At 40.5% G+C, this 69,216-nt stretch overlaps 2 protein-coding genes, 1 long non-coding RNA gene and 1 pseudogene across 3 annotated transcripts; 2 read left to right on the top strand and 2 right to left on the bottom strand.

The window, feature by feature from the left end:
* Positions 1 to 13,668: 13,668 nt before the first annotated feature.
* On the bottom strand, positions 13,669 to 40,075 carry LOC113097260 (CD9 antigen-like). The gene is made up of 8 exons (XM_026262482.1): positions 39,951 to 40,075; positions 15,197 to 15,275; positions 14,688 to 14,790; positions 14,514 to 14,611; positions 14,259 to 14,333; positions 14,074 to 14,175; positions 13,894 to 13,983; positions 13,669 to 13,791 (listed from the first exon to the last, which is right to left on the bottom strand). The coding sequence occupies exons 2-8, from the start codon at positions 15,254 to 15,256 to the stop codon at positions 13,684 to 13,686; spliced, it is 636 nt and encodes a 211-aa protein (XP_026118267.1). The 5' UTR covers positions 15,257 to 15,275; positions 39,951 to 40,075; the 3' UTR covers positions 13,669 to 13,683.
* LOC113097261 (uncharacterized) lies at positions 35,126 to 39,515 on the top strand. Its single transcript, XR_003288813.1, has 5 exons — positions 35,126 to 36,500; positions 36,616 to 36,677; positions 37,036 to 37,113; positions 37,714 to 37,817; positions 38,613 to 39,515. It is a non-coding gene; the product is annotated as an uncharacterized LOC113097261 (long non-coding RNA).
* Positions 40,076 to 56,776: 16,701 nt separating the features above from the next.
* LOC113097263 (extensin-1) lies at positions 56,777 to 60,557 on the bottom strand. The gene is made up of 2 exons (XM_026262483.1): positions 60,541 to 60,557; positions 56,777 to 58,100 (listed from the first exon to the last, which is right to left on the bottom strand). Exons 1-2 carry the CDS (start codon positions 60,555 to 60,557, stop codon positions 56,777 to 56,779), a joined length of 1,341 nt encoding a protein of 446 aa, XP_026118268.1.
* A 7,645-nt stretch (positions 60,558 to 68,202) lies between these two features.
* The window catches only part of LOC113097262 (uncharacterized), a 2,588-nt pseudogene continuing 1,574 nt past the window's right edge, over positions 68,203 to 69,216 (top strand).

Raw genomic sequence — 69,216 nt, 5'->3', positions numbered from 1 at the left:
ATAAGCTACTTCTCGAGACCCAAGACCAGCACAAGAAAGAGAACGCTACAGATCCAGAACTACAGAAAGAAGTGGAAAGACTTCAAAATGCCCTGGAGAATCTTCGTCTGGACACAGACCAAAGAGAACATTTGGAGAGAGAAACCCGAGAGAGACTCGAGGCAAAGCTCCGACAAGGTGACGCTCTCCTTGAAAGGGCTGAAATCGAACTGAAAGAAAGAGATGCTAAAGTGAAGGCCTATGAAAATCACCTGGAAATGGCCCGAGCTGAAATCCACGACCTTACACAGCGTAAAGACTCTCTAATAGATGAACTTGACATGGTTCACAGAGAACTGAAACATTCTTATAGCCTGCAACGTGAACAGAAAAGAGGAAACACACTCCACAGAGTTTCCCCTGGCCAGTGAACCCCAGCGTGTCAGCCAAGAACTTCGAGCTGGAAAAGAAGGTGAAAGCCTGCTTTTCAAAATGTCACCAGCCAGCCTCCACGAACCCCTGTCAGCAGTGGGGGAAGGAAAACCCTTCCAGAAAGTCCGGGTCACCAGCCACGGACACATAACTCCAAAAGAACTGGACAAGCTGGCTAGAAACATCCCTACGTTCAACCCAGATCCTGCAGGAGGCCACGACATTCACGCTTATTTACAAGATATAGACTTTCACTTGCAAACTGTCACCAACGTAACCACTTGGGACAAATTGTACCTGCTCAGAATTACGTCCAGTCGTGAGGTACGCAGTTTCTTAGACCGTCAACCAGAGACTGTCAAAATGGACTACCAGCAACTGCGAAAAGCTTTGGTGCGTGAATTCTCTGATCCAGAATCAGACCAAGGGCTAGTAACCGCAATGGACCTCAAGCAAGGTCGACTTGAAACCCCACCTAATTTCTACAACCGACTGCGACGTGCCTACTTCGGAGCGAGGAATGAACCAGGCATGGAGGAAGACGTCAACTTCCGAACTTTGTTTCTGCGAAACCTCCATCCTACTGTCAGCCACCATTTGGGAGTGTTAGCGTGCCCGCGTAGCATGTCAACGCAACAGTTACGTGATTTAGCACATAAGGCCTACACCAAACAAAAGACTGTGTCAGAAAAGACTGTAAAACACCCAACTATTTGCTCTGTCTCTGAGTCCCATTCAGAGTTGACCCTAGAGGGCGCCCCAACAGCACCCCAGTTATACACCCATCAACCGAGAGTCAAGACCGTTCCAAGCCAGCAGAGGGCAGCGCGGTTGCGGTGGTGGTGCCCGTCCGAAGCACCAGAACGACCGCTCTGGAATATCCTGGGACCGGCCTCGCCCCTCCCATAACCAAAAGGGGGGGGGCACCTGGGAAGCCGGCCGGCGACCCAGAACTAGCCAACCTCCAGCCTCCAGAACACCAAGCCCAGGGAGGCGGGAGGGGGAACACTCTCGACGTGATGCTTGGAAACTCAAGGCTGAGCCCACATCTAAAAAGGAAAGTGCAGCCACATCCGAAGCTGCAGAACTTCTGAGAATACTGAGAGAGTTCCTTCAACAGAAACCTCACAAGGAGGACAAGAAGGATAAACCAGACACCGCATGACTAAACCTTATGCCTGAAACCAGCACCACTCCCAACGTCTCCACAACTGAACCAAGCACACAGAACACTGTTTGTCAACCACGAACTATTGAACTAGCTGTTGCCTCATCAAACAATAGCAACACCCACTCAGTCCAGCTGACGTCTGCACCTCCTGACCAAGAAAGCATCATCCCACACACTGAGGTGCCAGAAAGTGCTGTTTTGGTTATCTGTATCCACAACGAAACACACAAAACATACCCTAACTGCTTATCGATCAACACACAAGCCCCAACACCAAAACTCCTGGGGAACCTGATCGAGAAGGGAGTGGCTCGGAAACTCTACCTAACCATCACTTTAGAAAAGGAAATGAGACTCGAAGCCCTTGTGGACACAGGGTCAGACCTCACGTTGATTTCGGCTCAACTATTTAATAAGCTCAAATTTGAAGCTCAGAGACAGAATCGAACTCTAAATTTTCACACTTGCAAGCTGAATGTGCAGTCATACAGCCAAAATGACATCCAGCTCAGAAATGTAGCTCCCATCCACCTGACGATCGGACCTATGAGTCTAGTACATCCTATTTATGTCTCACCAATGAACAATTATTCATTTCTCATCGGGAAAGACCTGCTTGATCGCTTTGAGCCTTTACTAGATTTCAAACAGCTGAAAGTCTGGGCTCAAGTGCGAGAACCTCTTTCCCTCCAACCACACAGGTCGCCGGTGCCAGACGGTCAGGTCACAGAGGTCACGAGAATTCCCACGGTGCCAGACGGTCAGGTCACAGAGGTCACGAGAATTCCCACAGAGCCAGACTGTCGGGTCACAGAGGTCACGGGAACCCCAGCAGCCAGCCATAGGTATCCAGCCTCAACAACAAACCAAGGCTCAAGTTCGATCCTCTGTACCTTCAAGGCCACTAAATACTCTGATACCTACTGCCCCAAGGTCAAAACCAAACTGCAGCTGCATGATATAACAACAACGGACAGTATTCTGGCCATATGGGCAGACAACTCAGCCATTAGTCTGTCACTATACAATGCAATCACTGAGAAGACACCTGACCTCCCTTATGCCAGCAAGCGCACTCGTTTCCCTTTGAACTCACACCCATCCTCAATGGTGTCTGCTAGAGGAATCTGCGTTTTGCATGTGAAATGGAATTATCGGTGCCTGACTCATTATTTCCTGGTCCTTCCGGACCTGCCACACGATGTTTACATTGGAGCAGACCTCTTGATTCGCCTCAAGGCTCATGTGGACACTTTTAATGAAGTTGTATGGGCCCCATTGACTTTGCAGCCACACGTTTCCATCACCCATGACAACCTCATATCAGGGCAGACCAATGCACTTTAGTCAACGAACAGGAAACGGTGGTACCAGCTTACACCAAAGGGGTCGCTATTCGGCTCAACATGCGATGGGGTCAAACCTTAAACCACACGCTGGGTTTCTTCCAACCCTCACCTGAATGTGTGGAACTCGGACTCACACTGGAAGCCACACCCCTCACTGAAGTGTCATCTCGTGTAGTCTACATCCTGTTCAACAACTGCACGGCAACTGACATCAACATTCCCAAGGCCTACCGGCTGGGATGGCTAGTAAGCCATGACTTTCATGATTTTGAACTTGTACTACCTGTCATTGGTCCCATTCCACCCGCACTGATACCCGAAGGGAGTACAGACAGTACATTGTTCACTGCACCCTTCAAACTCATTGCCATCACATCTGTTATGTCGGTGCCTAAAGACCAAGTGTGCAGAACGGAGCTGACCGAGGATGAACACCTCACAATATACACAGTCTCCCACAAGAACGTCGGTGAGGCTCATGAACCTACTACACCTCTCAATGCCAACCCGACTGATGACACACCGATGGAGGAGCCTTACCCAGGTTTTGAATCCCAAGTGCAGCAAATTCTACAAGACGCTAATGCACTTCAAAGCGATACAGATCGTCAAGGACTCAGACAAGTTATGTATAAGTTCAAAGAATCCTTTGCCAAAGACTCTCTAGACTGTGGTCTCACCAACCTCCACACGGTGCGCATCCCTACGCACCCTGATGCTCCTCCCACTTTTGTCAGACAGTACAAGATTCCCATCGCCTCACACGAACCAGTGCAGGAGATCATCGAATCTATGCTTGAAAAGGGGGTCATCCGTCCATGCAACAGCACCTACTCAGCCCCCATCTGGCCCGTCCTCAAACCTAACGGCAAATGGCGACCCACCATTGACTACAGGAAACTGAATCAACAGGTGCCGCTGTCACGATGGCCCATGACCCAGCTAGAACAAGAACTACCCCGAATCAGAGGAGCCACAATCTTCTCTACACTTGATGTGGCCTCTGGATTCTGGACCATTCCGGTGCACCCGGAAGACCAACACAAGTTGGCATTCACATTTGGCAACAGACAGTTCACCTTCAACAGGTGTCCGTTCGGCTACGCCAACTCACCAGCTGAATTCAACATCTTTCTGAACAAAGCCTGCCCAGACGCTAGAATGAGAGGTAACCTGATCTATGTAGACGATGTTCTCATGAAGAGCACAACGGTGGCCGACCACCTGAAAGAAATAGACTATGTTTTGAACCAACTATCCACCGCCGGAGCCAAGATCGCCCTCCACAAAGGACAGTGGTGCCGAACTAAGGTTAACTACGTGGGCCTGCTCATCGGATCCCAAGGCATTGAACCTCAGTCAAACCGCATTCATGCCATTCAAAACATCAAGCCTCCCACCAACGTCTCTGAGCTGCGGAGTTTTCTAGGGGTATGCAATTACTCTCGACAGTTCATCGAAAACTACTCGGACATTGCCAGACCCCTGACAGCTCTGCTAAAAAAGGACTGCCCTTTCGTCTGGTCAGAGGCTCAAGAACACGCCATGAAAGAACTAAAAAGACATTTATGCACAGCTCCGTTTCTTGCTTACCCCGATCCACAAAAGGAATTCTACCTGGAAGCAGGGTTCTCCAACCAATGTCTCAGTGCTGGCCTGTACCAACGGCATGATCAAGACAAGAAAGTAGTTGCCTATGCCAGCAAGACACTGCTTCCACCAGAGTGTAAGTTCTCAGACTGTGAAAAAGCTCTGCTCTGCACTGTATGGGCCATTCAGCGATTCTCCAATTACATTGGGGCACAGAAAGTTATCATAGAGACTTGCCACCAGCCAGTAATGTTCCTCAACAGCCAGCGAATCCGAGATGGCGTGGTCACCAATTCACGCATAGCCACATGGTTAATGGCTCTCCAAGGACGCAATGTTGAGGCACGGTATGCACAGAATCACAAGTCTGCACTGGGCAATGGCCTAGCCGCATGCCAAAATTGTTCTGATAACATATCTGCAGAAGAAATGGGCATGCAAGAACCCCAACAGCAACAACCGACCTGTCACAGGTACTTTGAAGAGAATGCGTGTCAGGGCATGCTCACAGCCTACGTCGATGGATGCTCCTACAACCACGATGGCATCCTCAAGGCAGGTGCAGGAGTGCTGTGGGTCAACGACCAGCCGTGTTCCCCACAACACTTCAAGTTAGGTCCCCAGTCATCACAATATGCAGAAATAGCAGCCATTCTCATAACTCTGCAGATCGCATCAGCCCATGACATCAGAGAAATCCTCATCTGTACAGACTCTAACTATGCCAGACTCAGTTTTGTGTGCCACCTTACCGGCTGGAAACAGAATGGTTTCAAAACGGCAAACAACAAGCCAGTCAAACACCAACACCTGTTCCAAGAATGTGATAACATCACCGAAATGCACAATATGACTGTGTACTGGAAGAAGGTAAAAGGACACTCTAAGCTACCAGGGCTGGACAAAGATTTAAATGATAAAACCGACGCCCTCGCCAAAACAGGCGCACTACACGGGGAGGTGTGGTCACCCCCAGAACCCACACCCAGCCCCGATGTTGCAGTATTAACCCGCAGCAAACGACCTTCACCTGTGGCAGTGCCCGCCTCACAGTCGCTATCGCTAACTCCGCAGATCTCCAACAACGACATTGCGGATATGCAAGCCTCTGACACTGCCATAAAGACAATTCTTAACCACCTCTCTGACCCCTCCAACCACCCTATCACTGAAGCTGAGCTCAATGATGACTCGTGCCTCCGACACCTGTATAACACCAGACACATGCTACGTGTACAAGACGACATTCTGTGGTTTGCACCTGATGACAGCACATCGCCACGGCTCGTGGTGCCACGATGCCAAAAGGGGGTAATGCTAATGTACGCCCACGACACACCATGTGCTGGACACCACGGTGCCAGAGCCACGTATGACACACTGAGACAGGTGGCATTCTGGCCCGGCATGCAACAAGATGTGGCAGAGTACGTCAGAGAATGTCTTGTGTGCTGCCAGTTCACACCAGCAAACCCAAACCACAGAGCCCCACTGCAACGCAGAGGGATCACGTTCCCGTGGTCAGACCTCCAAATCGACTGGGTAGGGCCCCTTCCCAGATCAACAAGAGGCAACAAGTACTTCCTCACGGTGGTGTGCCAGTTTACCAAGTGGGTAGAGTGTCTGCCAGCACCCAATGACACTGCCCAAACCACTGCATACCTCCTGATGAACCATATCTTCTCCCGGTTCGGATTGCCACTGAGAGTCAACTCAGACAGAGGTACCCACTTCACGGCCGAGATCATGCAACAGATCTGGAAATGCCTAGGGGTACAAGCTAAACTACACATCAGCCACCATCCAATTGCATCCGGCCAGGTAGAGAGATCGAACAGAGCGGTGGTCGCCATGCTGAAAAAGTATGTGTCTGCTAATCAGAAAGACTGGGATGTGAAACTACCCCTTGTGTTGATGGCCATCAGAGCCACCCCACAGGAATCAACACGGGTGTCCCCTTTTGAACTCATGACTGGGCGGCAGATGACCCTGCCACTACACTTGCTGTATCAACCAGGAGACTCCAACCTTGTCACTGCTTACACCACATTCCAGTACCTTGACGAGCTCCATAGACACTTGAAAACAACGTTTGCTTTTGCCCAGCAACACCTGCAAAAAAGCGCTGAAGGCCAGAAAGCATACTATGATCGGAAAGCGTCACACCAGGAACTGAATGTGGGCGACAGGGTCTTGTATTACCGCTTCACCCCGCCAACTCAGACAGGCCCCCAGCGGCTGTCAAAGAAATTCCTGCCACACTGGACGGGACCTCATGAGATTATGAACAAACTCTCCCCAGTTGCGTACCAAATCCAGCTAAGTCGGGGATCGAGAGAACCAGTTCTCAAATGGGTCCACCGTAACCAGATTAAGAGACATGTGGCCACTAGCAGAGAAAGACAGGGAGGGGCCAATGCAAGCTAAACACCAACCGCCGCCATCGAAGCGAAAAGACTGTCCCATCCAACCCGGGACAAACCTCACTGACCTGTTCCCTCTCTCTCTTTTCCCTTTTCCTCCCCATCTCTCTCTCTCTCTCTCTGGCCTGTAACAGGATGCTGCTGTGGATTCTCATCCTGTGCCTCCAGTCAACCAGAGGCCAGCCGTCATCAGACATTATCACACCGGGTCCTGCCTCGGGCATTGTATTGAGAGAGCAACCGGGACTCCTGATCACGAATTGTCGGACGTACACCCAGAAAGTATACGTTCGACTCGACCCCCGCAATGTCTACAGAGCACACTACCCCCACGCAGTAGCCCAGTACAGCTGGGCCGGTGCCCGTTGGACAGAGGATTCCCTCCAGCACGCTGAGGCCGATGTCAAGCACATGCTCAACCAACTTGAGAAGATGACTGTTACCCAGGCGGAACTAGGTGGACACAACCGCCGCCCCAAACGTTTCCTGGGAGCGCTGCTCGGAGCCGCCGCTGCTGTTGGAACTCTGTTCAACATCGGTATGTCCAGTGTCAATGCAGTAAATATAGCCACTGTGAGACGGCATGTGGCTGAAATTCAGACTGAACTTCCACAGCTAAAAGAGCAACTCACTACACAGAGTGCATCCTTGCAAACCATTGGAAAGACTTTGAAAGGAACGGTGGTCATTCTCAACACCCACAGCGTGCTTTTGAACCAGACCATGAACTCCATGAAACAGCTGTTCACTGTGTTCCAGAATGACTTTGCCCAAACGCAGCTGGTCACAGCATTAATGACTGACATGCTACGGGAAGTGAGTTATTCCATCGACAGTCTAGCCATGGGAAGAATTCCACCATACCTGATACCCCTAAGCTTGGTGCAAAATGTGCTGGCTTCCGCCATCACCACACCCACTGATCCTATGCAAATCCACCTTGCCTACTCTCTAGGTAGTGCTATTCCCCTTTACGTGGATCCTGAGCAGAAGGAGATGAGTTTCCTCCTGAACTTACCCATCATAGAGTCAAGCTGAATCTACAGACTCAAAGACATTGTTAATGTGGGGTTCTGGAAGGATAACACTCATATCAAGATACGTACCCCTGAGGTGGTGGCGTACCATGACAGCAACACCCAGCTGTACTTAGCCCCAAACCTGCACATGTGCACCCTAACTAAAGACATTCACTACCTCTGCCCCAGCAAGCCATTTCTCAGAGACAATACTGATGGAATCTGCGGGTTGCAACCCATGATCAGCGACACGCGTTGCCCTGCCGATGCCCAGCCTCGCAGCCACGTCACCGAGACGCAAGCTGAGATTGTAGGTGATAGATGGCTCGTTAACACTCCAGTACGTACCGCTACACTGACCTATGACCAGCATGACACAGCCACCCGTGTCAATCTGCTCGACCAGAGCATGTGGATTTAAGTCCCACGAGGGGCCATCCTCCACCTCGACGATCTGGCCTTATACCATCTTCCGAGTGAAGAGTACCAATCAGAACTAGAAATCCCATCCTTCTTCAAGAACTACAACTTCACCCTAGGTCCGGAGTTGGAACTGTGGATTGAAAAAGGCGGGCCTCAGCTCATTGACATTGCTCCCGTCGACGCAGCCCTCCAAGCCTTGTCTCGATTGCCCATCCTGAACACCTCACCTGTTGTCCAAGCCTGGACTGCAGCTGACACAGCACTGTGCATCTCCATGGTCGTCGGCCACACCCTGACCCTTGGCGTGGCCTTAGTCCTATACAGGAAACTCAACGAGATGCGAATCTCTGCAGCTAAACTCAAAACAACTAGGATTGGAGGTCTCCGATGGAAACCCCGAAGGGAAGGTACCACACCAGAGACGGATAAGGACCTCATCGAGTTGAGTCCTCAGCCCTAACAAACACCTGCTATCCGACTGTCAGGATTCACCTGCCATCCGACCATGGTGGTGGGTGTTGTCCGATAATGACCACAGGGCATCATCCGACTACAAAGGGGGAATGTAACACCAATGAGCGGATGGTATTCAACCATCTGTTCCATGTTAATGAATCCTGACCCTGTTGACACATTCTACACTCAAAGACCAGAACGTGAGTTAAAGAAAAAACAAGGACTTTCGTTTTACAACCCTCTTACAACATAACTCACCACCCTGGGCGCCGCCATGACGGCAATGTCCTGGCGGGGATGAGAGTTATAACACCTTGGAGACTATCCAGAGATGCGATATCGAACTTCAAAAGGGAAGACAAACACCCCCCCTTCTCGATCGCACATTCCAGTGAAACAGACGCACACATTCATGAGACGCACACACACTCAAAAACAGGCACAAGCATTTTTGCTGGCCCATGGACCTTCTTGTACTAAAACTACCTCTAAATGTTTTTTAATGTCTCCCTTTTTGTGCTCAAATGTATGTATGCGGCATAGTGGAATATATGAATGTTACTGTGTGTTTAATGCAAACTTTAGATGCATTTAGTTAATAGTAAGTCTGTATCTTTGGATACGGGACTGGTAAAAGCCTAGTTCTTAGTGTCGGGATAATCGTAAAAACACGACTGTAACGAATCTTGATAGCAAATTACAAAAAGATGCATTGTTTCAGAGGAACGATCTTGCTTAAGAAAAATGTTTAACTTTGACAACGCCATAAATTAGACCAGTGGGCGGAGATCAGCAAACAAAGAAGATTTTTCCCGCCTTAGTTTGTTTACACTTCATTGGCTCATACTAAAAAAATAGGTGTAAACCTAGAGTTACTTAAAAGCTCAAGGAAACCTGTATTCTGGGCATTCCGCCAGAGAGAAAAGAGGATTCCCAGCTTTGCAACCGGACTTCAAGAAGTTCTCCGTTTATTCTTCTTTACTTTTCGTTTCATTCTAGTTTTTCTTTATTGTCTGCTGATATTTGACTTCGTTCAATTGCCCTCACGAGCCAAACGAACTTAAGTCTAGTCATCTTTTGGCAAAGTTTACCTTCGCGTTAACCATCGAGCTCGCGCATCATCTGCTCTGGAAAGAACCACGCTGAGGCCGCACAGACCGGACAATTTGAGCGCAGCTACGCACAAGAGCCAGATCAAAGCAAGTACTTTCTTATATCGCAACTAAAATTGCTGTTTAAGGTTGTCTAGGCTATTCCATGTTTGTGAAATCATTCAATGACTTGGGGTCTCTTGCAAAGTTAACTGTTTGAAATTGCCACGCTGAGATTGCTTTTCACTTTCACTTTCTCTCCCTCTCTCTCTCTCTCTCTTTATCTCTCTCTCTCTCATTTATCTCATTATTATTCTTGTTCATTTACCTTGTTTAAATTGTATTTTCGTTTTGCTATATACTCATATTTACTCCGTGTGAATTGTAGTTATGTACTCTTTAGTCTGTTTTTATTAAATCCTATAATTTGCTTGAATTGAATTGTTTTATTGCTCATTGAGATCGAAGTCCCTGAATCGTCTGATCTACGCTACGAGCTTTGTTTTATATGAATTAATTTTCAGTAATCTTAGTAGTACAGACACAGAAAATATTGTTTTTTCCTGATCAGAAGATTAATATTTCTTGGAGTTTGTAAGAAGGGTATTTTTATTGAATTTTGATAAGGAAGTCTAGCTTCCAGTTCGCTGGACGAACAGATTGTCTAGAGTAACTTAAATTAATTCTAGTAAAGGTTACCTTTAAATGATTAAATATTCCCTCTTTGGGTAATTTAATATTTGTAAGCAATAAGCACGTTATATTCATAGACTCATGAATATTCACTTCATTTGAGTTAATTATTCCCCAGAAAGTGATTGTTGCTACAGGCCTTTTCAATGGTTTTAACATTTTTAGTTTTTCACTAACCATGCATAATATTTTTTTTCTCAAAAACACAATCATGTACATGCATACATTTCACATATTATTATAGCCCAGTTTGTGCTGATTACAGTGAGATTAAACTTTAGTTTTTAGATATTTATAAAAAACTGAAAAAAGCACAAATGTCAGGGCATGACAAAACTTCAGGCCCCAAAAATACCTTTAGACTCCAGAGGGTTAAGCTTCACTGACCACATTGCTACAACAACCCGGTCCTGCAGGTTTGCCTTATACAACATTAGGAAGATTAGACCCTTCCTGTCAGAGCAAGCAACCCAACTTCTTGTCCAAGCTCTTGTTCTCTCCAGACTGGACTATTGTAATGCTCTCCTGGCTCTTCCTGCATGTGCTGTCAAGCCTCTGCAATTGATCCAGAATGCAGCAGCGAGGGTTGTCTTCAATGAGCCAAAAAAAGCTCATGTTACACCTCTCACACAGAGGTGTTACATGATGAGCCGGGTGTCGAGAGGCGGGCGAGAAGCGACACAAACACACACACAAACACAGTAGTTATATGATTGGCCGGGTGTCTGGATGATGAAGGATGGGTGAGGACTGACAAATACACACACTCACAAATACACACAGACACAGAGGATATATGATTAGGGGCGGGCAAGGAGCGACACACACACACACACACACTCTCATCAAAAAGCCACAACTTGACCCCAGAGAACTTGTTAATTATAGACCAATCTCGAATCTCCCTTTTCTGTCCAAGATACTAGAAAAGGTGGTATCCTCACAATTATATTCCTTCTTAGAGAAAAATGGTATATGTGAGGATTTCCAGTCAAGATTTAGACCGAATCATAGTACTGAGACTGCTCTCCTTATAGTTACAAATGATCTGCTCTTATCATATGATCGTGGGTGTATCTCTCTATTAGTTTTATTGGATCTTAGTGCTGCGTTTGACACAATTGACCACAACATTGTTTTGCATAGACTTGAACACTTTGTTGGCATCAGTGGAAGTGCATTAGCATGGTTTAAATCGTACTTATATGACCGCCATCAGTTCATAGCAGTGAATGAAGAGGATTGACGCTTCACATCAAAAACACTTAACGTGAAAAAAACTTAAGCAGATAAACATTTAACATGAAGAACACAACATCAAAAAACACTTAACGTGGCTAAATGCTTTAAAAAGACCAATCTCAGTAAAAATTATTCAGAAATCATTCTATGTACAGACAAGCAGCCCAGTCGTGGCCTAATGGATAGAGTGGGACGAGTGTAAGCCGATTGTGGGTTCGAGTCTCAGGTCTGGCAGGGGTTGTCGGGGTGGGGGGGGGGGGTGGGGGGGGTGAATAACCAGCCTCTCTTCCATCCTTGGCTGCCCGCTGCTCCAGGTGTGTGTTCACTGCTGTGTGTGTGCGCTTGGATGGGTTGAACACAGGGCACAAATTCAGAGTATGGGACACCATGCTTGGCCACGTTATTACACTTTTCACTTTTTAGAATAAGAATGCAAAGCACCGTTCCCATTAGGAAAAGACTTAATGCGTAATTAAATGCATTGCGTTCTTTTTCTAAATTCATCTGCTAGTCTGAAACTAATATACTTTAATAATAATGTGTCATTCTTTTAGTTTTGAATTAAGCCATGTAAAGTGCTTATAACGGTTTTCTTTTATGGAAGGTAGGGATGTTAACCGACTGTTAGGAATTTTGACAGATTAATACAATCAGTTAAATGGTTAAAAAAGTAATTAATTTATTTTCAGAAATGTATCAAAATATTCAAAAAGGTTTGCTTCTAAATTTACACAAAAAAACATGTTGTGTAGCCTATGGATAATTTCATCCAGAAATATGCCTAATGCCAACGCGCAATTATTACAAACATTATAATAAACACTGTAAACATAGCTAGGCTATTTTAGTTCACCTCAATCCAAAACAAATCCTTTCAATTAACAGTAGCCTATTTAAAAAAGAATAAGGATAAAAATAGCCGTGTTCCAATATCCACATAAAACAAAATGTTTTGTATAACATTATGGCGGTACAGTGATAATACTTAACAGCACACATTTTATTACATATTTAAACGAAGCAGTGTGTGTTTTTTCATATGTTTGACAGGCTGTATTTTATTATGATAAAGAACAGACTACTTTGTCAAGGTATCAAAGCTTGTGTGTGCGTGCAGCACCAGCGCAATCACTTGAGTTTTTCCCTTCTAACAGAGGAAACTTCTTTGAGTCACAAAGATAAGCGTAATTGTAAACGGTTTGCCTTTATTTGTGTACATTCACAATAAAACAAATCTGTGTGTGTAAAATAAGCCTAAAGAAAAATAGGATGCCACTTTCTGCCGTCTGGCTTCCTTTCGCGCAGCACAAACATGAACTGAAACTCTACATTTTTTTGTTTAATTTCATAATTTATTATTCAAGTAAAAATATATATTTTTGTGTAGGCCTATTTATTCTCTATTTATTTATTATGTTATAATAAATCTATAGCTGTTTGATGTTTTCCTCGGATCGCAGAAGTGCTGCAGGTGCGTGATGTGATGTGAAAACCATGTGAATCCTCATGTGCGCATGTAAAATTAATCCCTGGGAAAGACATTTTAGTATTTTTAACGCCACACAGACACTTATCCTTTCTAATTTAATTAAATTCTAATTTAAAATAATCTTGTCAGTTAAAGGTTAATTATCGGTTAACAAACGTTGTTTAGGAAAAATAACAGAAATTAACATCCCTAATGGGAGGAAAAGACTTGTTCATATATAGGAATCATATCTGTTTTTCTGTGAATAGTATACTTCATCAATAATGTGTTTGCTGAGTTTGGTCATTTTAAAAGACAGTTTACTGCACTGAGATTTGTTAAGTGTTTTAGAGAGCTCTAAACGGACTCACCATGATTCCTGCTGTCCCCAGAAACCCTCCCAACACCAGCGGTGCTTTCGCGTCGAAGACCTCATCGATCGCACTGGGACAGCTCTACACACACACACACACACACACACACACGGATGAGAGCCTGCACTCCTCACACAACACACAGCCAGAGAGTCAGAGCAAGACAAACAGGAAGTGACTCACAGAATACGTGAACTGCTCCAGGAAGCTGGCTTTTGGACAGGTGTCTTGCACCAAAATATCAATCAATCCAGCGCCTCCGCAGCAGTCGAACTGAAACACACACACATCCCTGTCAGACCACATGTTTGAGTGTGTGTCTGTGTGTGTGTGTGTGAGAAAGAGGGAGTGTGTGTAGCTTACAGTGTTGTGGAACAGTTTTAGGGTGACGGCTTGAGCGGGGCTCCTGGTGTTGAGATACTGAGCGTAGATTGTTTTATAGAAGTTCACCAACTCACCTGACACCTGCAATTCAACACACACACCTTAAAACCAGCTCTGTTATACAGACACCTGTGTGTGTGTGTGTGTGTGTGTGTGTGGTTTACCCGGTCACTCCACATGAAGGCCATCACACCAGCTGCGATTTCAATGATGATCAGAACGGTCAGCAGGCCAGAAAACTGAAGGGCAAGAAGAGTTGCGCTGTAGTGTTGGATTGATTAGTGACATTAGAGGAGGTTTGCATTTTACAGGTTTAAAAAATGAGTCTAAAAATGAGAGTTTTGTCCTTCTGTATTAAGGGTTTTAACAGCTGTGTTCAGATTCTTCTCAAGTGCTGTTGTTTCTGCAGTGATGCTCACCACACCGAGAGCTGCTTTGCTGTTGTTGCAGGCACCACAGTCACCGATGATGGCCATCACCAGCATCAGGCACCCGGTGACCACCAGCACCGACACTCCTGTGGACACACACACACACAAGCTCAAACACCAGCTATTTCACACCAGCCAGACAGAAACAGCAGCAGAACACACCGATGTTGAACTGAGCAGTGTTCAGATCGATGTCGAAGAACCCACGGGTCTCTGCTCCGAACCGGAGCCACATTCCTAGAGCCACCAGACCGAACCCCACCAGCTGCAAAATATGGAGACACCACAGCCCTCAGACACAACAGCACACACACACACACACACACACACACACTGAACAACTGCTGTGACTCTACTGTGCTGAAGACACCCGTCACAGCTCTCAGGACGTTTCCTATCAGATGTCAAATAGATGTCTCTGAGGTGACTTTAAGATGTTTATGATTTAGAATGTATGTAAAACTGACATCTTATAAACGTCTGTCAGATGTTTGCACACAGTAGATGCTTCCAGATCAAGAGATCTTCTACAGACGTCTTGCAAATGTATTTGTGCTGTCTAGGTAGAACTTAATTTACATATACAAATGTATTGATGATGCTTTTAGCAGGCTTTTATCTAGGGAGATGGTATTTAACCAATAGAAGAGTAAATACTGATGAAAACTCACACCGAACAGAAAGTTAAACAGGATCAGGAAACATTTACACATCTGCGCACACCCGTCCATGGCAAACCGATTGATTTCACTGCAACAAAACATCATAGGAATCTCTTAATGAACTAATACAATTTTTTTTGAGAATTTGAGAAGCCTGAAGCGGTTCACTGCCAGTCAAAAGTTAGGGATCAGCCAGACTAAATGTTTTTTAAAGAAATCTCTTTTGCTCATGAAGGCTGTGTTTATTTGATCAAAAATACAGGAAAAAAAACTTAATATTGCAATTTGTTATCACAACATAAAATAATGGTTTCTATTTGAATATACTTTAAAATATAATATACAGGTGCATCTCAATTAGTGGTGGAAATTATGATTCTTTCTAGAGATTCATTCACTTTCAGTTCGTTCACCAAAATGATTCGTTCAGAATCGTTCACTGATTCGTTCAGTTATCATTTCTTCGTATTACACAAAATATGCCAGCAGGTGGCAAAAAAAGAGTGTATTATGTGTAATGTCTTTAGTCAACGAACGTATTCACTTGTTACAAAAACTGATCTGGCTTTATTAAAATGTGTGTATAATCGCATTCAATATATAAAGTCTAATTAAGTTGTTTAGATGAACAAAGCACAAGGTTTTCTTGCCTAATTAGCATTTTAATTGTTTGGTCAGGCAGTTTGTATATTATATATTCACATTCATAAATCGGGGATTAAACGTGGAGTTGCTAAATATCAAAACAAGCGTGTGCACAGTACTGTACCTTTGCATTTTCCGAGACTGACATGCTAAATTGCAGACTGACCCGGTTTACTCTCATTCATTACATTCACGAACGAGATAAGCTATGTAGCCTACCAATTCATTTCATTCACGAACGACATGTATCCGTTCATTCAGCTCGTTCACGAATGACGTGTTTCAGTTCAGTCATTTCATTCACGAACGAGATGTAATAAATCATTCAACTCATGCAAAAGCGACATGGGTACCAGTTCACGAACGATAAGATCTCTAGATCTAGTTCAGACTCATTTGAATCTCGTTCATTGAAGGGAGTATTCGTTCACTACATTCAGCAAATCACATACTCTGTCACATCTCATACTCGAAGGCTATTGGCTCGAGGTTGAGTAATTCTTTGACAGGATGAAATACCCGGTTCACTGAGCTGCGCATGCGCTGCTTATAGCGCCGCGCTGCTGTGGAGGGAGGAACTTCACTGAACGAGAAATATGAGTCAGTGGATTACGTGAACGAGAACGATTCGTTCACCTAAAAGATTCGTTCTAAAACACAAACGACACATCACTAATCTCAATAAATTAGAATGTCATGGAAAAGTTAATTTATTTCAGTAATTCAACTCTAATTTTGAAACTCGTGTATTAAATAAATTCAGTGCACACAGACTGAAGTAGTTTAGGACTGGTTCTTTTAATTGTGATGATTTTGGCTCACATTTAACAAAAACCCACCAATTGACTATCTCAACAAATTGAATATTGGTGACATGTCAATCAGCTAATCAACTCAAAACACATGCAAAGGTTTCCTGAGCCTTTAAAATGGTCTCTCAGTTTGGTCCTGTGGGATTAAAAATTTATAAAATGTTAAAACTAGGTTCCAATGTAATAGCATATGAACTGAAAACATTTTTATATACGTTTTGAGGTAAATCAGGAAAATCAGGTGTCTGAGATAATGTCCTTTTGTCTTTGTGCTCTTCCTTGCCATGTGGCTTTTGAAGCTCAAGGCTCAGCTGTGCCTTTTGTCTCTATGATAATGTGAAGGTATCAGTGTACTGTCAGGCACCTCTGTATTTAAATGACACTGTTATGCTGATAAGATCAAGGCTGGGAAGATGCCAGTGTCTGGTACTTTCCTGATTGCATTTTTTTTATTTTCTTTGTTTAAAGTGACTCCACCTCTACTGTATGGATCCCTCCCACTTGAATGTATATAATCTACAATGTCTTAAGAACAAGTTAGACTATTGATGACTACAGCGCCACGCAGAGCGTTCTCAATAAATAATCCTTCTGAAGATTACCCAAGAGTCTCCTGTTCTTCGTTTCTGAGATCCCAACAGTTTTTGGCGCCGTGACCCGGATAGAGCTTCTCACCTGAATCCAGATTGAAACTGCAATCTCAACAAAGATCAGACAAAGATCAGACTGTACCTCTATCCAAAAGAACCTTTAAGACTGGAACAAATGTGTTATCCTCTGCGCCATCAGAGAAGAGTTAACAGACAGCTGTAGGGTTTGGTTAACTAAGTGACCCTCTAAAAATGATATTTTAGAGATGAAAATAATCCTCTGTATAGGCAGGGAAGATTAGCATCACATGCTAATATTTTGCTACCCACTGTGTCTCGGCAGGAAAGTTTAGCATAAAGTGCTAGAAGTTTGTGTTATCCTCTGATAGAGAAGAATTGTTAATTTTATGGTACTCTCTGTTGATCAGAGAAGTTTTAGTGTTTTGATTGTGTGGTAAAAAAAAGGAAACTCACAAGAAGTTTAGAAAGAATACTAGATTGATCCCCACAACTGAAAAAGATGGTCTCGCGACTCCTTTGTGGTCGGACAGCAAATTCAAATCACTGCGCAAAATGAACCTAATAGTCACTGAGAAAGTTATACAAGAACTAACTCAGAAATATGATATCCATCCAGACAAAACTTGGTCTGTAGATGAGTATAAAAAGGTACTAGGAGCATGTATTCGCAAGAACAATTTGAAAGGCATTATCTGCTGCCACACAGAATTAGCCTTAGCGCTAGCTACGCAACAGTCTCAGCGTACCTCAGAACTAGAGGAACAGAACAAAGAGCTCAGAGCTAGAGTATCCTCTTTGACTAAGAAATTTAACCGCAACAAAGCTGCAGCAAAAACTGATGTGGAAGAAGTTAGACTGATAGCACTTATCCTGATTTACAAAGTTCCTTTGAAACAGATGTAGCCATCCAGTCAGTAACTGATGTGCCTGTAGATTCAGTAAAGGTATGTGGCGCTAGGAGGAGATCTCAGGGAATTGAGGGAACTGAAAGTGTTACTCCCAACCCCTCTGTTGTCCAGGTACAAACTGTTACCAAAGTTCTAGGACCTAAAGATATAGAGAGACTCTCCCAGAGCTTACCCTCAGCACACACAATTTTTTCTGAATTTAGAAGAGCATTAATTAGCAAAATGCGTCTCTACGACATGTGGTTAGCATAAGTCACACAGCTGATGTCACAAATTCTAACTGAATCTGAATTCAACACCTTTGAGTCTGCTGTTACTTCTGAATTAAAACATGTCAGTAAAGGTGATTTGAGGGAAGGTGTTTTGAAAATTCTAAAAAATATTATAGGACCCAAAATAGACTGGTCTAGAATCACTAACTGTGTGCAAAGGAAAGAAGAAACTGTGAGTGAATACACTGAAAGATTTTGTCAGTCAGCAGTAATTTACAGTGGAATTGCTGATGATCCTGAAAGTGTTCTAGATGACAAGGGACCATTAGTACGCATCTGGTCAGATGGCCTTGTAGCGGAGTACAGAAAAGCCTTGCCATTCCTAGATCTCACTTGGTCTAACAAAACTCTCAGAAATAATCTAGACCGTTTAGCTACATGGGAAAGAGATGCGGATGTTAAGACAAAAGTGAGAGTAGCAGCAGCAGCTACATTTAGCACAAGGAAACATGACCATAGATGGCCTAAAAGAGAAGGCAAATGCAATTACTGTGAAAGATCAGGTCACTGGGAGAAAGAGTGTAGAAAGAAGTTGAAAGATAGTAGAAGAAATGTTATGCATAATTCTGCTCCTTCTCAGCCCGCCTACAATCCTGAAGTAATCCCTTCAATGACCACAGAAACTTTAGGACAGCTCGCTCAGGTTCTTCTAAAAGCACAAAAAGAAAAGGAAAAAAAACTAATTGTTGGGGCTGTGAGTAGCTACCTTTACCCTGTAATCCATCACAATGACAAAATATTTTTTGTGAAAAGTAGCATACAAGAGAAAGAGATTGACTTTTTGCTTGATACAGGTGCAGAAATTACAGTAATTCCTATAAAATTGGCTGAAGGCTTAAACATCCCATACAAGAAAACTAAACTTTTAAAGATTCTGTTTTGTATGAAACCCCGTCCATAGATGTACAATTAGGCCCAAAGACTCTGACTACAAAATTGCTATGTGCTCCATTAAATACAGGTGCAATTCTAGGCATGGATCTACTCAGACAAGTACACCTGACTTTAGACATGTCCTCATAATCGGCTAGCATAAAAATTTTCCTCAGCACAAGTTTCTACCAATAATGTAAAACTCCTGAGTACGCTTTCTTACAGAATCATCCAATTTGGGCTAAAGACAAAGATGATTGTGGGTTTTTGACAGGTGTAGAACCAGTCAAATTGACAGGAACTCCACCTCCTGTTACCAAACAATATCCTATCAGTAAGGAAGCTATACAGGGGATAAAACCTATTGTGGAAAAATTGCTGAAGCAAGGAGTGCTAGTTAAAACAAACAGTCCCTGTAACTCACCCATATGGCCCATCAAGAAATCTAATGGGACATGGAGACTCACCATAGATTACAGAGTAGCCAATAAACATATTGATAAAATCACCCCCCTAGTGGCAGATCCATCTACAATTTGTAATGGCTTATCATTAGATTGTAAGGTTTTTTCTGTAATTGATATGTCTAATGGATTCTTTTCTGTACCCTTGCACTCTGACAGCCAGACATGGTTAGCTTTTACAGTTGACTATGAACAATATCAGTGGACACGTTTGCCCCAGGGATTTCAGAATTCCCCAACTTTATACCATCAGGCTGTGAGACGTGATTTGTGTGACCCAGAATGTCCAGTAAAACAGTCCACTATGATTCAATATGTCGATGATATTTTGGTAGCCTCTACAGATCACGAGGTACATCAAACTGAATTGGCAGCATTGTTGGACTATTTGCAGAAATGAGGACACAAATGCAGCTTTCACAAAGCTCAAATTGCTAAAAATCAAGTCACATTTCTGGGTCAAACAATTGGTGCAGGAAATAGATCTATTACACAGGATCGAGCCACTTCAGTCAAAGCCATAACTCCACCTACGACCATTAAAACACTCAGATCATTTTTAGGAACAGCAGGTTACTGTAGACCTTGGATTGAAGAATATGCCTCAATTGCTCAGCCTCTCTATGACTTGTTGAAAGGCCAGGTTAAAGATTCTGATACTGTTTGTATGGAAGAAATTCACCTCAAAGCTTTCAATGATTTAAAGAGAGCACTATGTCAAGCACCAGCATTAGGAATTGCACAATCTAATAAACCCTTTGTGCTTTATGTACATGAACACTTAGGCTTTATGACTGCATGTTTAATGCAAGATCATGGGGGCAGTTTACGCCCAATTCATTACTATTCATGTAAACTTGACATAGTTGCTCAAGGCATGGGCCCTTGTCTTAGAGCAGTGCAGGCAGTTCATCTAGCTCTTCAGGCTTCAACAGGAATGGTGCTAGGATAGACTATAAATGTAAGATGTCCTCATGCAGTGTCCGCACTAATGAATCAAGCAAAAGTCACTTCTGTCACCTCCTTTCGTTGGGGAAATTGGTTAACGACAACAAACCCATCCTCATGTATGATGTCTGCAATGACTGGAGTTTTGTTAGAGGATGAAGGTGAAATAACTCACGATTGTGTTACGCTTACATACGCAGCTATAAGTGACATAAACTCCCATAGAGAATGCAGAATTGGAGTTGTTTGTTGATGGTTCAGCTCAAGTCATTGAGGGAAACAGACGAGCAGGTTATGCAGTAACTTCCACCACTGAAGTTGTAGCTTCAGGCCATCTTCCAGATAATTTTTCAGCTCAAGCTGCAGAACTAGTAGCCTTAACTAGAGCATGCACGCTAGCTTCAGGATCGATTGAAAATATCTACACTGATTCCAGATATGCTTTTGGGGTGGTTCATGATTTTGGTGTCACTTGGAAAGCTAGACAGTTTCTAACTTCTGCTGGATCCCCCATTGAGCATGCTGGATTAGTAAAAGATTTATTGTTTTCCATGAAACTTCCAAAGAAATTAGCGGTGATCAAAGTGAAAGCACATCTCACAACTAACACTGCAGAAGCTAAAGGTAATGCTCTTGCTGATGTAGCTGCTAAACAGGCTTGTTCCTATGTAACTGTACAAGTGTGTTCAGATAGTATAGCACAGAAGACAATTCTGTCTCCTAAATCAATTATTGATCTGTACAAAGACGCTCCTCTATATGAAGCATGGACATGGTTAGACAAAGGGGCCACAGTAGATTCATCTGGATGCTGGACCAAAGAGGGGAAGTATGTCGCTCCCGAATCACTGCTGCCATATTTGGCTCAACAAATTCACAATTTGGGTCACAGTGGTCCAGCAACAATGAATCACAGGTTCTCAAATCAATGGTGGAATCCAAAATTCAGAAATGTAGCAACCGAAAGAGTCAAGAGATGTGTTACATGTCAAAAAAATTATGATGTGCCAGCAGCAGCTACAGCAGCAACACATACTCCAGCTCCACCAGGACCATTTCGTCACCTGCAAGTTGATTACATATCATTGCCTCCTTCTAAGAGAAAAACTGATGGTTTAGTAGTATTGGACAAGTTCTCTAGATGGCTAGAAGCTTATCCAACAGGGCGTGCTACAGCTGCACATACTGCTAAATGTCTAGTCACTGATTTCATTCCCAGATGGGGATTACCAGATTGCATTGACTCAGATCAAGGTACACACTTCACAGGACAGGTAGTCAAGGAAGTGTCTAAAATGTTGAAAATTAAGTGGAATCTTCACTGCCCCTATAGGCCACAAGCATCAGGACAAGTTGAACGAGCAAACAGAACTATAAAAACCAGGCTAAGCAAAATGCACCAGGAAGGAGTACCATGGGTCAAGGCACTGCCAGCGGTATTGTGTAGTATGAGAGCGTCACCTAACAGATCAGTAGGACTGAGCCCTCATGAGATTATTACAGGGCGCCAAATGCAGATGCCAGGTGTGATTGATCTTAGAAATGCTGATGTACACATAGCCTCAGATGCCCTGATCACTTACTGTGAAAACCTCACAAAGGCAGTACAGAGTGCCAGAGAGAGAGTTGAGTCGTGTTGGCAGACTCCACCAGAAGGGGGACACACAATCATCCCAGGTCAGTGGGTCATGATAAAGTCATTCAGAAACAAGCCGTTAGAGTCTAAGTGGCACGGACCACATCAAGTGATGTTGATTACAGCAGCTGCAGTGTTTTGTCAGGGAAGGAAAACATGGACTCATGTTTCACACTGTAAAGTTGTTTCTCCACCTACAGGGATAGGATAGGACACATGGACCAGTGAGGAGCCCAGGAAAGAACCGAATGCAACAGGCTTCGGGGGCCAATCCTGCGGTGAAGATTCCCTTTTAGGCATTCCCACCTACTAGTCCATCCTTACCTCATTGTTCTTTAGGTGTCGCAGTAATTAAGAAATAGGGAAAGAAAGGAACAACAATAGCAGACTTAAATCGACCAGAGGATACAACCCTAGTGTTTACAGTTTTTTTTTTCAACAAATGCTGCTCTGTCGTTGTTTGTTTTCTTGCTTACTCTGTGCAGATACCACTTGATGGCTGTCCCGAGGCCCATACACACCAACCTCCTCACCTGTGTATGACGACACCACTTTTAAAAGACTACCAGATCCACAACCGAGCCAACTGTCACGGAAGAAAAAAACTAATTAAATAAATACACAACGCAGAGAATCATACAAGAGAACTTCAGTCATCCATCAACATGATCAAGATTGCCGTACTAGTAATCATCATGGACATCGCACAAAATAAAGACTCCAGAAACAACATATTCTTAAAGCTGATGAATATGTCAAGAAACTCCTTGTTTGCTGGAAAGAACGTTTGCATGCATCATCCACCTTCTGTAGGAGCAGGAATCCCATAGGTAGCACACCCCATTTCTGACTGTGATACCTGCACTCTATTTGGTGTTGTCACTAATGGAATTTTTAACCAAAGCACATGTCATGACGTGACTGTTCCTCAAGCCTAACCGTGTTGCAGTCCAGGTTTAAGTTCCTGCAATTTGACCTCAACCACACCTGTTATGACAGACTTACTCTTACCAATAACATTTAGTTGGTGTGTTGAACAGCTATCCTTAGACTCTAAAGATTTGGGAAAAATTCCCAGTGCTTCATTTGGTTTCATAATTAAAATGGGAATGTCACTGAAGACAGAAATTTCATCATCCACACGACAAAAGAATGAGGATGTGGAAGTATGTATTAGGCAAACTCGATCATTCCCTAAGCTATGTAATGTGAACCAATGGTGCAGGATTTCCCCCCCAACAGGCATGTTTTGGTTATGTGGAACCTCAATCTATAGTGTGCTACCAGTAAAGTTGAATGGCAGGTGCACCTTAGTCTATGCCCTACCTGCAGTCAGAGAAAATGTGAAATCCACTCCAGTCCTAATAACAGGCAACACCACCTTACAAAATTATCAGACCTGAGTGCTGCACCGGTTTACTGGATCCAACAAAGAACTTGAACAAAATTCAACAAGACATTCTTGAACTTTCATCAAAATTACACCAGATGACTGAAGACAACTCATCATGGTTCGGAAACCTGTTAGGTAAACCCTGGCTGTGGATCAAGGAAATAGCAATTCTGCTGTTGTTCTTACTACTGGTATGCTATCTATGCGTCCACAGTAAAGTGTTTTATTCAACAACTTACTCATGCCCATCACGAGGAAATGACAATTCCGACCAGAAAAGATTATTACCCATAAGAACTAGACAGACCCTAGCTGCATGTTTGTTTCTGAGTCAACATACCATTCGTCACTACAGACAATCAACACAGAGCAAGTGCTATGTGCCTGTAACGATCACAGGTTATAAGAATGAACTTTTAAATGTTTAAATTTGTATTATGTGAGAGTTATTAGAACTCTCAATGGGAGGACTGTGGGATTAAAAATGTATAAAATGTTAAAACTAGGTTCCAATGTAATAGCATATGAACTGAAAACATTTTTATATACGTTTTGAGGTAAATCAGGAAAATCAGGTGTCTGAGATAATGTCCTTTTGTCTGTGCTCTTCCTTGCCATGTGGCTTTTGAAGCTCAAGGCTCGGCTGTGCCTTTTGTCTCTATGATAATGTGAAGGTATCAGTGTACTGTCAGGCACCTCTGTATTTAAATGACACTGTTATGCTGATAAGATCAAGGCTGGGAAGATGCCAGTGTCTGGTACTTTCTTGATTGCATTTGCATTCTTTGTTTAAAGTGACTCCACCTCTACTGTATGGATCCCTCCCACTTGAATGTATATAATCTACAATGTCTTAAGAACAAGTTAGACTATTGATGACTACAGCGCCACGCAGAGCGTTCTCAATAAAGAATCCTTCTGAAGATTACCCAAGAGTCTCCTGTTCTTTGTTTCTGAGTTCCCAACAGTTCACTAGGCTACACAATCATGGGGAAGACTGCTGATCTGACACTTGTCCAGATGACAATCATTGACACCCTTCACAAGGAAAGTAAGCCACTAACATTGATTGCCAAAGAAGCTGGCTGTTCACAGAGTGCTGTATCCAAGCATATTAACAGAAAGTTGAGTGGAAGGAAAAGGTTTGGAAGAAAAAGTTGCACAACTATCCGAGAGAACCGCAGTCTTATGAGGATCGTCAAGCAAAATCTATTCAAGAATTTGAGTGAACCTCAGAAAGAATGGACTGAGGTTGGGGTAAAGGCATCAAGAGCCACCACACACAGAAGTGTCAAGGAATTTGCTGAACCACAGACAACATCAAGGCAAGGCAAGGCAAGTTTATTTATATAGCACATTTCGTACACAGTGGTAATTTAAAGTGCTTTACATAAAAGAAAGTAAAATAATACTGAAGAAAAATAATAACAAGAATAAAACAAGCAATTTTAAAACTTTTAATTATTTAAAATGAATTTAAAACAGAAAATGATTTTACATAAAATAAAATAAATAAATAAAAAACAGTGAAAATAGTGCAATCAGTTCGGACATTGCACAGTGCTCATTCAATAAATCCACAGCTAAACAGATGCGTTTTGAGTCTAGATTTAAATGTGACTAGTGTTGTAGCACATCTGATCTCTTCTGGAAGCTGATTCCAGCTGCGGGCAGCATAGTAACTAAAGGAGGACTCCCCTTGTTTTGTGTGAACCCTTGGTATTTCTAACTGACTCGATCCTAGTGATCTGAGTGCTCTGTTAGGTTTATATTCAGTGAAAATATCTGCAATATATTTCGGTCCTAGGTCATTTAGTGACTTATATACGAGTTAAAGTACTTTAAAATCAATCCTAAATGTAACTGGGAGCCAGTGTAAGGACCTGAGGACTGGTGTGATATGCTCAGATTTTCTGGATCTAGTCAGAATCCTGGCAGCAGTGTTCTGGATGAGCTGCAGCTGTCTAATGGTCTTTTTGGGAAGGCCAGTGAGGAGCCCATTACAATAGTCCACCCTGCTGGTGATAAAGGCATGAACAAGTTTCTCCAAGTCTTGACTGGAAACAAAACATCTAATTCTTGCAATGTTTTTTAAATGATAGTATGCTGATTTAGTTACTGCTTTGACATGACTACTGAAACTAAGGTCTGTCTCCAGAATCACACCAAGATTCCTGACTTGATTTTTAGTTGTTTGACCCCTAGAGTCAAGGTATGCATTCACCTTGAACACTTCATCTTTGTTTCCAAATGCAATGACTTCAGCCTTTAACCTTGTTTAACTGAAGAAAGTTCTGCCACATCCAACTATTAATTTAATCAATGCATTGGCAGAGGGAGTCAATGGGGCTGTAGTCATTTGGAGATAAGGCTAGGTATATCTGGGTATCATCAGCATAGCTGTGATTAGGCAATTTGGTTCTTTCTCATTATTTGACTTAGTGGGAGCATATACAGGCTAAACAAGAGCGGTGCAAGAATTGAGCCTTGTGGGACTCCGCATGTCATGGACGTCCACTTAGACTTATGCTCTCCTATACTCACATAATGATCTCTCCCTTCTAAGTATGAACTGAACCATTTGAGTACCATCCCAGAAATCCAGACCCAGTTTTCCAGTCTCTCTAGTAGTATGTTATGATTGACAGTGTCAAACGCAGCACTGAGATCTAGCAATACCAGCACCGATATTTTGCCAGAGTCACAATTTAAGCGAATATCATTTATTATCTTAATGAGTGCTGTCTCTGTGCTGTGATGCGGTCGGAAACCAGATTGAAAATTGTCCAGGTATCCATTTGAGTTTAAGTATTTGTTCAGCTCATTAAAAACTACATTTTCTATAATTTTGCCTATAAAAGGAAGATTAGATATTGGTCTAAAATTGCTCAAAATGGTGTTATCAAGATTGCTCTTTTTCAGGAGGGGCTTAAAAACTACAGTTTTCAGGGAGTTTGGAAATGTCCCAGAAAGAAGTGAGGTGTTCACCACTTCTAAGAGATCTGCTTTTAAGCAGTTAAGCACACTTTTGAAAAAAGATGTGGGAAGTGTGTCAAGACAACAGGTTGATGATTTTAGGTGCTGCACTATGTCTTCCAGAATTTTTCTATCAATTGCTTTAAAAATAGACATAGTATCTTTTTGATATTGTGGCCTAATCTGTCTGACCTCTGCATTACTTGAGGATGTGCTAATCACCTTCCTGATATTGATGATCTTCTCAGAAAAGAAGGATGCAAACTGTTACGTACTTGAAAGTGTCTAGGGCATGTACCGCAACATTTATATATTAATGTACTGCTGAAGCTGGGGGTATGGTGGAAGAACACATGACAGACTCTTTTTAAAGGGAAAAATAAAATGGGCTTTATTCACAACCAGCCAAAAGGCCACTGGACCCAGTCAAAACAACAATAATGTGCGCTTTGTACAATGTGATATAAACAAAGACAAACAACAAACAATAAATGGGAAAAGAACAAAAAGTGGTGCCAAAGGAAAGAACAAAACATAACAAAGCAATCCTTAATCTAAACCTAATCTAACCAAAACAAAAATGTAGAACACAAACCGAAATCTTCAGTGCATCCGGCACCCTAACTAAATTACCTATAAAACAGAAATACAAAGGATGGTGTCACTTCTTACCTAGTGTGTCTAACAAATCATCGGCTACGGTTGCAGTGTACTGTATATCGCGATATACTAACCTGCGTTCTCTTCCCAGAATGTCAGTTTTTAACAGATATCTCCGAGCGAATGAAAAGGTAGACACAAACTAATCTCGCCCATGTTAAGGCGTAACAAATACTTAGAAACACAAAGCACACAGCACACAACTTAATTCGCGGGCAGAAACAGTCAAAACCTCAGTTTACAGGAGATAAACTCATTCCGCTGCAAAGCGCTCGATTTACTACAGAGGAGTTCTCAATGTGCTCCGGAGAGAAAGCATGAATGAACACGTATCAATGATTTCCTGTTAACCAGGAAATCATTGATAACATTTCTGTGACCTCTTCAAAAAAGGCTGGAGAGTATTTTGGAGGCCTGTAAATAATAATAAACAGAATCCGTGGAGCACCTTTCAGCACAATCCCTAGATATTCAAAAGACAAGTACTGACCAAATGAAACTTGCTTGCTTTGATAGACATCTTTAAATAGAACAGCTACACCTCCACCTCTCCTAACAGTCCTGCAAACACTCATGTAAGTGAAGTTAGGAGGGGCTGCTTCATTTAGGATTGTTGCACTGCAGCTGTCTTCTAGCCATGTTTCGTTTAGAAACATAAAACCCAGATTGTTTGTGGTTATAAAGCCATTTATAACCAACATCAGAGGTGTCTTACCTGGGCTAAGGAGAAGAATCTAATCTGCCCAGTGGTCCAAAGTCCTCTTTTCAGATGAGAGTAAGTTTTGTATTTCATTTGGAAATTAAGGTCCTAGAGTCTGAAGCAAGGGTGGAGGAGCTCATAGCACAAGCTGCTTGAAGAGTCCAGTGTTAAGTTTCCACAGTCTGTGATAGTCATGGGGCAGCTTTGGGCTAATGGTTAGAAAGTTGGACCTGTAACCTGAAGGTCACAGGTTTGAGTCTCAGTGCTGGAAGGAGTTGTAGGTGGAGGCGAGTTTATGAACAGCGCTCTCTTCCACCCTCAATACCCATGACTGAAGTGTCCTTGAGCAAGGAACTGAACCCCCAGCTGCTCCCCAGGCACCTGATATATAGCTGCCCACTGCTCCGGGGGTGTGTTCACTTTTCACTGCTGTGTGTGCACTTGGGTGGGTTAAATGCAGAGCACCAATTCTGAGTATGGGTCACCATACTTGGCAAATGTCACGACTTTCACTTTTTCAATGTCATCCGCTGGTGTTTGTCCATTGTGTTTTTTGAAAACCAAAGTCACCGTTTCGTTTACCAAGAAATTTTGGAGCACTTCATACTTCCTTCTGTTAACCAGCTTTTTGAAGATGCTGATTTCATTTTCCAGCAGGATTTGGCACCTTCCCACACTGCCAAAAGCACCAAAAGTTGGTAAAATGACCGTGGTGTTGGTGTGCTTGACTGTCCAGCAAACTCCCCATACCTGAACCCCAGAGAGAATCTATTGGCTATTGTCAAGAGGAAGATGAGAAACAAGAGACCATACAATGCAGATGAACTGAAGGCCACTGTCAAAGAAACCTGTGCTTCCAGACCACCTCAGCAGTGCCACAAACTGATCACCTCCATGCCACGCTGAACTGAGGCAGTAATTAAAGCAAAAGGAGCCCTGACCAAGTATTGAGTACAAACCCGATTCGAAAAAAGGGACACTGTACAAATTGTGAGTAAAAAAGGAATGAAATAATTTACAAATCTCATAAACTTATGATATTTAGATTCTATTGTGAATAAAATATATCAAATGTTGAAAGTGAAACATTTTGAAATCTCATGCAAAATATTGGCTCATTTTGGATTTTATTAGAGCTACACATTACAAAAAAATTGGGACAGGTAGCAATAATGTGCATATAAGGAACAGCTAAAGGAACAATTTGCAACTTATTAGGTCATTGGGAACATGATTGGGTTTAAAAAGAGCCTCTCAGAGTGTCAGTGTCTCTCAGAAGTCAAGATGGGCAGAGGATCACCAATTCCCCCAATGCTGCGGCGAAAAATAGTGGAGCAATATCAGAAAAGAGTTTCTCAGAGAAGAGAAGTTATCATCATCTACAGTGCATAATATCATCCAAAGATTCAGAGAATCTGGAACAATCTCTGTGTGTAAGGATCAGACCCTTAGACGGCACTGCATCACATACAGGAATGATACTGTAATGGAAATCACAACATGGGCTCAGGAATACTTCCAGAAAACACTGTCGGTCAACACAAACCACCGTGCCATTCACCGATACCAGCTAAAACTCTATAGGTCAAGAAAGAAGCCATAATTAAACATGATCCAGAAGCGCAGGTGTTTTCTCTGGGCTCATTTAAAATGGACTGTGGCAAAGTGGAAAACTGTTCTGTGGTCAGAAGAATCAAAATGTGAAGTTCTCTTTGGAAAACTGGGATGCCATGACATCCGGACTAAAGAGGACAAGGACAACCCAAGTTGTTATCAGCGCTCAGTTCAGAAGCCTGCATCTCTGATGGTATGGGGTTGCATGTGTGTGGCATGGGCAGCTTACACATCTGGAAAGATGAGCTCCATCAATGCTGAAAGATATATCCAAGTTCTAGAACAACATATGCTCCCATCCAGACGTCGTCTCTTTCAGGGAAGACCTTGCGTTCTCCATCATGACAATGCCAGACCACATACTGCATCAATTACAACATCATGGCTGTGTAGAAGAAGGATCCGGGTCTGAAATGACCAGCCTGCAGTCCAGATCTTTCACCCATAGAAAACATTTGGTGCATCATAAAGAGGAAGATGAGACCAGCCGCAGCGCTACCATTTGCCTGGGCCCACCCATTTAAGGTCCGGGCCCACCCATTTTGGCCCAGGCCTATAAGTAGTGAGTGATTTTCATTCTAGCGGTTCATCCAATAAGCAGCCCGAGGAAAGCTTTGAGCGAAAGCTTCTCAGCCAATCAGCGGCTTCTACCCCACCAGCAAGTGATCCAATGAAATGAATGACGTTGGCGGACGTCATTCATTCAAGACAGAAAGATTTAATTCCGTTTCAGTCTTTTTGTGTATTGAACGTTCATAGGAGATAAATGAAGTTAGCTTACTGCCAACAATTAAGGTGTATTTATTTGTCCGCTTGCCTTCAGCACTGAGCTGAGGACAGCGATACAAGTTGATGTCCTGCTCAGTACCGCAGAATAGCGCTGGATGGAGATGAAGGGAAACCCGTGGTTTTTTTTTTTATGGGGTCATATTTTAACTGGCCCATCCACTTTTCTGGAGGCCCACCTACAATAAAAATCCTGGCGCCGCTACTGGATGAGACAAAGAAGACCTAAGACAGTTGAGGAACGAGAAGCCTGTATTAGACAAGAATGAGACAACCTTCCTATTCCTAAACTTGAGACACTTGTCTCCTCAGTCCCCAGACGTTTGCAGACTGTTATAGAAAGAAGAGCGGATGCCACACAGTGGTAAACATGGCCTTGTCCCAACTTTTTTGAGATGTATTGATACCATGACATTTTAAATCCACTTATTTTTCCCTTAAAATGATACATTATCTCAGTTTAAACATTTGATATGACATCATTGCATTCTGTTTTTTATTCACAATTTGTACAGTGTCCCAACTTTTTTGGAATCAGGTTTATACATGTACAGTAAATGAACATAGTTTCCAACAGTTCACTAAATGTTTTTCTCATTGGTTTTATGAAGTATTCTAATTTGTTGAGATAGTGAATTGGTGGGTTTTTGTTAAATGTGAGCCAAAATCATCTCAATTAAAAGAACCAAAGACTTAAACTACTTCTGTCTGTGTGCACTGAATTTGTTTAATACACAAATTTCACAATTTGATTTGAATTACTGAAATAAATTAACTGTCCACAACATTCTAATTTATTGAGATGCACCTGTATTTCAGTGATGCAAAGCAAAAAGGTTTATGTTTTCTAACAAACATAACATAACAAACAAAAAGTGATAAGTCTTTGCTATCACTTTTTGTCAATTTAACACACCCTTGCTGAATAAAAGAATACATTTCTTTCAAAAAAAGAAAGAAGTTTTGAACGTTAGTCATTATTTTTGAGGTGGCAGGAGTTGGGGGGGGGGTCGTCATATGAAATACAGCAGCCACAACAGCATTTATGTTTTATTATTATTATTATTTTATTATTATTTGAAACATTCACAAACTCATGAACTAGATCATGAAATATCTTGATTCTCACCTTGAGCAAAGTAACCTAATAACGTAGGCTAATCGATTAAAGGGGTCATATGACGCGATTTCAACTCTTCCTTTCTCTTTGGAGTGATACAAGCTCTTGGTGCATAAAGAAGATCTGTAAAGTTGTAAAGACTAAAGTTTCTAATCCACCGAGATATTCTTTTTCAAAGTTGAGACTAACGCCTCGTTCAAACACACCCTCACATCTCTACGTCAATATGTGGAAAAGAGGACTATATCTGCCTGATCATGCCTAGAGCTGATCTAGAACTGAGTTTATATTTAATGGGAATTTAACATTGAAAGTTAATGTGAATAAAAACATTGCAAGTTAGGCTACTTTCATTATACAAAAAGAGAGCAAAGTTCAAGCACTCTCAAAAACTCCCATTAAAATCACTGAAGCTGTTTACACAATAAATTAATATCTTACAGATTCATACACACATCTACACTTGGCTTGCTTAGTTGGGGCCACTTCATTTACAGCAATATCATTGACTTGATTGTAAATGATTGCACAGATACTATTTAAACTGAACTGATATGATGACATTACTTTATTCAATGATGAACTGTCTTTTTGCATAATTCACATATATCATTTCTTATTTAATGCTGTTCAGGTGACTTGTCTTGACGAGAGAATTAACTAGAAAGAGTTAAACAGTAAACTGATGAGTAAACTCTGATTGGCCAATCCATTCATGAGCTCAACAGCATCATGTGTGATTTTGTATAATACACAGCTCGGTAGAAATGTGTCTGTCTCTGGCTCAGCGCCAGCCAGCCAGCGAACAGACGCAGATGTGATTTGGCAGCTGATGATATGACTAGTGATGTCCGATTCGCGAACCAATCGTTCAAATTAACCGGTTCTTCTTAGTGACAGGTTGATCCAGTTCACCAAATCGAACTGAATCATTTGAAACGGTTTGCGTCTCCAATATGCATTAATCCACAAATTACTTAAACTGTTAACTTTTTTAATGTGTCTGACACTCCCTCAGAGTTTAAACAAACCAATATCCCGGAGTAATTCATGTACTCAAACAGTACACTGACTGAACTGCTGTGAAGAGAGAACTGAAGATGAACACCGAGCCAGATAATGAACGAACACGCCCACTGCTGGAGCAGTTCTCGTTATAGAGTCAAGAACCGGTTGCACTGGTTTTCAGATCATCAGTACACTGAACCGAAAACCGTATCTTTCGGATGGGTCCGATTCGTGAACCGAGGAGCTGATGATACTGCACATGCGTGATTCAGCGTGAAGCAGACCGACACAAAGAGCGTCTGAACTGAACTGATTCTTTTGGTGATTGATTCTGAACTGATTCTGTGCTAATGTAATGAGTGCGTGTAAACCGAGGGCTTGGATGAAGGCCAATCTGAAGAAACGTAAGTTAATTTAATAACAAATACATTGCAATGGATTATGTTTAGTAAGTGAATCATGGTTTCTGCGGTGTTGACACCTAATTTATTTACTTTATATCTTCAAGACTTAAATCCTTGTATGCACATTATTATGGAGCCAAAAGAGTGTCAATAATGATAAATGCACAGACTACATTCACATATGCACACACAGGATTCATACATGCACACACATGATTCCTAAATACACACACAGGATACACATATGTGCACAAAATTCACAAATGCACACACAAAATTTAAAAAGCACAGAAGATTCACAAATGCATACAAAATTCAGAAATGCACACAAAATTCAGAAATACACACACAATTCAGAAATGCAAACAACATTTACAAATGCACTCAAGATTCACAAATGCACAGGACAAGATTCAGAAATTTATTTCTGATGCACACACACATATATCTTGATTTACAAACTGCTTGCGGTCTGTGAACTTCACTGCATTTGTGTGTGAATTTTGAGACTCCCTTGACTTGGCTCTACACACAAATGCATTTTTTTAAACAGGGAATGATCTGCAACCAATCAGATTTCTCCCTTGTTTTAGCCAATCACAAGAATGCACCCCACGTGGGGGATTGTTTACTTATAAGCCAATCAGCGAACGACTCACTTTCCTCAGCGAATGATTCACTTTCCTCAAGCACCGAACGACTCACTTTCCTCAGCAAACGACTCAGTTACCTGATGCAGCCGGCGACCCACTTTGCGCAGCAGGAGACTCACTTTCCGCAGCCGGAGAGTCACTTTCCTCTCGCAGCGAATGACTCACTTTCCTCATCGAACGATTCACTTTCCTCACAAGTCACGCAGCGAACGACTCACTTTCCTCTTCGAACGATTCACTTTCCTCACGAGTCACGCAGCGAACGACTCACTTTCCTCATCGAACGATTCACTTTCCTCACGAGTCACGCAGCGAACGACTCACTTTCCTCTTCGAACGATTCACTTTCCTCACGAGTCACGCAGCGAACGACTCACTTTCCTCTTCGAACGATTCACTTTCCTCACGAGTCACGCAGCGAATGACTCACTTTCCTCAGCGAACGATTCACTTTCCTCACGCAGCGAAGTTGAGCGAACGATTCACTTTCCTCACAAAGCAATCAACTCACTTTCCTAAGCGAACGACTCACTTTCCTCACGCAGCTGGAGACCCATTTTGCGCAGCCGGAGAGTCACTTTCCTCTCTCAGCGGACCAATGACTCTCTCTTCATGTAGGGACCGAATATTGTAATTAATGTGACTTCTATATTGCATCCAAAATAATATTTAGATATATTTAAATATTCAAAAAGGTGTCAATTTTTTTTTTTACTTTCATTAAAATATTTCAATAAAATGAAATAATTTCCTATTGCAAATTTATGAATCCATGGTTAACTTTTTTTCTGCAGTCACTGGGCTATATGTATTGAGACATTTTTTAATTTATGTTTTGTAAAAAAAAAAAAAAAAAAAAAAACTGAATTGTAATCTAAACATCTGTATTTTCATACAATTGCATAAATAAGTAGGCTATAATATACTGCACCACAGGCATATCGCGCTGTGTAAACGCGTTCATGTGATTGGCTTATAAGTAAATAATCCCCCACGTGGAGTGCGTTCTTGTGATTGGCTAAAACAAGGTAGATATCTGATTGGTTGCTGATAATTCCCTGTTTAAAAAAATGCAGTGAAGTTCACAGACCGCAAGCAGTTTGTAAATCAAGATATATGTGTGTGTTCAACAGAAATAAATTTCTGAATCTTGTCCTGTGCATTTGTGAATCTTGAGTGCATTTGTAAATGTTGTTTGCATTTCTGAATTGTGTGTGTATTTCTGAATTTTGTGTGCATTTCTGAATTTTGTATGCATTTGTGAATCTTCTGTGCTTTTTAAATTTTGTGTGTGCATTTGTGAATTTTGTGCACATATGTGTATCCTGTGTGTGTATTTAGGAATCATGTGTGTGCATGTATGAATCCTATGTGTGCATATGTGAATGTAGTCTGTGCATTTATCTTTATTGACACTCTTTTGGCTCCATACATTATTGCTGTTACTGTATTTTGGGTGCGTTGTTGCAAAAGTTAATTGTAAACTTTTCATGATTATGAGGTTTTTAACTGACTAAAGTTATGATTACTGACTTTATATATTTGAATGTTTGATAGATTTGATGCCATAACGTCATTTCCAATGAGGTCATTACGTTGAGTGTAAAAGAACCGCTGAACTGTTTTTTTTTTTCAACCAGTTTATTGAATCGAACCGTCCGAAAGAACCGGTTCGCGGAAAAGAAAAGAACTTCCCATATGACTCGCTGAAAGTTATAATCACCCCGGAGTGAATGTATTAAATATAGAAAATATTAAACTGCTATTTTTGTCGTTTGGAAGCTGCATTTAAAATCCATTTGGCATAACAATCTGAAAGGACACTTGCCTAGCTTTGAATTGGCATGAAGCCTCTGACGGTAGTACCCACCCAGCACCAGACATCATTTAGACGTCGTTTTCTGGTCTAAATCAAGTCGGCTCGTTTTGTAAAGGTGAAAAGGAATCAATTTTTCCACTTATTTTTTCATTGTATACATAAAAAATATTTTGGATTGATATGGAGTTTTTTATTAAGGAAATATTGGAAATTTCTTTGCAGCTAAGTGGATATGATGTAATAATATACTTCAGTGTTCATGGAGTTGGCAAAGATGAAGCATATCTCATACAATTGTTAATTTTAAGTTTCATATCCATAAAATGAAGTGGTCAGGCTCCAAACCAAACTTTTCTCATTTTCTAAATGATTTCAAACTGTATTGTAAGATTCTATGTAATTGTACAAGTAAAAAAGCTATTCGAACTTATAATATTGTAAACAGGTATGCTATTGTATAAAGTGACACCCCAAAAATATTGATTGATTTATTTAAAAAGAAATGTTTATGGTTGTTACTGTCCATATTGTTCATATTTTTTCCTACTCATTTTAATGTTTCTCGTTTTATTGTTTTGATGTATGACATAATAAAAAATAAAAAAATCAAGTCGGCCCGTCATGGCCATCTTTTAGACCAAAAAGCGACGTTGAAAATTGGTCTTCATTTGGTCCATCGGATTTGGTCCAAATTAAGCCCAAAAAGCGACATTTAACGTCTTTTTTTTGTTTGTTTATTTAGCCCAAAAATAGATGTAGATGGGCTTTAGTCCAAATTTAGCAGAAAAAAAAACTTTTATTTCGCACCACAAAGTCATTAACATAAACTAATGGAGAAATATATTAGACATCATGTCTGAAGCACTGTTAAATATATTTAAATATATTTTGAAAACACTTGATGGTCACGCGCTGAACTGCAGAGGAGGAAGTCATCATGGAAACGGGGCTCAGCTCAACCTTCAAGCAGCTGCAGACGCTGTCTCTTGTGGTTGTTTTCACTAATTTCAGGTAAGTTTAATCCCTAAATTACACAAATATTACATAAAAGTGTCCCTGAAACTTTCTTTGATGTAAATGACACGCTTTCGTTGAAAATGTACTTAATAGAATACTTAATGTATAGAAATGGTCAGTGTCTTCAGAAAAAGTCCGTTAGCATCTCAACTGTAATGCTAACTACAAGAGGTAACTTTATGTGCATTTTCACAATATATTTCGCCTACATCAGCATGAATCTGTAATTTTCTTATATATGTGTGTGTTTATATAATATTTTCATAATATATGTGTGTGTGTGTGTGTGTGTGTGTGTGTTTGCCTGTTAGTTATTTTGATGTCCACACTAGATAAGAGTATTACTCGGTTAGTAAACCTAAAACTTTAAATTCTGTTATTATTCTTTTAATTTTTTTGTATAATCTGTAAATTAATTTTCTTTTCTGCATTTCACCTCTGCTATAGTTTATTTATAATAAACATGGCACTGTATAATAAAGATTGTTGGCTTAGACAGACTGACAGAATGACAATGTTTATGTTCTAGATTCTTCCATGCTGATGCCCGTGCGTGTATCCAGCTGAAGAACATCTTTAGACATTATCAAACATATGACTAACATTAGTAAGTAATACCTCAAACATACACTACCATTCAAACGTTTAAGGGTCAGATTTATCATGTATTTAAAATAAATATTTTATGCTCACCACTGCTGCATTTATTGGATTAAAATACAGTAAAATAGTAATATTTGAAATTACTAGGGGTGTCCTTGACTAAGGTTTTTCATAGTTGAATCAGAATTTTTGAATCTTGCCGATATTCGACTGATAGTCTAATCATATGTTTGGGGGCAGAATACACCGAGTCAAGTCAGACATTCGACAGTCATAATTACTGATCTTAACACACTGGTAAAATGTGTTATGAACACCTCGCAGATACAAACGGGGTAAATAATAGTTCATCATTGATAGATCTTTTCTATTTCAGAGACTGAAAATCATTGATAAACCACAAGGTAATTGTAACTTACTGCAAGAGGAATAATAAGAAGAAAAGAAAATGCATGTGTGATTTAATATTGCTTCTTATTTTTCAGTGTTGAAAGTGCTTTCTTCTCATCTTTGTGCATTTTCAGATGTTGTGCATATTTATGGTTAAATTTAACGTTGTTTAACTTTGTAACATTATAATATTGGTTGTCTTCTCTTTTTTCAGAGTTTAGCTCCAACCCCAGTTAAGCAGACCTGAGCAGCTGATCAAGGATCAGCAGAAACTCTGCAGAACGGTGGTCCTTCGGCCCAGGACTGGACACCAGTGTTGTAAGTCATTCTGTCTCTTTATAGTTCATGTTCAGAACATATTGCAGGAGATCTCAACATTGTCTCTTAAGGTCCACTTACATGCAGAGTTTTACACCAACCTAGTGCAGTGCACCTGAACACATTAATCAAGGTCTTCAGTTTTGCTAACTATAAGTCACAAACAGGTGAGTGTGATCAGGTGTGGACGTAAACTCCGGGGGTGTTTCACTCAGGTCCGTTGCTCAGTACTCAGTGGTGAAGGGCTGCCTCAATCACTATTTTCTTTTTACGGTGCACTGATAATTCGCTATAAGATTACACGTAATAGATTTTAAAACACAAACCAATAATATATTTCAGCATAAACATATCACTAGACAGGTAATGTCTAATCTAGTAAACATTTCCAATTAATTTATGAATTAAATCTTGCACATACATGTAATAAAGTATTTATCATAATGTGCCGTAAATAGCATTAAAAGAAAGATATCAGTTTTACTGTTGTGCATTAATGTCAGTAGTGATGTTGCCGGTAGGTTTATGGGTGGGGTTAGGTAAGGGGGATCATTTTAAATGCATGATTTAGAAACACCCAGCAGTTTTAAAACACACACTAAGTCATAAACATCCACTTTTACTCTGCAGAGACCTAAGTCTCACCTTAAGGGCCAGAGCTGACAACCCCTGACATACTGATTAGTTAATAATGCCTCATGAAGAACGAGTACACTTTAATTTGTACATTTTGGACAAACATTGTTTTTTTATTATTAATTTACATTTTAGTTACGGTTTTCTTTCTCACTTTAGATGCTGCAGAAAAAACAGCGAGGCTAAAGCATTCAAAGTGGAAACATCTGCCGTGGCTCATTAATCCAGAATTGGGAAGAAGCAGAAGATCAGAGATCAGGCAGAGATCTACTGGTGCCCCTGTGGGAACCCCATTTACCTAATGTGTTAGTTTAACCAAAGATTTTCATCACTCACCTTCATGTTGTTCCAAGCCAGACTTTTGTTCATCTTTGAAACATAAATGCAGAACTTTTTAATGAAATCTGAGAATTATTTTTATATAAAATAACGCATTCACACAAGCACCATGCATCAGTGTAGCATTGGCATGAGAGCTGGTGCTTTTTGGTGCTTTTGTCAAAATCCATTGGGGATTCATAATTTCTGAATAGATTATTTTTGCTGTTGTTGTTGTTTTTTGCGTACACAAGGCATCTGTTAAAAAATATCTTAATTTGTGTTCTGCAACATGGTTTGCTGCAACATGAGGGTAAGGAAATAATGACAGAATTTACATTTTTGGTTGTTCTAATGTGGTTATAATTGGTCATAGTTTATTGTCTTGAAAAATTATATTAATACAGAAAGATGGATTGATTTGATAAGTTTATAGTAAAGACTTTTAAATCTAAATAAATACTACTCTTTTGCAAGGTCAATTTAAAAATACTGACAAATGTAATGGTTTCCACAAAATATTGGGCAGCACAACTATTTTAAACATTGATAATAATCTTCATGTTTCTTGAGCAGCAAATCAGTATATTATAATGATTTCTGAAGATCATGTAACACTGAAGACTGGAGTAATTGTGTTAATAAATGTGTCAATATACTGTGAATTGTCTTATTTTCACTAATTAGGAATATGAAAAATAATTCACGGTTGTAATTAGGTCTGGAAAAGAAGTAATTTGGACGTCTTTTTATAGACGTCTTTTCACCTTTCACTTTTCAACTAAATTTTAATGTTGTTTAGACGTCTTTTCAACGAGCTTTTGCTGGGTGGGTATATTGTTAGAAAATATTTCTATTTAATATAAATGCTCTTCTTTGTAACTTTTTATTCATCAAAGAATCCTGAAAAAAGTATCTCAGGTTCCAAAAAATATTAAAGCACCACTGATAATAAATCAGCCAAGTCAGCATTGCATCACAGGAATGCATTTAATTTTAATGTATATATTTTTAAAAACTTAATTTTACACCGTAATAATATTTCACAATATTACATTATTCTCAATATTTTTTCATCAAATAAACGCGGCCTTGGTGAGCAGACGAAACTCCTGTAAAAACATTAAATAACTTACTGATCCCAATCTTTTGACCGGTAGTATAGATAAATAAACTTGCCTTGTTCAGTAATGTGGAAATGAGGAGCGCTATCTTGCTGCTTTTCTGTCTGCGGTCCGGTTGATGATGAAATCATAGTTCTCTATAAACGAATCTTTAATGTTACAGGGAACGAGTCGTCTCGGGGCGTGTTTCTTTCAGGAGCGCATGCGCAGCATTCTATGAGGTCTGTACTGAAATTAGTTCACCTCTTTCGAGTCTTTGGGTTTTCCGAGTCGTTTGTTCATCCTGTGACATCCCCATAAGCTTTACCTAAGCAGTCAGAAAGAGACTCAATTATAATAATAACCAACTATTTATTACCTTTGTCACCACATTCAGTGCGTGGAAAATAACCATTATGACAGAAATGCACACATTTATATACTGTAAGAAGTCAAAAGCTACAATTTGAGGCCAAAAACGCAACACATAACTTTAAGAGTAAATCATAATTATAATAATGATGATAATAAGTATTAGTAACTATGCACACTTTTGAAGGGAATTAATTTCACTATCCAAAGCTGACACACCACGTGTTGGACTAATCAATTCTCTTCCATAGGTTTAGTTTATGGGTCTGTCTCGTGATGAAGGATCAGGGCCGGCGCAAGCTCAAATGCCCCTCTAGGCAGAGCATGATCGTGCCACCCCCTCCTCACAATTAGATAAGATGCATATAAACAAAATCATATTTTCTTTATCTATAAAATTACACTAAAATAAAAACGTGCAAGCATGTTTTCAGATTTTTATTTCATTCTGCAATGTGAAAAAAAGTACACAATGCAACAGCTGCATATAGTTTCTGTTTTATCAGATAGTGTACAGAATAAAACTAAACATACGCACAAAACTTTTAGCTCATAAGTACTGGAGGTTTTTTTTTTTTTTTTTGACTGATACACACATTCAAACAACTAATAGTCTACATTTCAGAAGCGTGCGCCTCGGGCTTTCGCAGCGGCAAACGCTTAGATTCTGTCCTCAAGTTTAACTTTTTCAGCAAGTTCGTGCTCAATTGCAATTGTTGCTAGTCCATCAAGTCTGTCTTGTGTCATTGTATTTTGGAGATAATTTTTAATCAGTTTAAGCAACACAGTCTCACTCCCTACTCATCAAATGTCTGATGCATGGTCAAGGGATCTGGCGTCACTTTTTTGACGCACTGGGCATACCTTTGCTGTTATTTTTCAACATGCAGGTTAGTCCGATAGACTTCTATAGAACTCAGCAGCGTTTAAATTTGACGTTAGGGTCAGCACACCGCAACAAGACAAAAAAAAAAAAAAAAAAAAGGTTACAAAAAATTCTCTATGACAAAGATCATTTTTTATCTGGCCCTCCAACTGTTTTTGACAAGAAAGACGTCAAATGAATAATCAAGTGGTCAAGTGCAAAGAAGGCAAGTGTGGGTATTTGGACAGTGCAAAAGTTTAAGAAACAACAAATACTGTGCAATTTATAACAGCAGTTTGATAAAAAGGTAAAACCAACACAGACTTACTGCTGCAAATATCTGCCTCCGCAGCTTTCTGAAGGAATACCTCTCCACAAACACCACTGGGCTGACTGCTTCCTTTACATCTTTTCAGCTAAAAAAATACATAAATAATAAAAATAAGAAGGGGGGGGGGGTAGAATAAAATAGAATTATAAACAGAATTTTAATAATGTTTTGTGAGCAAAATATTTAAACTATAAACTGATATGAATGAGCTGCACGAGGGGAAAAATGTCTCCTTTTATTTATTTACTTTTTTAGATTTACATAAAAAGGTATCAAAAGCATGGTACAGTAAATGTGTGATATCTGTAATATAAACGCACATGTACATGTACAACCATAGTTAGTTTGATGATTAATGTACTATTGTATTGATTATTAATATACCATAGTAGAACTACAGTTACTGAGGTAAAAACATGGTAAATGTCCCGTTCCTGGGTTTTAACTTCAAATTTAATTTGTTACTATTGTAGGTGTCGTGGTTACCATGATTTTACTACAAATGTACATCTTTGACCTGAAATGAATATATTGAAAGTCTATGGCACGTCACGTGAACGACAGAGTTTAATCACACTAGTTAGCAGGTGTGTTCATTTAGTTAAATGCAATGAAACTCAAAGACAGCCTCGGATGACTAATATAATACAGCGAGTAAACAATACGGCGCTAATCTGATTAAGACAGTGACTTGTCGACGCCTACTGGTGGTTTAATATCATATTTAAAAGTATCATTGCATTTTCAACATTTCATATTTTGTATGTAAAAAAAGTAATAACATTAATTATTTATTTGGACAGATGGAGTTTGTTGATACTGATTTCATTTTAATAATAATAACAATAACCTTAATGTCTTGTTATTCTAACGTAATGTATTGATCACATGTGAGAATTCAACGTATATGTAGACATCTACATTTAATCAGTTTTGGAAAATATTTTCCTTTATAAAGTTAAAGTGTACCAGCAATCAATTTAAGGCAAATATCAAAAAATATACTGATTAAAGTAATACCTGATAGAGCACTGATGAGACCGTTCAGAATAAATTACATTTGTGCCAAAAAACTAACAAAAGTTTTTTACAAGTGAATGATTGATTTACTTGTCCAAAGGACAAGCTCATGAAAAAGCTTAATGTGGAGCCCTGTATTAGCAATGTTATTGCTGTGAGTTTCATCCTCTTTAATATTCATTTGTAATGTTGTTATTATTTGTCTTTTCCTCATTGTTACTTTGCACTTAAAATGGTTTGAGATGGATAGAAATGTCACCGCAGAGTGGGTTTAGTCTTTTCAAAATTCACGTTCGCAGTGTAGCTATATTGTTTGATGTTTTTTCATTGTCTTATTCACTTTTATTTTTTATTTTTATTTTTTAGATTAAATATTTTACCTAGTAGTGATATTGCTGTGAATTTAATGTTTTTCAATATTGGTTTTTAAAATGTAAGTAAATATGCTCTAAAATCATAAAATGTGTTTTTTTTTCTTTTTCAGTGTTACTAGCAAACTTTAACAGCAAGGTAAATTAGTGTTAGTATTTTCTAAGTATTAACTGTCCATATATTGCACTTGACAAATAAGCAATTGTGGCTTTTTTTGCTGAATAATTAATATATTTAAATATATATTTTTAAAAAGTACAAGATTAGGCTAACTGAATATATGTGACATCAAATAAGGGTAAGCACAAATGTAATCTAAATGTAATCAGGACAACTAGAGCCCCAGATACAGATCCCCTGTAAAGACCTTGTCTCAGAGGAGCACCAGGACAAGACCACAGGAAACAGATGATTCTTCTGCACAATCTGACTTTGCTGCAGCCTGGAATTGAACTACTGGTTTCGTCTGGTCAGAGGAGAACTGACCCCAACTGAGCCTGGTTTCTCCCAAGGTTTTTTTCTCCATTCTGTCACCGATGGAGTTTCGGTTCCTTACCGCTGTCGCCTCTGTGCTTTGACGCAATGTATTTTGTTTAAAGCACTATACAAAAATAAAGGTGATTGATTGATTGATTAATCCAAAAGTAATCAGATTACGTTACCAAAAATGTGTAATCTAAGAGATTATATTACTGATTACAATTTTTTTCAAGTAATCAGTAACTGATTACAATTCATAAGTAATCTACCCAGCTCTGTGGCTGCATATACACATATCCCTGAACTAAGTACATTTCTGCAGCTGTTATTATGCTTAAATGAAAACCAAAGGAGGCAGTGGTATTTGATATCCTATTTCGTTTTATTGTAAATATACAGAGAGGAAAATTACAGGATTTGCGTCGTCGTGGACATCACTCCCCAGTCGAATGCACGAAGTCAGAACTAACTACCGATGATGCACGTCCAAAATTTATTTATTTTTTATCCACGGTGCATTGTATTGAGAAACGCGCGCAGACCTACGTCACCAGTCTATTTGCCTAATCTTCCCGGTACTTTACACCGCGGTGGAAACACAGAAAGCAACAGGTCTGGGGGGAAAAAAGTTCCTGGTACAAATGCTCTGGGTAATTTCGATGGAAACGCTGCATATTTTTGTACTGGTTGGTTGCATAGCTCTTTTGTTTCTCTTTGTATTTTTCATTATTTCTGTACTTGCTAATTACATAAGCCTTTCTTTTCTCTCCGTATTCATTAATATTTCTATATTTGTTTTCCATTGCTTGTCTGTGTTCTTCCCTGTAAAACATACTGTTCCAATACTTGTTCTTCATGGCTTGTTTACGTCTTTCCCTGGAATCACTGCTTCTTTTATAATCATAGAGTTTACGTACAGCCTGTTTTTTGTCATATACACCTTGCAACTGAACTATTTTTTTCTGCAATTTTTTGAAAGCCTTTCGCTTCCGAGTCTTGTTCAGTTTTTCTGTCTGCTTGTTTGTGGATTGTGAATAATTGTGATTTGGAGCCGACAATGGCAACTGATCCTGCAGCATGCCGTGATAAAGTTCACTGAATGACAACATTTTGTTACTGTCTTGATTCTGAGTGACAGAAGTTATACGGTCCATTTTATCTTGATATGTCAAGTGGGCTTGATCATTATTTGACGTGGCTGTAGTCTCAGATGGTTCCGGATCTTGGACACACTGTTGTGAGACATCAGCAGACCTGCATTGTTCACTGTTTGACAGAGCAGAGACAGATGGTTGTACATCACGTTCGAGCTCACAGCAGTTCAGGGAGACTTCAGGATGTGCACTGCTTTCAGCTATTTGGTTAATGAACGATAAAGGCATCAGATCAAATTGTTGCTGGTCTCTCAAATTGAAACACCATTGAAACAATAGCATCAGCCTCTCGATCACAATAATAACCAACTGCAGAACCATTACGTCATAACAGACGGAGGACGACAGCTCCAGACCGACTGTTTGAGAGCGGAAGTGGGCGGGGTAGCAGTCTGATGCCGGAAGTTCATGTTTAGACGTGTTTGTTTAGACTAGACAGTAAAAGGTTTTTAGACAGTAAAAGATAGACAATAAAAGGTTTAACTATGGCGGAGCACACTGTAGAACAAGGAAAAGAAGAAGAGAAAGAGGTAAAAAGAAGTTATATATTTGATAGATGCAACATACTTAACATTATAACGTTATGCTTATACAAGACGGCTCTGTACTGACATTTTTTTTTTAAAGGAAGTATTTTGTAAGTTAGGCTAATATTAAGCAATATCACAGTATCATTTTGTTGGGTTACATATTCATGGTTTGTGATTTAATTTGTTGTTGGCGTTGCATTTTACAGCATTTGTTAAATTTTCTGACCATGAGAATTGCATTAATTGTATTTTATTTAACCGATAGAAGCACATATCGATTCAGAGAGGGTCAGCCTTGTTTCTACCATGAGCAAGCAGGTGGAACTGATGTTGTGATGGAGGACAGTACCCCGGCTGCTTCAATGGTTACAACAGGTGGTGAGTGTTTTCATTCATGGGTTAAATGGTGGTAACATACTTTAGAAACTGTGTGGTGTATTTTATTCTGTGTATAATTTATGTCTTCACTGCAATAGGAATGGTTTGAGACATTAAACAGTTGTCTGCCAGTAGAAGTTGTTGGGATTTCCAGCCAAGTGATTGGCAGTCATCATTGGTAAAATTGTTTGTTTTTATCACACTTTTATTAACACATTTTATGTATACTGAATGTAATTCTGGTCTCTTTATCTTAATCTGTGGTAAAGCTTAACCAGATTTTGAGTAAAAATGACAGAGATGAGACAATTGGAAGCATTAAACTGCAGCGGAAAGATTTCTTGACCTTGGGCCTCAATGCAGCGCTTGAGGCAACAGTAAGTGGACAAATAATGATTTTAAAAATAGAAAAAATCACCATACAGCTAATATATATTTTGTTAGTAATGAACTAATGTTATCATATAACTAATATATGTAAGGGAAACAGGTCAATTTAGCTCAAAGGGAATCATTTAAGATTTTAAAGGGAATTTGAACAGAATCACTGTTTCATGGCTGATCACTGAGACGTCCTGCGATTCAGTGAACTAGCCGTTTAACATCAAATCTGCGCTGGATACTAATATCCAAACTATAGTGAAAACACTATTAATTAGCACAGTAACAAGATCGGCAGTTTAAGACATTAACTTGTAAGCACAAAACACAAGATACTTCTCTTTTCAATATGAATAAGGCTTTATTAGATAAATCTAAGACATATAAACTAATCTAACACATAAACGCACGCACACACACATTCACACAAGTTGCAGGAAGATCGAAAGTTAGGGAAAGATGAGTTTAAGAGAATGGAAATATGGAATCCCAAGTTAACAGCAATACGTTAAATTGCATAGACATGAACAACCATCAATCACGTAATTAGCGCTCGCATTGAGTTCCTCAGTGGGGTTAAAATTATATTAGATACACCAGCACAACAAATATCTGGGGATACGTTGCCTTCGTTTGCTGTGAAAGGGACTCCAGTTGAAAGGGGTATCCCGGTGTCGCTGATTGGCTGGAAGTTCAGTTGGCTGAAGTGACGTCTTGGGAAGCCCGTGGTTGTTGGGCGTTGGCTGAAAGTGCAGAGTCGTGTTCGCTGGTTGAAGTTGAATGGACGTTACAAAACTTAACTCAGAACACGAAACTCTCAAACGGAAAAGAAAAGAAATAAAGTTTGACGAGACTAGGTTGTTTTCTTTCTCATCGTGGCATAGTAGCAGCAGGCAGGCACACTGGAACCGCGCTCAAAGAACAATGATGACTAACCGCATGGCTAGATGCTACAAGCTAAAGCTAGGTAGCAAAGCTACAAGCTAAAAGCTAAGAGCAGGCATGACTAATAGCATGACTGATAGCACGAGCAAGGCTGGAACTAAAAGCCCGCATGACTGATAGCACAAGCAATACTAGACTAAAAGCCGACATGGCTAATAGCAGCAGCTAGACTAGAACTAAAAGCAAAAATTTAATCGTATCCAAAGTATTTAAACTTTCTTGTTGGCCACCCCTCAAATGTTGCCTTGACCAATCAGATATGTTCTTGGGGTGGGTATCATAAATCATTTGTTTATCTTACCAAGCATGTGGTTCTTGCCTCACAGGGTCTTATTTTGGACATGATTCCTATAACATGATTATGATATATTTTACAAATAAATGATTGTCAGGACAATATCAAGCAAGAAAATTCGATTATTTCAATACTAGACATGACTATGTATCCTATAGTTATCAAAACACATACACAATAAGTGATTATACATGATAGTCAAATGTGTGGGTTACACCTAAATGAATATGGAGTTAAGCAATGGAATGATTCATTCATAAGTCTTTTTTGAGTTCATTCTGGTCCATATATAATGTATAAAAAGGGTTTCTTTGCCATTCTCTGGCAAAGGACTTTTCTGTGAAGACAAAGGTTTAAAGCCCTTCCCCCTTAGGAATTTCAGTCTGGTTTCACTGGCTGGGGGGAGGGGGGGGGGGGGGAGTCAATGCAAGTATTTAACTTGATCTCCTGGGTTTACATGTGATGTCCAGCGTTGCATTTCAATCACGAACAATAAATTTGACAATCTCTTCTTCGAATTAAAATTGTTAATAATTGTTCTATTGGTGTTAATGTTGAAAGCTGTTGTGTGAACAAGTTGGTTGGTTGGTTATCTTGCTTGGTTCTTGTGGCACTAGAACTGATTTATGACTTCCTGAGGAATTCAGCTCATGTTTCAATGCACACAGCTCTGATAGACTCTTTGATTTGTCTGATTCGACTCATTTCTGCTACATATATAATATATTTGAAAACAGATTGCAAACAGCTGTCTTAATGTGATCGTCATGGTGGCTAAGGAAAAGGTATTTTTGCCTACAACTGTATAAGTCATGATCACCTGAAGACGTGACTGTGTTTTGTAATGGATGTGCAAATGAATGGTATGCTTAGGGAACCGATGTGTTTGCAGCAAATTCCTATGTTGTAGTTACCTGGCTACCACCACTTGAATTGGACCCATTTTTATCGTTTCCAGTAAGTCCATCAAGTTATATCTAAAACTGGAACAGTTATAAATTCAGTTACAACAAATGAATGGATCTTATGTTCACCCAAGGATAACATAGGATCCAAGGATTACATTCTGCTCCCTGCTTGGATGCCAGGACACTGGATGCTATGTGTATGTTGTTCCCTTCATTTTTGGGTGAACTAACTCTTTAAGATTATATGGTGATATTAGGATTCAATATACTAACAACTGTATTTCACAGGTTCTGAAGCCTAAAAACAAGGCTATGTATTTTTTTGATTCAACTCACCCCTACGGGATTGGTGATGTAAAATATGTGACTGTCTTCAGGTTGCATTACATATATAAATATTATGTTCAGAGTTCGCAGTTCAAGGTTTGCTGTTCAAAGTTTGCTCTTCATTGATGTTCACTGCTGATTGTTCTGTGCATGATGTTCATTTGCATGATGATCTGCATGCTTTTTTTTATTTTCTAAATTTGAAATGTTGTTTTTGCAATTCAGTCAGGGGTAATTTTTTTTGCTTTAGAGTAAATATACTTTGCTTTTTTGTCCAATTTTTCTGGTTATAATATATTAAAATATTTCTGTTTGATTTTGTTGCAGTAAATTGACTGCAAAAACAGAATTGCTCCAGGACCATGGATGCTGATCCAGAACAAGGTTAGTTTTATTAGGCTTTCAAAAAACATAAGCTACTTATATAGATTGTGTTTTTATATGTTTGTCACATCCTTTACAGGGATAACTTAATGATAATTGCATTGTTTTAGAATGTTCCACAACAGCTGACTGGCTCCGTGGACTGTGGGATCTTCATGCTGATGGTGAGGGAAAAAAGGGAAAGTAAAAAAAAGTTAGATAAATCATAAGAATGAAACCATTATATGGTTGCCTGAACTTGACTGATTTCCTTTTTGGGGGGAATTTCAGTATACTCTGCACATGGTCTTTGAGGCACCCTTTGATTTTACAGCTGTAAGTCTTTGTTAAAAATATATATTTTAACTAGATGATATAATCCATTAAATTGACCTATTAACACTTTCTCCCCTTATGCAAGTCGGATTTTCCTCTTATTCGAAAATGGTGGTGCCTTATTCTCATGGAGAATTTTGCCATTGAAAGGTAACTCTCCTGCTTTCTCAAGTTTTTCTCTGTCTATAAATTTACTTAAAAATGTATTTGTCACAGGAAACATGTTGCCGTTGATGTGCAGGAGCCACCTAAAGCACAAGAAGACACCGAAACCGGCGACATGGTATGTTTTTATTGTCTCAAACGGGCACACGAAAGAGCATAATTTAAAAACATTACTTTACATGCATCCTGATTAAACTACAATGTATTGTTGAGGACACTTCCAATCTCCCCAGGGACAACAGATGGAAATGAGCTAGCAGCCAAATGTGGTGCATCTCTTCTCTTGTGAGAATAATTCTTTTAAATGAATTATTTCATTCCTTTTTTGTACTCTTCTCTCATGAAGGAACCACAGATGGTCAAAGACCTCAGGACCGCAGTTGGATGGCTGCGGGACAACTGCCACACCTTCAGAGGTTCTGTGCAAGAGCCGTCATATCTGGACCTAGAGAAGGAAGACCAGGAAGAGGCCCTTCTTAAACTTTGATTCTTAAACCTTTGATTTTGTTTTATATAATTTATTTATCTAGTTTATGTAATTTTATTTAATTAGAAAACAGCTAGTGTGTGATTTTATTTAAAACTCATTTTATTTAAATTAATATATTTTTTTGTTTTCAGTCCATCATATTATTGTGTATGGTGGTCTATGTTGTTTGAGTATTTAAAGTTATTTTCAACTGAATAAAATGTTCAAACTCTCAAGCTCTGTTTTCATTGGATTATTTATTTTTAATTTTATGATTTCTCTAATGTATAATATTGTTAATCAGTCTTAAATATACATTTTCAAATAAATCGTTTAAAACAAAGTCTTAATAAAAACGTTGTTTTAAACTTAAAAAGTTCCAAAACACGGAAGGAGCGTAATTCCTTGCCCCGCCCACTTCCGCCCTCAGACAGTCGTGCTGGCGCTGTCGTCCTCAGACTGTTGTGACGTAATGGTTCTGCAGCTCTGCAGTCAGACCTATCTCCTCGATCATGTCTTCTAGACGGAAGAAGGTCAACATCATGGCTGTACCTGTGCTTTCTTACTCAGGCATTCCATATGCTGATCTGCAGTGAGAGTCGAAATAACCAAACCTCCCTGAGCGATCTCTGAATACGGCGATACACGTGGTTCCAATCAGCAGCAACGCGTCACTCACTTCAGCTCTGAGGCACTGCAGAGTATTCTCAAGGTTTTCATACTCGCCTAGGACAGGTGAATCTTTCAGAAATCCAACTCTCGATGTTTCAGGATGTTGTAACAGGCCGAGCTGGTCTTAACTGTGCTTGGCAGCTCATCAAAGTTTAAAAAAATTAGCCACAAATTGTCTTTTGCTCTGCAGTGTTTGTTTGACACTAGTGTAAACTGCATAACCTCTCTGTAAAATGCGGTCTAAATCACAACTTTGCAACTCATTGCGTTCATTATGGACAGCTAGGAACATTAAAGCATTGCACGTACACTGATAGCCTCTGGAGTAAATCTTATACCTAGTATCACCTTGAAAGTGCGATGCTGTAACAGACAGAACATACGGGTTTGCATCGACGCTGTGTGACACGGAGTTACCGCTACTGGAGCCACCTGAAGCTTCTTGCATTCTGTGCTGTTTCTGAGATGCACTCCTCTTACCTTTTCTCGGCATGGTGATGTTTTAATGCTGACAAATAAATGCAGTAAATATAAGAAAATGTATTGAACTACTGATTATTGAATACTTACAAATTAACCGGAGCTCCTTTGAGAATATGAAAACCATGTATAAGTAAATTTATATCTCTCTCACTGTTTCTGAAGATTCAGCCAGTAAAAGTAAAAACGCAAATGGTAGCAGTTTGCAAAAACACCTAATAAAAACACTCACTAAACAAATAAATTCTTATTCTTAATATTTGTATTATAATGTATCAGTTGGACTCCAACTAAGTCAAATAAAAAACGATTATATAAAATACACAATATTTAATTGATCTATGAAAAGGAACCTACTATACCTAACAATGAATATACTTTACAGTAAATATAATAAAACAGAAACTAATATTAGTTTAGACAATGTATATCAAAGTATTTGACCAATATAGGAAATTTGACAAAAAAAAAATCTGTCTGTAATCGATAGTTAAATGTGATATAAATAATACAGGAACTTAACACAATACTAAACCAGATCTTGAGAAAGTTGTAAAATGCTAACCACTGATATCACCAAACAATATTAAACTGTTTTATAAAATTACACCCAAAGATTGTGAAATCAACTATACAATATAGATGTTACAGGACTGAACTTACTAAACAGAAACTGGACTTAATTAATAAGAGCCGAATAAAAGCAATCACAAAAATTAAACAACAGCTAAATAAAGTAACTGTGTGTGTGTGCTTGGAGGATGATCTTCCAACACAGTCCTCAGATCAGCAGGGCAGACTGGGCAGACTAGAGATCAGGAAGAGCAGCTGGGCAGACTGGAGATCAGGAAGGGCAGCTGGGCAGACTGGAGATCAGGAAGGGCAGCTGGGCAGACTGGAGATCAGGGAGGGCAGCTGGGCAGACTGGAGATCAGGGAGGGCAGCTGGGCAGACTGGAGATCAGCAGGGCAGACTGGGAATACTGGAGATCAGGAAGGGCAGCTGGGCAGACTGGAGATCAGGAAGGGCAGCTGGGAAGACTGGAGATCAGGAAGGGCAGCTGGGAAGACTGGAGATCAGGAAGGGCAGCTGGGCAGACTGGAGATCAAGGAGGGCAGTTGGGCAGACTGGAGATCAGCAGGGCAGACTGGGAAGACTGGAGATCAGGAAGGGCAGCTGGGAAGACTGCAGATCAGGAAGGGCAGCTGGGCAGACTGGAGATCAGGAAGAGCAGCTGGGAAGACTGGAGATCAGGAAGGGCAGCTGGGCAGACTGGAGATCAGCAGGGCAGACTGGGAAGACTGCAGATCAGGAAGGGCAGCTGGGAAGACTGGAGATCAGGAAGGGCAGCTGGGCAGACTGGAGATCAGGGAGGGCAGCTGGGCAGACTGGAGATCAGCAGGGCAGACTGGGAAGACTGGAGATCAGGGAGGGCAGCTGGGAGGACTGGAGATCAGGAAGGGCAGCTGGGCGGACTGGAGATAAGGGAGGGCAGCTGGGCGGACTGGAGATCAGGGAGGGCAGCTGGGAAGACTGGAGATCAGCAGGGCAGACTGGGAAGACTGGAGATCAGGAAGGGCAGCTGGGAAGACTGGAGATCAGGGAGGGCAGCTGGGAAGACTGGAGATCAGGAAGGGCAGCTGGGAAGACTGGAGATCAGGAAGGGCAGCTGGGCAGACTGGAGATCAGGAAGGGCAGCTGGGCGGACTGGAGATCAGCAGGGCAGACTGGGAAGACTGGAGATCAGGGAGGGCAGCTGGGAAGACTGGAGATCAGGAAGGGCAGCTGGGCAGACTGGAGATCAGGGAGGGCAGCTGGGAAGACTGGAGATCAGGAAGGGCAGCTGGGCGGACTGGCGATCAGGGAGGGCAGCTGGGAAGACTGGAGATCAGGAAGGGCAGCTGGGAAGACTGGAGATCAGCAGGGCAGACTAGGAAAACTGGAGATCATGAAGGGCAGCTGGGCAGACTGGAGATCAGCAGGGCAGACTGGGAAGACTGGAGATCAGGAAAGGGCAGCTGGGCAGACTGGAGATCAGCAGGGCAGACTGGGAAGACTGGAGATCAGGAAAGGGCAGCTGGGCAGACTGGAGATCAGCAGGGCAGACTGGGAAGACTGGAGATCAGGGAGGGCAGCTGGGAAGACTGGAGATCAGGAAGGGCAGCTGGGCAGACTGGAGATCAGGGAGGGCAGCTGGGAAGACTGGAGATCAGGAAGGGCAGCTGGGAAGACTGGAGATCAGGAAGGGCAGCTGGGAAGACTGGAGATCAGGAAGGGCAGCTGGGCGGACTGGAGATCAGGGAGGGCAGCTGGGAAGACTGGAGATCAGGAAGGGCAGCTGGGAAGACTGGAGATCAGCAGGGCAGACTGGGAAGACTGGAGATCAGGAAGGGCAGCTGGGCAGACTGGAGATCAGGGAGGGCAGCTGGGAAGACTGGAGATCAGCAGGGCAGACTGGGAAGACTGGAGATCAGGAAGGGCAGCTGGGCAGACTGGAGATCAGCAGGGCAGACTGGGAAGACTGGAGATCAGGGAGGGCAGCTGGGCAGACTGGAGATCAGCAGGGCAGACTGGGAAGACTGGAGATCAGGGAGGGCAGCTGGGCAGACTGGAGATCAGGGAGGGCAGCTGGGCAGACTGGAGATCAGGGAGGGCAGCTGGGCGGACTGGAGATCAGGGAGGGCAGCTGGGAAGACTGGAGATCAGCAGGGCAGACTGGGAAGACTGGAGATCAGGAAGGGCAGCTGGGCAGACTGGAGATCAGGAAGGGCAGCTGGGCGGACTGGAGATCAGGAAGGGCAGCTGGGCGGACTGGAGATCAGGAAGGGCAGCTGGGCAGACTGGAGATCAGCAGGGCAGACTGGGAAGACTGGAGATCAGGGAGGGCAGCTGGGAAGACTGGAGATCAGGAAGGGCAGCTGGGCAGACTGGAGATCAGCAGGGCAGACTGGGAAGACTGGAGATCAGGAGAGCAGACTGGAGATGGAGCTGGTCCCTCTTTCAGGCTGTCCGGCACTGTAAATCAAATGGTTATTGGGTTCAAAGTTTGGGTTTGTTATATTGGTTCAAGATTTGGGTTTGTTATACGGTTCAAGAACTAGGTTTACTGGCTCTAATTTGAAGATGCGTTAGCAAGCTGCTTCAGTGCGTTTGGGTTAGTTTTGCATAGTAGAAGAGATTGCACTGCGTTTTGGTTTGCGCGTTTGGTTTGATTTGTTCACAAAGGTCAAGTAAGTCCTCATGTTCACATTTATCAAACGTTTGTATTGTAAAACACTCTTCTTCAGGATATATTATGTTGTCCCATAATAACTCATTAACATGCTGCAGTGATTGTAAAACTTTCTACCAATCAAAATTAAGTGAACATACAGTGCAAATGGCATTACAAATTAGCATTACAGTAGTACTTACATATGGTGAGCTTCTCCAGAGATGAGCAACACTGCGAACAAGAAAACAATCTTAAGTTTTAACAGCAAAACAAAACTGCCAACATGTTTCATTCACTATGATGATAAAGCTAACAATCTGTGTAATTGTACATGTTTAATAATGGTACTTTACTCACCTAGATGGACAGAATATGTCCAATGTACTGTAGACGATACAAAAAAACAAAACAAAAAAAGAGACAAATCATCTAAAAGTTGTTATACAATGTCCTTCAAGATATATTGTTTATGAAGTCCAATATTGCATTAACATTTAGCAGTAAGTGTATGCAGTGCAAATGGCATTACTAATTAGCATTACAGTCATACTTACATGGTGAGCGTCACCAGATATGACCAATGCTGAAAACAGATGTAAAGAATTCCATTCCGTTAAAAGATAATCATAACAATGTTAAAAAGTACTACACAAAACATTACTCATTAAATAAACAGACTTTAGAAAAGTCTGTTAGAAGATATTCAAAACAAATTCATGATGATACTCAACCAATAATTTTAAGTAATTTAGTTATAGCTTTCATTTTTTCCCACAGATTATAAATCAATTTGTGGCGGGCGGGGGTTAATAATCTCCGTTAATAATCTGTTACACAGAACTTTATTATATGAATTATTTTTTTTTTTTTTATTCACACCTTCACAATATCCAAAAATTCAGTGTAAGAGTAAAAAAAATCACAACCTTATTTTAGGGCTGTGCAAAAAATCGAATGCGATTTTCATGCACATCTCATCAGTAAAAACGCTCCTTTAATTAGAAGTATTATCTCCAGCACGTGTGTTCAGATCAGGGTTGCCAGTTTTTAACAACAAATCCTGCCCTGTTGCTTCTCAAAACTAGTCCAAAACTAATCGCGATTCCAGGAGGTTCCCAAATAAAAAAAATTGCTTCCTGGGGTTAAAATATACGTCTTGGTAAAATTCGCATTTTAGGGGCTAAAATATCACGTTATTGTTATTGGGATTGCTTCAAACCGCGGACATGAAAAACAACCGCAGACTTGGCAACACTGGTTCAGGTGGAGCTGCAGTTACTACACAGAGCCGTAGTCTACCGACAACTAACACAAAATCGCTTTCAAAATCGACAAAGAATCGCCACCGATTTTAAAATCGATTTTGTGTAGATTGTCAGTGAACTACGGCTCTGTGTAGTAAATGCCAACCAGTGTTGCCAAGTCTGTGGTTGTTTTTCATGTTCGCAGGTCGAAGCGACCCCAATACAAATAACATGATATTTAGCCCCTAAAATGCGAACTTTACCAAGGTAACCCTGCCATAGAACTTAAATTTAATCCCGGAAAGCAATTTTTTATCGGGGAACCTCCTGCAAGCGCGACTGGACTAGTTTTGAGACGCAACTGGGCAGGATTTGTTGTAAAAACCTGGCAACCCTGATCTGAACACACGTGCTGGAGATATATTTCTAATTACAGGAGCGTCTTTACTGATGAGATGTGCATGAAAATCGCATTATATTTTTTGCACAGCCCTACCTTATTTATAGTAAGTTTATTTGATTCACAGCTTATTTAGAGTTTTGACCTCGAGAACCCAACTGCATTTACCGCAAGCAGTCTAAACTAAAAGATTGTTTTGGTTGAATCGGTTCAAAGGAGTCATTAGTTCACGAATCGGACACGTCATTAGCGGACTTGTACGCATTGTGCGATTATCCCGGCAGTTAGGACATCACACAAGATTTGTCAACACAGAAAACATTTCATCATTAGATAAGTTTTGTTTTGTTTATAGAAAGTGTTTTTCATGTCAGCTGAACGGACTGAACTCTTTTCAGAGAAGATAAGGCAATGTCAATTTTTTTTTTTTAGCACAACACACAGCAGTAATTCAGGAAAAAAATACCCGAATGCTTCATGTGAAACTTCGGTCTTCCCATCTTTTACCATCGTGTCAATTCTCAATTGATGTGTATTAATATGCGCAAGGGAGCGAGAGAGAGCAAGACAGTTTGAAGACGGTGAGGGAGCGCTCGAACGACCTCTGCTCTCTATCTCTGCTCATTCTTTCAGTAATATGTGCCCTACATCACTCACCGATCAAATAAGGTCTTAAGGTCTTGGCGAGACAAAAAAAAAAAAAAAATTGCTTGTGTTGTGAGAGAGACGCGTGAGTGACAGAGTGACGGAGGGAGAGCAGGGAAAGGAAATGTAGCTGAATGAATACGCTTGCGTGTTTTAAATAGCATATTTTTTGTAGTTCTTTTTATAATGAAATGCAATATGTGGCGACCGGTGTTGATTCTGTGGCACATCGCCACAAATAAGTCTATGTGTGAGAGACACTGGCTCTGGAGTTTGGCAAAAAATTTATTAAATTCAATAATAAAAATAAACTGCATGAAACCAGCAGAATGTGATGCATTCATCTGAATGGATGAGCAGGGCATGTGGATCTGAAGTAACTTAAATGACACCAACAAATTTATTCGCACCTGTGGTAGATGGCAGATGATGGGAGATGGCGAGAGATGGCAGATGATGGAAGATGATGAGAGATGGCAGACGGGAGATGGCAGATGATGGGAGATGATGAGAGATGGCAGATGATGAGAGATTGCAGATGATGGGAGATGGCAGATCATGGGAGATGATGAGAGATGGCAGATGATGGGAGATGATGGGAGATGACAGATGAGAGATGGCAGATGATGGGAGATGGCAGATGATGGGAGATGATGGGAGATGGCAGATGAGAGATGGCAGATGATGGGAGATGGCAGATGATGGGAGATGGCAGGTGATGAGAGATGGCAGATGATGGGAGATGATGAGAGATGGCAGATGATGGGAGATGGCAGATGATGGGAGATGGCAGATGATGGGAGATGGCAGATGATGAGAGATGGCAGATGATGGCAGATGATGAGAGATGGCAGATGATGGGAGATGGCAGATGATGGGAGATGATGAGAGATGGCAGATGATGGGAGATGATGAGAGATGGCAGATGATGGGAGATGATGGGAGATGGCAGATGAGAGATGGCAGATGATGGGAGATGATGAGAGATGGCAGACGGGAGATGGCAGATGATGGGAGATGATGAGAGATGGCAGATGATGAGAGATGGCAGATGATGGGAGATGATGGGAGATGGCAGACGGGAGATGATGAGAGATGGCAGATGATGGGAGATGATGGGAGATGGCAGATGATGGGAGATGGCAGATGATGAGAGATGGCAGACGGGAGATGGCAGATGATGGGAGATGATGAGAGATGGCAGATGATGAGAGATGGCAGACGGGAGATAGCAGATGATGGGAGATGATGAGAGATGGCAGATGATGGGAGATGATGAGAGATGGCAGAGGGGAGATGGCAGATGATGAGAGATGGCAGATGATGAGAGATGGCAGATGATGGGAGATGATGAGAGATGGCAGAGGGGAGATGGCAGATGATGAGAGATGGCAGATGATGAGAGATGGCAGATGATGGGAGATGGCAGATGATGGGAGATGATGGGAGATGGCAGATGATGAGAGATGGCAGACGGGAGATGGGAGATGATGGGAGATGGCAGATGATGGGAGATGGCAGATGATGGGAGATGATGAGAGATGGCAGATGATGGGAGATGATGAGAGATGGCAGATGATGAGAGATGGCAGACGGGAGATGGCAGATGATGAGAGATGGCAGATGATGAGAGATGGCAGACGGGAGATGGCAGATGATGAGAGATGGCAGACGGGAGATGGCAGATGATGAGAGATGGCAGACAGGAGATGGCAGATGATGGGAGATGATGAGAGATGGCAGATGATGAGAGATGATGAGAGATGGCAGATGATGGGAGATGGCAGACGGGAGATGGCAGATGATGAGAGATGGCAGACAGGAGATGGCAGACGGGAGATGGCAGATGGCTCTTAAAAGAGCCTTTGGGTTCGCTTATGCTGTGAGAAATACAAAAAAGAAGAAAAATAAATCATCAAAAACTATCTTATATATTATATAGGTGTGTGAGAATTTGGAAAACATGGTTATAAAAGAATACTTACATAGCAGAGGCAATGACCGTTATCTGTAGTGTAAAAGGTAGAAGAAAAACATCACTGAATATCTATAGTCAATGTGCAGATTAATTATATACAATCTAAAGAGATACATCACTAACCAATCAATTTGCTATGCCTATGACCATATAATGTCTACAATACTATATACAGTAAGTCTGAATAGAATAGTGAGAAATAGAATGTACTGATGAACTTTATACAGTCAATAGAAATTAATACACCAATATGTTATGAATATGAACATCATAAGTAGATTATACTACAACAAATTATGGAAAGAAAAAGAATTAGGTGGACAATATGTGCTAGAATATGTGTATGTTCCATATCAGTACAGGCTACAGTATCTACAGACATTATATCAAAATGCTATACTATTATAATGTAATACACAAGTGTGATCATTGGCACTGTAACTGTACAAAATCACCACGTGGCACAGAAAATAGTTACAAACTTTTCCTGATGTAAACATGGCCTAAATGTTTTACTTTGATTACATAGGCCTATTTATTACTTATAATGCAAATCTTCTCTCTCTCCGGCGTGCCCTCACAGCAAATGAAAGTAACGTTAACACTAACTTTTGTAATCATGTAAAGCAAAAACATAGCTTACATTTACACATCGTAAATAAAATATATATTTAAAAAAAAGTGTGTGAAGCTGAATCTGCCCGTTATCAATGATGAAAGACCGGAAAATGAATCATACGTATTTGACCCCCTCGAAGGGAGTTTGATTGACCTGATTTGATTGATTGATCTGACCAATCATAATCCACCATTTTCTCCGACAAAGCAGTTAACGTTGGAGGGTTTTAACTTAAGAAACGGTGTGTACAGACTTCTTTCCACGGTTAAAAGAACATTCCTCCTGCTGTTCATTTATGTTTACTTGATGCTATAAATGAACTAGAAGGAAGAGATTATGGTTCACGAGCAGCTGCCTTTAACTGAGGCTTTACAGCGATCTGTCAGACACACTAAAGAGCCACAAAACCATATTTATTGCTTACATTTCTTTAAAAAATGACCAAATTTGAAAGGTGAGACTTAGTGTCATCAAAAGTACCCTGGTGTGTCCCGTCTGTCAGCGCGTTGTCAGTCTCCCTCAGCCCGCGATGTTTTGTTTATGAAGTGTGGATTCTGACAAATCTAAGGCTTAGCAGGAGAAGGAGAAGGAGTAGTCGACCCTTCCGTCGCCGTCAGTCCGTGTCCATTTTTGAATGGGATTGAATGGGAGGGCAGACGACAGACCCTCGGCGACGTCACGGTAACGTCACTGTTGGAACCAATCATAGGCGGCGACGTGACGAAGACGTACGTAAGAAATTTATCAAAATAGTATGTGTACTAAGTACGTCTGAACTAGCTACGTCGCCTGATATATACGCCGTCTCAATATACGTCGCCTCACAAGACGCCTGATGTATACATCGTCTCAATATACGTCGCTTTACACAAAATGTAAAGTTTGCATTACAGTAGATGCATTTGTAACAGGTTGTTATTTAGATATTTCCCAAAACGAGGTAATAGTGCATAATAATTACTGCATGAAGTTATGTTAAGTTTAAGTTTATGTTTGATAAGTTCTGTTTATCTGTTAAGTTGGTGTTGAAGTACAGCACATTAATGTTCAGTTTGCTTGGATGCTACAAAAAGTAGGGAAAAACTGAGATGAAATGCATGATTTCTGCTTGAATTACATTTCTTTCTTGTTTCTTTGTGATCTTGACATAGAAGAGGCTAATTTTAACAGAAATAAACATCACTGCATAGAATTGATGTCTGATGAGTCAAACCTGATACCCTGACCTATTACCAATTTACTCTGATTATAGACAGTTTGAACCCTTTAAGCCCTGAGGCTTCACCTCAGTGAAGGTATTGTTTTTGCTTTGACATACACAAAAATAATGACTCATAACTCAAAAACTGTAGCAAGGAGAGTCAAAAGGATGGTGTCATTTGATAGAAATCTTTCTATATTTTTAGAGGGAAAATTTTTTTACCCTCTGAATATTCTCATGTGGATAAATCGAGCGCAGCGTTAGTTCAGTCAGGACACGGAGGCAAGGCTGTGAACAGCTGATGTGGTCATCTGTCAAATCACTCCAATCACCACCTCTCTCCTATTAGAGACGGGACATATATATATACGTGCCACCACTGCTCAGTAAGTATACTCAACGGCTTGCAACCCTCCCTCCCTCCCCATTATGAGCATGAGCACATTACTGCGCACCTTCTGGCTGTCGTCTTCTTTGTTTCAGATCACTAAGGCTTCCCAAATCTTAGCTGGTGGACCTCACTGCTGAGAGACGCTCATCTTCACAACCAGGCATCAGGATAGACATCCCTCTGTCACATCTACATGATTATCACCGTTTGCTTTAAAGACTTTATTAAAAGTCTTAATTGTTATGTATTTCTAAACTCATGGTTCCGGGGGGTTAATGTTAAAGCTCTTGTATGTTCAATTATTCTGGGAGCAAGAACCCCCATGAGGGACCATACCGCCAAAGATTAATTGTGTTCAATATACTCAAGTAAACTTGCCAAAGTGGTTCCTGTCTGAAATAAGGTAGGAGAAAATTTAATTTTTGGTGATGTTCTACATGATTCATTCATGTATGTGAATGACATTTTATGGTGATATCATGAAGTAATCAGCATTTGGAATCAAGGTAGCCTTTCTCTTAGTCCTTGACAGTTTAGAAATTGTTGTTACACTTGTTTTATTTTACTATGAGACCTTTCAAATTACATATGACAACAACTAACTGAGCTGTATGATGTTTCTGACATATTAGGGTACAAGGCACAAACAAAATATTTAATTTCTTTAATTATATATAGTTATAAGTTATATAAAAGATAAAATACAGAAACATTTTAGGTTTTATATTCTGCTTGCCAAGTGTTCAAAGCATATTTCCAACTGATTTCTTTAATTCATGGGTTTAGGTATTATTATCCACACGAAAGACAAAATGGGTTGTTTTGATTTTAGACTCATTTCAATGCTTTGATTTTAGACTCATTTCAATCGTGAGAATCTGCTGTAAATAATGATATGACATTTTCCACAATCAGAGCATGAGTTATGAAATGACCTGTATAAAAATCCACAAGAAAGTTACACAATGTGCACACTTGGAGTTTATAATTAGATGATGAATATCTTTAGATCTATGACAGATTATGGTAAACTCTTTTTAATCAGGAGAATTTCCTGAAAATAATGACATTCAATTATGAGCATGTTCCGAAAAGTTACGAATAAAAACTTCTAGAATTGGGCCTTTTTTTCTTTGCCATGCCATATGTGCCCCTGTGACTAGGGATGGGTATCGTTAAGGTTTTAACGGTATTACTACTCTTACCGATACTGCTTAACGGTCAGGTACTTTAACGGTATTCTTATCGGTACTTTGTGTTGTGTTAGGTAGTCAAAAACTTTGGATTTCTCTGTCTGCACATAATGCACTTTTGAAAGATGCTTTGATAGATTGCTTGTGTTTCTGCCCTTACATGCAAAAATTGTGTTGCACTTATGACAACAAGCGTTGTCTGCATCAACTCTAGTGAAGTATAACCACACTTTGGAACGTTTTGCTGTCTCCGCCATCTTCACTCTTTGTATTAAGCAGGAGTTTTCATACTGTAAGGGGCCGTTCACATATCGCGTCAAAAAACGCGTGGAAAATGCTAGGCACGCTGTTTTCTGATTTTTTTCCCCCAAAGCCTTCGGGCACTTGTGCTTCTGAGGAGTCTGCCATTGCTAAGCAATCATGACCTGCTCTCTCCAGGGAGACGCGGAAATTTCAGCAATGGATAAATGGATTTGCAGCAGTACTAAAAACTGCTTGCAGTAGCTCTGCTACTAAATTAATAAAAAAATCCACATACAGCTATCAGCTGTTCCTTCATCTTTGCTGAGCTTTCAATGTTATTACAGAAAAGGTGAGGAAGTTACATGACCTGCGGTGCACTTGCGGCATTCTGAAAAGAAAAAATGAAATGAAAAAACGCAATAGAGTCTGGCTGCAGACATGATGCTTGTCGCACCGCGTGCCATTATGAGCGCGCATACCACCCGCCGACATTTGAAATAACGAACTTGAGTGATATGTGTGGCCCCTATTCGTGTGTGCACGCCGCGCTCGTTCTTGTTATGTGTGTGTGTGTGTGAGTGAATGACAGCCTCTGCGGCGCGCATGAGCGATCTCGCAGATCTCACAGACAAAGGTCTTAATATGATTGCATATTAGAAATGTTTGGTGATTCAATTCAATTCAAGTTTATTTTTGTATAGCGCTTTTTACAATACAAATCGTTACAAAGCAACTTTACAGAAAATTATGTTTCTACAATATTTAGTAGTAGCTAGTAGTTTGTGCACGTTTGACAGGATTTTAGAAAAAATAAAACGTTGTCAGCTAGACGATGAACTATCAAAACTATCAAGTAATTAACCCTCTGGAGTCTAAGGGTATTTTTGGGGCCTGGAGAAGTTTTGTCAAGTCCTGATATTTGTGCTTTTTTCAGTTTCTTATAAATATCTAAATGGGTAAAGTCTAATATCACTGTAATCAGCGATATTACAAGCACAAACTGGGCTATAATAATATGAGAAATGCATGCATGTACATGATGTTATTTTTGAGAAAAAAATTTTTATGCATGGTTAATGAAAAACTAAAAATGTTAAATCACTTGAATAAGGCCATAAAACACATACATAACATTGGTTTGCGGGACTGTTGAGAACTGGAGCTTGTAGCCTAGAATTTTTCTTTCTAAATTATGTAAAAATCATTTTGTTTACTCATTCACAGAAAACAATATATTGATTTAAAATTTCTAAGACACTTTTTGTTGGCAAAAGTCATATGTGAGTAGGCGTCAACTATCATGAATATCATTGTGATTTACACCTGAGAAGACAAAGGCCTGCATAATGAGCTGCATAATGAGCCGCATAATGAGCCTCTCAGTCAGCTGTGCCACTGTGAGGGAGGAGTTACAAGAAAGAATGTGAGATTAAAATAAAAGTATATAATTTTATGTTTGTAGTTTATTAAGAATATATTTAATTATCCCACAAAATAATTTAATATCCACTTGGGGGAGCAGTTAAACAGTTTATTAGGGACAATCAAAAGCTGACTTTCAAACTAATTTTTAGGCATCCTTACTCCAGTCACACAATCCTTCAGAAATCCTTTTAACAATCTTATTTTCTACAAAAAAAACCCCATTTATTATCATCATCATCATTATTATTAATGTTGAAAAGAGCCGAGAATATTTTTCAGGTTTTTTTAGGGGGAGGGTTAGAACTGCATTGTTTTTACATTTGTTAGAGTTATCTCTATTTGACACATTTATATTATTTACATCAAGCTTTTGAATGGTATAGTATTGTATATTGTTATTGAAACTTCATAATGTTTCACTTGATTATACATTTAGTCAGGAATTATAGTTTGGAAAAAGTATTTGGAAAAATTCTAACTAGTAAAATGTTTACACGTTATGTGAAAACTAGTACAAATAAATAAAAAGGGACTTACTCATGTTTATGATCTCTGCTGAATAAAGTGGTTCATTTTTTTTTCTGAGGAAATCCATTTCTCAAATCCTCAACCACATCACATCTTTTTGGAGTGATTTAGGTCTTATTCCTCTCATCGCGAAGCAAACAGTAAAATAAAATAAAAACTTGAAGAACAGTCTCGCTGCTTTTTCTTCTGTGTGGGTGTATTCAAGCCGCGCGCTTCAGTTTGAATCTGAATAGCATGTTCAGCGCGGGGGCGTGGTCACATTGGATATACTGAAGGGAGACGTGAAAAACAGACATCGCGTTGTTTTCATATGGATTACTTTATCTCATAATATTTGTTTTCGGCAGCACTTGTTTAGTTTAAAAATAGACATTTCAGGCTTTCTATAGATATCTCTCTCATGTCTCTTCGTTGAGTATTCACGGAGTTACAGTTCATTTTAATGACGTGTTTGTAAATGAAGATCAGCGCACACAAAGGCTGCAGACAGCGCACCTTGTTTGTTATCTTTATTTTATAAGTGCACAAAGGTGTTTTGTTATGTCAGTATCCAAAAAAAAGTAGACCCTTTACAGATTCGATTGATGTATTGCTCTTATCTGTACGATTAAAACTGAGAGTGTAATTTAAGTTCTTTTCGGGGTTATCAGGAGAAAATGACTCAAAACGCATATATGCGTTAATCGACTTCAAAGGGTTAATAGTTATTATATGATTCAGTCACACATTTAGCAATAATTGTTAGTTCTGTTTGTTGATTCAAGGTAGCATCATCTGGGGTCCTCTGAGGGTCAGCATCATCTCTTCTCAGGTGTTCTGGATCCAGACTGGAGCTTGTGTAAATCCTAGTTACCACGAGATGTAAATCCCTTGGCAAAACATAAAAACAAAATAGAGACATCATTAGCATAGCTGCTGATCCAACAAAGTAAAATTAGTTTAACCCAAGCTAATGAATAAAAATGCACCTTTGATCAGATGCAACTACACTCACAATTAAAAAGATACATTATTCGAATGCTTGGCGAAAGAGATGTGTTTTTAATCTAGATTTAAACAGAGAGAGTGTGTCTGAACCCTGAACATTATCAGGAAGGCTATTCCAGAGTTTGGGAGCCAAATGTGAAAAAGCTCTACCTCCTTTAGTGGACTTTGCTATCCTAGGAACTACCAAAAGTCCAGCATTTTGTGACCTTAGGGAGCGTGATGGGTTGTAGCGAGGTAGAAGGCTAGTTAGGTACGCAGGAGCTAAACCATTTAGGGCCTTATAGGTAAGTAATGATAATTTGTAACTGATACGGAACTTAATTGGTAGCCAGTGCAGAGACTGTAAAATTGGGGTAATATGATCATATTTTCTTGACCTCGTAAGGACTCTAGCTGATGCATTTTGGACTACCTGTAGCTTGTTTATTGACGAAGCAGGACAACCACCTAGAAGTGCATTACAATAGTCCAGTCTAGAGGTCATGAATGCATGAACTAGCTTTTCTGCATCAGAAACAGATAACATGTTTCGTAGCTTGGCAATGTTTCTAAAATGGAATAATGCAGTTTTTGTAACATTGGAAATATGATTTTCAAAAGAGAAATTGCTGTCTAATATAACACCCAGATTTCTGACTGTAATGGAAGTAACAGTACATCCATCTAGTTGCAGATTGTAATCTACACAATTCAGTGTAGTGTTTTTTGGTCCAATAATTAGTATCTCTGTCTTATCCAAATTTAATTGGAGAAAATTATTTGTCATCCAATCTTTTACAATTTTAACACACTCTGTTAGCTTAGATAATTGGGAAGTTTCATCTGGTCTTGTTGAGATATATAGCTGAGTATCATCAGCATAACAGTGGAAGCTAATTCCGTATTTTCTAATAATATTACCAAGGGGCAACATGTATATTGAAAATAGAAGGGGACCTAGGACGGATCCTTGTGGCACTCCATATTTTACTGATGATAAATGAGATGACACCCCATTTAAGTTAACAAAATGGTAGCGATCGGACAGGTAGGATCTAAACCATCTTAGAACCTGCCCTTGAATACCTGTATAGTTTTGTAATCGATCTATGAGTATGTCATGATCTATGGTGTCGAACGCAGCACTAAGATCAAGTAAGACTAGAAATGAGATGCAGCCTTGATCTGACGCAAGGAGCAGGTCATTTGTAATTTTAACAAGTGCAGTTTCTGTGCTATGGTGGGGCCTAAAACCTGACTGAAATTCTTCATACAGATCATTTTTGTGCAGAAAGGTGCTCAATTGAGCAGACACATCTTTTTCTAAAATGTTAGACATAAATGGAAGATTTGAAATAGGCCTATAATTTGCCAGTACACTAGGATCTAGTTTTGGTTTCTTAATAAGAGGCTTGATAACCGCCAGCTTTAATGGTTTTGGGACGTGACCTAAAGATAACGACGAGTTAATGATATTGAGAAGTGGTTCTTCGGCTACAGGTAACAGCTCTTTCAGTAATTTAGTGGGTACAGGATCTAATAAACATGTTGTTGGTTTAGATACAGTGATAAGTTTATTTAGCTCTTCCTGTCCTATATTTGTAAAGCACTGCAGTTTATCTTCGGGAGCGATGGATGAAACTGAAGTGTTAGACGCTGTAGACTCTACATTCGCTATTGTATTTCTAATGTTATTTATTTTATCAGTGAAGAAATTCATAAAGTCATTACTATTTAACGTTGGTGGAATATTTGAATCAGGTGGCGCCTGGTAATTTGTTAACTTAGCCACTGTGCTAAATAAAAACCTTGGATTGTTTTGGTTATTTTCAATGAGTTTGTGAATATGCTCTGCCCTAGCAGTTTTTAGAGCCTGTCTATAGCTGGACATACTGTTTTTCCATGCAATCCTAAAAACTTCTAAGTTAGTTTTTCTCCATTTGCGTTCAAGACTACGAGTTTATTTCTTGAGAGAGTGAGTATTACTGTTATACCATGGTACAGTACGTTTTTCTCTAACCTTTTTCAATTTGATGGGGGCAACAGCTTCTAATGTATTAAAGAAAATAGTGCCCATGTTGTCAGTAATTTAGTCTAATTCATGTGTATTTTTGGGTACAAATAGCAGTTGAGATAGATCAGGCAGGTTATTTGCAAATCTATCTTTGGTGGCTGGAACAATAGTTCTGCCCAGACGGTATCGCTGAGACATATAGTTAATATCAGTTATACGCAGCATGCACGATACAAGGAAATGGTCTGTAATATTATCACTTTGAGGTACAATATCTATAGCAGTAAGATCGATTCCATGTGATATAATTAAATCTAGTGTATGATTAAAACGATGAGTGGGCCCGGTGACATTTTGCTTGACTCCAAAAGAGTTTATTAGGTCAGTAAACGCAAGTCCTAATGTATCATTTGCATTATCAACGTGAATATTAAAATCTCCCATGATTCGCGCCTTATCAACTGTAACTAGAAGGTCTGAGAGGATATCTGCAAATTATTTTAGGAATTCTGTATACGGCCCTGGTGGTCTATACACAGTAGCCAGAGCAAGAGATACATTAGATTTCTTTTGCATGTCTGACAGAGTAACATTTAGCAGAAGTATTTCAAAAGAGTTAAACCTGTATCCTGTTTTCTGGGTAACATTGAGAATATCACTATATATTGTTGCAACACCCCCGCCACGACCAGTCTGACGGGGCTCATGCTTATAACAGTAGTTTGGTGGAGTAGACTCATTTAGACCAAAATAATCATTTGGTTTTAGCCAGGTTTCAGTCAAGCAGAGTACATCAAAACTATAATCTGTGATAATTTAATTTACAATAACTGCTTTTGGTCTGAGTGATCTAATATTTATGAGCCCAAACTTTAAAAATTATTTTTGTTCATTTACTTTACATTTTTCTGGTTTAATTGCGATAAGATTTTTTTCTAGATCCTACATTATATTATATTTTGACCTCACTATTCGGGGAACAGACACAGTCTTAATAGTTTTTACAGTGCAAGTACTTTTATCATTTAAGACACGCGAGAGGCAGGCTCAACAGACCTGGCAGCCCCCTGCAACTCCACCATCCATCTGGTTGTCTAGAGTTCATCTCCTGCACTGGATATTGGATTCTAGAGTGAAGTTGTGGAGATAGGGTTTGCGCACCTCTTTCTTCACATTAATTCACTCTCTGTGTATGCTATCACTTCACCTTACAAGTCCTACGGCGATATGGTAAATGTGACGGAGGCAGGTCTTGGATCAGACTGGCAGCCTTTAGCATGAGCCCTGCACGGAGGTGGCACAAGCGTGATGGTCGTTGTGTGGATGGGTTGGAACAGCGTCCACCTTCGGTAGCTTCTTATGTGACTGAGCAGCCTCTTTAGGGTCCGCACGGGGGGAGGGTCTAGAAAAGGTGACCCAAACATTGCCTGTTCCCTACACTCCTGGGCGGCACCCGCTGTCATCAAGGCATCCCATTACGCGGTCGAAAATATAAATCGAAACTATTAATTTTGGCTACATGGAACGTACGCACACTTCTTGATGTGCAGATTGGAACTGACCGACCCCGCAGGCGCACTGCCCTGGTTGCGAGCAAGCTTAACAAATACAACATCGACATTGCAGCTTTGAGTGAGACCCGACTCTCAGGAGAGGACTCGCTAATAGAAGTCAGGCAAGGATACACCTTCTTTTGGAAGGGCCTTCCAGAAGATTCCCGCCGTCTACATGGAGTAGGTTTTGCCATTAAAAGCAGACTGCTACAGAACATCCCAGAGTCTCCTGTGGGAATCAGTGAGCGGCTGATGACTTGGCGCATTCCCCTTGTGAAGGGTCGCTATGCAACCTTGATAAGCACTTATGCACCAACTCTGGATGCTGAAGAAAGCATCAAAGGGGGCTTTTACGAGTCTCTTGACAGAGCTCTTCACAAAGTTCCTCAAACTGATAAACTTATACTTTCGGGAGATTTCAATGCCAGAGCAGGCACCAGCAACATGCTCTGGCCTGGGGTAATCGGGAAACATGGTTTAGGCAACATGAACAAGAATGGCCTGCGACTCCTCTCCCTCTGCTACAAGCATAAACTGGTCATAACCAATACAACTTTTCAAATGAAAAATAAATACAAAGCATCATGGATGCACCCCAGATCAAAACACTGGCACCTACTGGACTACATTATAACCCGGCAACAAGATCTACATGAAATCTCCATCACCCGAGCAATGCGTGGGGCAGAGTGCTGGACAGACCATCGGCTGATCAGATCTAAGATACATCTAAAGGTCCGACCTCAACACACCAGGCAACAACCCTCAAGACGGCTCAACACTCAAGCTTTAAAATCTCCTGACATTACTGCATCGTACCGTCGCTGCTTGGCTAATAACCTTTCCTCCACCATCACTCATCCCCTATGCAATACAGCTGAAAGC

This window comes from Carassius auratus, unplaced genomic scaffold, assembly GCF_003368295.1.
Source record: "Carassius auratus strain Wakin unplaced genomic scaffold, ASM336829v1 scaf_tig00216164, whole genome shotgun sequence".
NCBI lineage: Eukaryota > Metazoa > Chordata > Actinopteri > Cypriniformes > Cyprinidae > Carassius > Carassius auratus.
The sequence above is the reverse complement of the archived record's forward strand: the minus strand, read 5'-3'. Positions and strand labels throughout refer to the sequence as shown.

What these genes read in the sequence shown, in the direction of transcription:
- LOC113097260 (XM_026262482.1), bottom strand. Translation starts at nt 15,256, where the DNA reads ATGGACGGGTGTGCGCAGATGTGTAAATGTTTCCTGATCCTGTTTAAC. An exon ending in CACTGCTCAGTTCAACATCG is followed by an intron (nt 14,612 to 14,687) that starts GTGTGTTCTGCT and finishes GTGTGTCCACAG; the next exon opens with GAGTGTCGGTGCTGGTGGTC. An exon ending in GCAAAGCAGCTCTCGGTGTG is followed by an intron (nt 14,334 to 14,513) that starts GTGAGCATCACT and finishes CTTGCCCTTCAG; the next exon opens with TTTTCTGGCCTGCTGACCGT.